The following is a 72,089-nucleotide window of genomic DNA, read 5'->3' as shown; positions in this document are numbered from 1 at the left end:
AGTAAAACACCATTTCTAACTTTTTGACTGAGAAACTATTATAGTTAATTTGAGCTAGTGACATTGAATAACAACCACAGCCGTCAATGTAGCTGTGTTGATAACACCGGTATCAGGGTTAGCGTTTGGTCCTAAGTGGAATAAAAATTGGTGCCCCATATGACGTAAGTGCCACCTCTCCAAAGCGTAACCTTTTCAAATCCCCTGTATGCCGCCCAAAGGTAGCTGAAGATTCAATTGATGGTTAATACAACTGTATGCTTCACATCATGGATTTCCATTGGGTGCTGTTTTCTAGCTTTAAGAAGGGTACTCACTTGATTTGAACAGATATGTAAAGTAAATGCCTTGGGACATATTTGTCAAGGGTTTTGTGCCGCCCTTACGCCACTCAAGGGAGTGAAGGGCAATGCAAAACTTATAATGGGATTTACCAAACCAGGCACACCCACCATGCTTCGCCCTGTGCGGCTTGTTAAATCTGAAGTAATGCAAGATGGCGCAAGTCCCTGCTGTGTGTTGCTCTGCCCCAAGGAGGCATTCCATGGGTGGAACATTGGTGTTCCCACGCATCCACTGATGGATTTAGAAGCATTCCCAGCTTTACCAACACTATGAGACCTGGGAATGTGTCAGAATGCTGCACTTTCCCAAAGCAGGCTTAATAAGGAGAAATATTTTTATTTGTCCTTGTTTTTTCCTCTTTCTTTGTGTGTTGCATCTTATAGTACACATAGAAGGAGGAGAAAGTCTTAGAGAATTGCTATTCTGCATGCAGGTATCCATTCCTGCACAAAAAAAATCCTGCCTGTCATGCAGCACCCTTGCACCATGGTTCAAGGGTGCGTGCGTCGGCGATAGGCAGCAGTTTGTGTGCCAGCGCAGGCAGAATGCAGGAATACGCCATATTTTGATAGATATGGCGTATTCCTGCACTCTCCCTTTCTTGTAGCGCAGTAAATCAGTACAGCATGGTGTCTTAGCTGCATTGAGTTGTGTGAAATATAATTATAAATATGGCACCTAGTGTGCCCAGGACCTTCTGTAAAAGGCATTTGATAAAGAAATGAAATGAAATGAAAATTATATTTATATAGCGCACAGACTACCCTGAGGCCTCGCACCACTGGTGTCTGAATCAGAGAAGAACAGGTTGGCGTGCTAGCTAGATCTGGATTTCTCATGCCCAACCACATAACAAAAAACAAATGCCCACACTCTCTTTATTTGTAATACAGTTATTATATAGACCAAATAGAAAGATTCATTAAATCTGGTCCGGTACTTTTATTTATACCTTTCACTTATGTTTTTTGTAGCAAAACTTTTTTTTGAAGTTTACTTTTTGGCAAAAAAGGGGGAATACATATACATGAACCACATAAATCACTTTGTTACACATATGAAACTATTACATATTGGACAAGGCAAACATTACGAAAATTACAAATAAAGCAAAAGACATCCAAGTAACAATAGACATTGAAATTTCTGTTTTCAATATTTCAAAATCAATTCTTATTCATAAATCATACAAAGCAACGTCAAGTAACAAGAGCAATGAAACATATGTCTATTTTTCTATAACACTTGATGTAATGTTTTAGCTCTTGTAGTTGTGCCGACGCGTTTCAGGCTCTTGTGTGGCCTTATGCCCCAGAAATGGCAGTGCTCTATATGGCACAGTATGAAACAAAATTTGTGGATAGTAATAACCCATATATTGGAAACATCATTCAGTGGTTGCGTTATATAGATGACGTCTGGCTCCTGTGGCAGGGGGGCCAGACCGATCTATTGGCGTTCCACGGTTGGATTAATGCTAGACATATTGACATCAAGTTCTCTATGGAAGCAAGCACGACCAAAATTACATTTCTGGACGTGGAAATGACCTGTGCTCAGGGTGTCTTGAAAGCCTCGTTATACAAAAAAGCAACTGATAAAAACACTATCCTGCACCACAGAAGCCACCATCCTAGAAATCTAAAAGCAAATTTGCCCTATGGGCAGATGCTGCGAATACGCAGAAATTGTACGGAGATAAGTGGATAGGACAATCATGCCCAGACATTTTGTGAGGAGATGAAACACAGGGGCTATCCGAAGAAACTTTTGAAGCATTCTTACAAAAGAGCCCGTTTCACGCCACGCGAGTGTCTTTTACAAACCAGAGAGAAGAAAGAGCTAGACCGCTTGGTATGTGTGACCACGTTCGGACCTGACATGCATAAGATGAGAAAAGCAGTGCTAAAGAATTGGCACCTTTTGGAAGGGTTGGAATGTCCTTTTCCCCGTCCAATTTTTGCATATAAAAAGAATCAAAGAATAGGGCAGCAAATCGTGAGAGCAGATCTTGTAAAATCAAAATCTAAACACGATCTTTTGTCACTTTGGAATATGAAACCGGTGGATGGCCACCATAGATGCGGCAATTGTGTCGCATGTCCAAATACAATTGAAGGGAATGAATTCCAACACCAGGATGTTAAGTGGAAACACTCTGGCATCTCTAATTCCAGGACAAAAAAATGTAATATACGTAATAATCTGTCCGTGTAAAAAGATCTACATTGGAAAAACAAACCAACAGGTTAATTTGCGTACAAGCCATCACAGGTAACGGATCAAAAAGAAAGTATTAACTGCCCCCATGGTTGAGCACTTCGTTGAAAAATCCCACAATGAGAACGATTTTAAATTGTCAGTCCTTTTCACGATGAAGAATGTACAGCGCCCTTCTGATGTCGACAAGGTGTTGTTACAGAAAGAAGCATACCTTATTCTCAAATTTAACAGTACACTAACTGGCCTTAATAGCATGTCAGAGTTGTCTAGAGTATGAGGAATCCCTCCAAAAAATAAGCTGCAAGTAGAGTGACAGCATCACACTTATGCGATTGATGCCAAAAATAGAACAACGGCACTTATTAAGCTGACACACATAAATAAACAGCCTGGCCTAAGATATAAACATACCTCAGTAGTACCTGTCATTGAGAGTAAGAACCAATACAACAATAGCATCCACTAAGCGGACTAACAAATATACACCATTCATGAGAACGCTTTCCATTTATAGTATGGATTGTAATGAATATTCAGGGAGTTGGTTAATAACCATGAAGTATGCCATAGATCATAAAGAGGTGACAGTTTCTTGAGTGTACCCACACGAACTTCATTGGCAAATGAAGAAGTTGGCCTGTAATCACGAATTGTGCTCCAATCCCTTCGCAAAATATTCGAAAATAGAGTGGAGGTGTTACTACGACCCAAACTACGTTTCCCATAATGCTACCACGAGGTATGCCATAGATCATGAAGAAGTTACAACCCCTTGATCAAACCCACACGAACTTTAATGGCAATTGAAGTAGTTGGCCCACAATCACGAATCGTGCTCCAATCCCTTCGCCCAATAATCGAAAATTGAACGTGGGTAGGTTTCATTATGATTCCCACAATGCAACGCAGTGGAACCCGGGCTTCTTATGCAACCAAAGATGGCCACTGTAGTAAAATAAGTGAGTCAGAGGGAGCCTGAGACGGGTTGGTGCCAGTACACACATTAAGGAATGCATTGGGATAATTCACCCTCGATTATATTTTATGTTTATACCTCACGGCCATAAAAAACGTGTCATTGACAGCGCGCACTTATTTTGTAATTATGCAGAGTGCACGATAAAAGTCCTTTGGAGACACGGTCCTGAGAGAAGCTCGAAAGGGGGAGAGGAGCCCCATGTTCATTCGTAGAACAGGTACACCGGTCTTCTTGAATACTAAATGCAGAATACTAAATGTAAAGTATTGCTTTTTGGAGCGTATTTAGTGTGGAAAGGCTCTAATTAGTTTCTTATTTGGATAGGTCCCTGTTCGACCCATTGTTATCTGCCAAGGTGTGGGAACAGTTACTCCCCATCTAAAACAGGCCACACAAGAGGTACGTGACACTTTTTGGTCTATGGTAAAACTTTCAGTGATTTCACATTGTAGCCAGGCAGTAAAATATTGTGTACGCATTTTTGTTTTAAATAGGCTTATTAAAATAGCGGCCACGCCTTCATCCTCTCCCTCCAGCGGCGCCGGTTGGTGCACACGGAGGTATGTACTTTGCAGACATAAGAATTTGAACACCATGAGATATTGTGCTTAACTTGTACTTTGACATAGTTTGCACTTTATTTTTAGAAACAAAGGTGCATTGTCAGAGGCCCACTAAAATAGTGCGCTCCCAGTAAGACACATGAAAATATACCCCGCCTGATCAGAAACATACAGGTACATTTTTGATGAATCCATAAATAATAAATGGTAGACATGAGGCGTACAGGTTGTCAATAAAACGTTATTGTTTTCTTGCATCCTATACAGACAAATAACAAAGCCCTGATGAGGGTTTGGGGACTGGTTACCCGAACCTGAAACGCGTCGGCACAACTACAAGAGCTAAAACATTACATCAAGTGTTATAGAAAAATAGACATATGTTTCATTGCTCTTGTCACTTGACGTTGCTTTGTATGATTTATGAATAAGAATTGATTTTGAAATATTGAAAAACGGAAATTTCAATGTCTATTGTTACTTGGATGTCTTTTGCTTTATTTGTAATTTTCGTAATGCTTGCCTTGTTCAATATGTAATAGTTTCATATGTGTAAATAAATGATTTATGTGGTTCATGTATATGTATTCCCCCTTTTTTTGCCAAAAAGTAAACTTCAAAAAAAAGTTTTAATACAAAAAACATAAGTGAAAGGTATAAATAAATGTACCGGAGCAGATGTAATGAATCTTTCTATTTGGTCTATATAATAACTGTATTACAAATAAAGAGAGTGTGGGCATTTGTTTTTTGTTATGATAATTATAATGGTCCAGCCCGCTCTCAGTCCCGACTAAGGACCTAACTCCTTCGTGCAAACAACCACATAATTCGGCATCTTTTGAGTGTGCTTTCACTGATTGATAGTCTCAACAACAAGGGCATGGGGAAAAAAATCTAGGTAGAGAGCCATTTTATCCTGCTTAGTATGTAGAATATGTGGTGTTAGTTCTTTGACTGGCAACTTCACAAAATGTTTTTGAAAAACTGACACGAATTATAATATGAAAAACCTGCAAACATTTCTGCTTTTTAAAGGGTGGGGGCTGAATCAGCAGCCCATTGGGCTTCTAAATGGCACTGCCAGAGCTTCTCTGCAGAGAATTACATATCCTAAATAGAACAGTACCAGAACTTCACTGCAGGGCCCCTATTTATCTATGGGAACTTCTAGGCACGTTTGCTATAATTTAAAAAAACAATGTTGATAGCTATTTGCAGGGTCATCAATTAAACCAATATTTGAATGAGAAGGTAGTTTGGAATCCTCTGGTGCACTTCTGAGCAGGTGTGATTGATATTATCATTGTGGAATTCACAAGGTAGTGTCAGTGCAAGCTTTCCTAAAACCAAGAAGCTGCAGATCACAAGTAGAAGTGCACATTCATACAGGAACAGAGCAGGCATAGCATTGGCAAACAGAAACAAACTTCTTTCTCAAACCACTAACAAGTACAACACATACATTAGCACAGCAAACTTCTCTCTCTCTCACAGCATTTTGAGCACGGCAATACTTCAAACAAAACAGAAAAAAATGAAGGCAGTAGCAGAGTATGAGTAAGTCCTTGTTGGATATATGTAAGTCAGTTGTAAATCGAAGTGAGAGAACCCCTTTCAGAGGGTCATGTGGAAGACAGGAGCTTCTGGGTCCAAACGTGGGGTTGTGACATTTTACTCCTGATGTCCCAGATCCTGACTAACTGTGCCAAGTACTACCCCTTCAGCACCCCCTTCTCTGTGGTCAAGCAGCCAAAGGCTCTTTTGAGAAATGTAGGAACAAGGTATGCAAGGGCTTATAACTCGAAACACTCAGTGACCCTAATAAGATGATTGTCAATCCCAAAACTGATCTTTAGTGTAAAAATTAATATTTATATACATGCTAAATGCAGCACACTAAATAATACACACTCAGTCTCTAAAGAATAGCGTGCTTAAGCTAATCAGGGAAGTGCTCCTCAAAGAAGGTCCAAATGTTCCTCTCCCTCATTTAGCAAGCTATACACGGCATCTCTGGCAGATTTAAGAGGTGACCTCAGGTGCTGCCCGCACTGACGGTGTGCATCAAAGTCTGGCTTGGACCTTGACAGTTTTGAGCTCTACAAGCGGTAAACTGCAGGGGCCTGCAGCGCTACTTCCACCTTAACCTCACTGTGGCCTAAAAAAGAGTCCAGGAGCCGGGGAACTTTTTGCACCCACACTCCACAATGAGCAGCTTGCACCACTGACTTCCCACAGTTGGTAGGGTTGGCACACTGAGGCTGTCATAGACAGCGACAGCTTCTCGGTGCACGTTTTCTTTTCTTCATGGTTCCTGTTGGTATGTCGGTGATAAAATGTAGATGGCTTTTGGACTTGTTTCCGAGTTCCTCTGCTGGTCACAGGGATTCATACTATATGGTGATGGCCCAGATGGTCCCAGTGGACAATTTCATTAATAAAAACGAATTTTGTAGCGCACACTGCATCGCATTTTGCGATGCTGGGCGCGCTAGGAAATTCATTTTATTTATTAAATTGTTTACTTACCTCAAATTATCCATATTCTGGTTTTTAGCATCTGCCACCTTGCCCCTCCCCCGCCTCACCGTAACTCCCTCCACGGGCTGCGGCCGAGCAAGAAGTCTTTGTACTCTTCCCTCTCCTGATGAGACACTGCTGTTCAATAAAGTATGGGGCTCATGCCCTAAGATTTATAGTCCAAATCCAGACTTATATGTGATTTAGGGACTGTCCTTTGAAATTCGTGTTGGGGGTGATAACTCCTTTGAAGTTTCTCTTTCCTTTACAATGCTGTTTGTCAAAGAGACTGTCTGCCACTTCAATAATGTCTCCAATTCAGAGTGAGCCACAGTACTGGCCAAGAGAGTAATCATGGATCACACCTGGCTGTCAGCCTCCACTTAAATATGACCCATAAAGTTCCAAAGAACAAAGCCTTCCTTTTTATCAAGGTTCTCTCGTAGCACCAACCAGGGCAAGTTCTAAATCAGATATCCTGGAACAATGCCCTGGGCGGAAACAAAATTTGGTGATTGTTGTGGGGATAAGGTTGTCGTTGGGTGTGACAACAGGAGGTGTGAGGAAGATGGGAAGAGTGCAGGGTGTTGATGGGGTGCTAACAATTACACTGAGGTACGTTGAGGGCTGATAACAAATTCTTTACCTGGACCTGATTGAGACCAAGTGGGATAGACAAGCTACTGTTTGCATGCCACTAAGTCAAGCAGCTCCCTGCTGCACCCTCATAATATTTGGTGCCCTGGGACGGGCCCAGCTCACACATTTATTTATTTATTATTATTTAATATGAAGTTTTATATAGCGCTAGCCAGACCCGGAGGTATTGGAGCGCTTCACAACCGTTCAAATGCAAAGGCCAAACAAACATTCACAGTAAGTACAGTGCAGATATCAGCACAAGTGTCAAGAGTCTCAAGACAATATCAGGTATACACTTTGCGTATTGGAGGGAAAGACAACAGTGTCAATACGTACTCGTAGTACCTTATCAGGATGACCGTACTCTGGGTATCCCACCCCCATCGGTGGATATTGTCAATAGCTCTTCTGTGTCTACTGCCCTTTTGCTTTGACTGGTCAAGGAAAAGGTTTTTGAGTTGCTCTTTGAATTTTGCGAAGGAGGAAATAGTTCTTATATGAGGGGGAATAGCGTTCCAGAGTTTGGGCACGTTTCCCGCGAAAGATTGGGCTGCGGGTTTTTGTTTGCGTGCTTTCAATGGGATGAGTAGTAGTGTGTTTGAGCTGCGGAGGGACCTGGTTTGTCCGGCTTTTTTTAGTTTAGAGGCCAAGTATTCGGGTTTGCCTGTGTGAAGGGCTTTGTGGATGAGGCAGGCTGTTCTGAAACTGGCACGCATTTCAACTGGGAGCCATTTTAGTTCTCTGAGTGCGGATGAGATATGGTCAAATTTCTTCACTCCTGTGACCATTCTAGCTGCTGCGTTTAGTGTTGTTTTAAGGGGGGCCAGGTGCACCTTTGCTGAGCCTGACAGTGTTGCGATCCCATGGTCTAATCTGGATAACACCAGTGATTGGGTAACTTGTTTAAGGTCCTTGGCTGGGATGAAAGGTTTTATTTTGTTCAATAGCTTTAAGTTCAGGAAGGGGCTCTTTGCCGAGGGTAGGCAGACAAAATATCGAAATTAAAATATCGACATACAATAATATCGATGTTTTAATTTCGACAGTATAGAATATCGATGTCCAAAATATCGACAGACAGAATATCGTTTTTTTAAGGTATGTATGTTACTAATATCGAATTTTACTAATATCGACATTTTTTTTAGTGTTATGTATTTTATTATGTTGTTTATATGTTTGTTAAACATGTTTTGTAATGTATGTTTGAAAATTTGTGAATTTGTTTACATTTTGCGTTTTAGTATCAGAGCGGGTTGTGGGTTTATAGGGGAATAGGGTGGGAAGTAATTTAATAATAATTAATTAATATATGTTTGTAAATATTTTTAATTAATAATTAATTGGTAATTTATTAATATTAATTAGTTAATTAATTAATATAATTGTGTACATATTTTAATTAATAATTAATTGGTAATTAATTAATATTAATTAGTTAATTACATTAATTAGAGTAATTTTTTTATATATATAATTTTTTGTTATTGTTAATTAATTGATTGGGAAAAAATAATATTAATTATTAAATTTAATTCATTACAGCTAAGGTGCTAATATATTTACTTTATTGTTATTGTTAATTAATAATTAATTGGTAATTAAATAATATTAATTAATTTTGGGTAAAGGAGTATTTTTAGGGTTCAGGGTCAGTTTTCAGTTTTTGGGTAAAGGGGTATTTTTAGGGTTCAGGGTCAGTTTTCAGTTTTTGGGTAAAGGGGTATTTTTTGGGTTCAGGGTCAGTTTTCAGTTTTTGGGTAAAGGGGTATTTTTAAGGTTCAGGGTCAGTTTCCAGTTTTTGGGTAAAGGGGTATTTTTAGGGTTCAGGGTCAGTTTTGGGTTTTTGGGTAAAGGGGTATTTTTAGGGTTCAGGGTCAGTTTTCAGTTTTTGGGTAAAGGGGTATTTTTAGGGTTCAGGGTCAGTTTTCAGTTTTTGGGTAAAGGGGTATTTTTAGGGTTCAGGGTCAGTTTTGGGTTTTTGGGTAAAGGGGTATTTTTAGGGTTCAGGGTCAGTTTTGGGTTTTTGGGGTACAGTCGTACAGGGTAAAAATAAAATAAATTTAAATTAAATCAATTAAATGAAATTAAAAAAAATAAAATTACATTAAATTATTACGTTTTTAATTTATTTTAAATGTATATGTATTAGTTTTAATTTTTTAATTATGTTTTAATATTTTTATTTAATATTTGTAAAATTATATGTATTTTAAAATTATTTTTACATTATTATTAATACATTTAAAAAACAATATTTTTAATTTCGATATTTTTGTACTACGATATTAATTTTTCGATATTTTTGTACTTACCTTTATGAAGATATGACTCCGATATTTTTGATTTCGATATTTTTGTGTCGATATTTTTGTATGTAGATATTCTGTCTGTCAATATTATGTCAGACATTCTTTGCCGAGATCTTAATGTGTTTGGTCATGTTCAGTTTCGGGTCTAAAGTGATGCCTAATGATTTTACAGAATCCGCCAGGGTGATGTTTCCGTCGAGTGTATCGATTGCAGATAACCATTCTGTGATTTGAGGGTTCTCCTCTTTATTTGAGATGAGGAGTATTTCAGTCTTGTCTTGATTGAGTTTTAGGTGGTTCCTTGATACCCAGTGTTGGTTTTCTCTGAGCATGTCATTGAGTCTCTGAATGTCGTCAATGGATGTGGTTTCCAGGTAGATCTGTGTGTCATCGGCATAAAGGTGAAGGCGGATTTTAGCTGTTCTGAGTAAGGTTGTGAGTGGTTCCATGTAAATGTTAAAAAGTTGAGGGGAGAGCACTGATCCTTGGGAGACTTCCTTGCTAACTTGATGTATGTCAGACGAGCAGTTTTGATTTTGATTCTTTGAGTGCGGTTGTGGAGGAAGGAGGAGAACCAAGGTAAGACCCCCTCATCTAGACCTGCCCTTTCTTGAAGAGCCTTAATGAGGAGGATGTGATCAACCATGTCAAAAGCTGCTGATAAATCTAGGAGGATGAGAAGGTAGCATTTGTCCGCATCCAATGATTTGTGCATGTCATCAATAACGTTGAGGATCAAGGCTTCTGTGCTACATCCCTTTCTAAAGCCCGATTGGTTGGTGTTGAGTAGGTTGATGCTATCCAGGTGTTGGGTAAGTTGCAAAATCACGCATCTTTCTATGGTTTTGGCTCGAAGAGTTAGGTTGGAGACTGGTCTGTACGTGTTCAGATTTATTTTATCTAGGTCTGGTTTTTTTTAGCAGTGGCGTGACTTGCCCCTCTTTGAGGCATTCCAGGATGATGCCGGATTGCAGTGAACTGTTAATGATCTTGCTCCACAGCGTGGCAAGGGAGAGTTTAAGCAGAGTTTAAGCTTTTTGGCCAATTGAGGCGGTAGAGGATCTAGAGCATGTGAGGTAGGCTTAGATGTGGAGATCAGGTTGACTATCTCATCTTCATGTATAGGGCTGAAAGATTTTCACGATTTTGAAGGAGGTTTGTATGGGGCGTCCTTGATCTCGGGCTGGGGGATCTTGCTGAGGGTATTGATGTTGATCTCAAGTGAAAGTTCAATCTTGTTGATTTTTTCCTCAAAGAACATTGCAAAGTTATCACATAATTCTTTGGAAGCTTGCATTGCGGAGGTAGAAGGCTTGGAGGTTTGTTGTCTAATGATGCTAAAGAGTTCTCTAGGCCTGTTTTTTTTGCGTTATCCAGTGCAATGCAAAACAATTAGGATTTTTCATTCTCAATGTGTTTTTTGTACTTCCCACAAGCTTCTTTGAGTTGTTCGCGGTGTGTGAGTGAGGGGTTGTGTCTCCATAGTCTCTCTGTAGCTCTTAGTTGTCTCCTTTCTGAGTTAATGTGGAGCTAAACCAAGATCTGGATGGAGTACTCCTGCTTTTTTTGTTATTTTAGAGGAGCTATTTGATCGAGGATGGGTGTCATCTTTGAGGTGTAGTGTGAGGTAAGTTCTGTTGTTGAAAGGCGATCAGAGAAGCTAGGGAGGAGTGCATGTATCTTTGCGTCTAGGTCTGTTAAAGGAATCTGAGTTAGATTTCGGGACCATTTGGGGGGGTCTAGCAAGGGGGGCTGGAGAAGAGTTTTTTGGTTGATGTGAAATAGGATGTTGTGATGGTCGGACCAGTCTACGGGGAGGACGTGGTCAGTCGTCACTGTGTCATTTTGAGCGATAATGGCATCCAAGGTTGCCCCATTCTTCTGCGTTTCTTCGAACAGAATTGAGTCAAATTGTTGTCCAGAAGAAGATTGTTGAGGGTCAGAATTAGTGGGTTGTTTGCCTCATTCCAGTGTACGTTGAGGTCACCGATAATTAGGTTACTTGCATCGCCGAGTGAGCAGTGGGCAATCATATCTGACAGGTGTTCCCCATAAAGTGGACGTGTTGCCTGGGGGATGGTATAGGAGATGGCAGAGAATTGTTCTATTGTCATTAGTCATGATATTGGCGGTGAGACATTTGATGGAGCTGTACTTGAAGGAGTCCTTTTCTGAGATGGCAATGGTATTCTTATGTATGATTGCTATGCCTCCGCCTCTTTGGCCATTCCTGTCCTTGTCATTTCTGTCCTTGTTGATGATAGTGAAGCCTGGGGGCACCAACATGTCTAAGATTGGTGTGGAGAATTTGTTTAGCCAAGTCTAAACGCAATGTCTATGTCATGCGAGAGGATGGTTTCCGCAAGTTCTGTTGCGTGTTTGACTGCTGATCTACAATTTATGAGCATGCATTTGGTAGTGCGTTCCCCTTTGGTGTGCTTCTTTGTGGGGGAGGCTCTGGGAATGGGAGTGAGGAGGGCCAGAGGTCTTGGAGAATTCGAGGAGCGGTGGTCTCTTCCGAAACCGGTGATCACTTGAATCTTGGCTGTAGGGGTATCTGTGAGGGGAGTGTTGTAGGTTAGGGATAGTTCCGTCGCCTCCTTAGAGGACATGACTGCTTTGGTTCTTCTAGGTCTCTGACTTCTATGTTCAAGGTCAGTTTTTCTGGGTCTTTGTGTCAGGATCACATGTGAGTGGGGGTTCCCTATGTCTCTGCGTTTGATATTCAGTATCAGCTTCTCTGGATCTTTGTGACAGTGATGCATGGTTGGTTGGGGGTTCACTGGGTCTCTGGATTTGATACTTAATATTGGTTTCTTTCTGTCTATGTTTCAAGCTCACCAAGGTGGGTGGCAGCTCATTTAGGTGCAGTGATTTTTTCGATCCTGGGTGAGGGAAGCTAGTCGAAGTTTGAGGCGGAGGCAATCTAGTCTTACTTTGGTAAAAATTTTGCTCAGGGCCAGGGTTATCAGTTCTAGTTGGCTTTCCAAGTTAACTGAGAATAGGTTAGAGGCCGCTTGGGCAGTAGTGTCTCGGGAGGGGGAGGTTTGGTCAGGTGTGTCCGGGAGGAGGATGGGCCCATCTGTGTTGAGGGGCCTATTGATGTAGGAGGTGACCCTTATAGGGATCATAAGTACGGGGAGCAGTTGGTCGGGTTAGGCTTTCGTCATCCTGTTGTTCACAGCATGAATGGAGTGGCTAGGGGACTGTGTATGCATTTGGGAGTCGTTCCTGGTTTGTAGGTTGGGTAGATCGGGAGGAGGAGGGTATGACTCAGCGGGAGGTAGTAGCTCTTGGGTCGAGGGAGCACGAGTGAGGGTGATGGCTCGTGAAGGGAGGGAGGTTGTTCTGGTAGATGGTGAGGATAAGGATGATCGTTTCTCCAAATCTGGTTGGTTGGTTAGAGGTATGGAGTAGGGCAAGAGGGGACGTGGCGTGTGATATGGGGCAATCTTCAGTGAGGAGAAGAGAGAGTCAAAGTTTTCTAGATTCTCGTTGCTTGATTGGATCAGGACTGTGCCGTTCGTGTAGATGGTTATAGAGGTGTTGCTGTTTTGCGTTGAAAGGTTGGTAATTGTGGTTGTCAGTTTGCAGCTGTGCAGGGTGGTCATAGTTTTGGTGATAGGTAGCTGTGATTTGAGCATGGTTATCCAGTTGTCTAGTCTTTTTGTATGGAAGATTAGATCCATTTTTATTTGCCCTTTGGAGGAGCAGTGGTAAATGTCCACAAAAAGGGTTTCGGGTTGTTGTCTGATTAGTCTATGTTTAAGGTTTCTTTTCGCTTTGGGTGAGAGGTTGGGGGGGGGAGTTGATCCCGTATGAGTTTGTGCCATGTGATTTCAGGTACGTCGGTGAGGGAGTACTTTGGGCGTAAGAGATGTTGGGGGCCATTTCTCTTTGTTTCTTGTGTGTAGGAGAGGTGTAGGGTGGGGGCTTCCTGAGCTACTGATCCCTCAAGGTCAGCCCTGGTGGCAACCCTATAAGTCCCACCATCTCCCTGACAATGAGCCCAAACCCCACTGACCTGTAACTTTTCCTTGGAATCAAGGAGTCCTGTGATGTCAACGGAGGATGCTCTGCTCCTCTCCCTTCAGTGTGTGTGTCTTACCCCATCCTCAGGAATAACAGCAATGCACATCCTCTGTCTGGGGGATGCAGTCCTCACCTCTCATGCCTTTTCAGGCCATGGGATTCCAAAATGGATTTCACAGGCCTCCATGTTATGTACCATCTATAGGCCTACACATGCAACTCAGCAAATATACACCTGTATCACGCACTATCACATGCTACAGGCCATACATGCAACTCAGTAGATTCACACAAGTATCATGCACTATCTCATGTTTCAGACAATCCATGCAGGCCAAGGGTGAGTTAAGTGAACAGCCACAGAACTTTAGATGAGTGGGCCAGAAGGTCTCACTCTAGTAACACAGGTGAAAAGACCCCTTGACATCACTGATTCTATTAAACACAAAATGAGTATGCTAGTACCACCGTGCTCATGTCACTTAATTCCACTCAAGGGCATAGCCCTCTGCCTTCATGAGGGCACCACTTGATGCACCCCTTCAGATCTTAAAAGATTGCATTACAATAGGACAGGCCTAGGTCATGATGCAAATGCATAATCCATGCTTGCCCATGACCAAACTTGAGCACCAGAGATCCATAAATCGATGCGGCTGGGGTACTTAGGGCAGGGGTGCATGTCTGTCACCATGCAGGGGACTTCTCCATTCCTACAAGGACTATTGTGTATAAAATGTTGTGGGGGTCAAGATATTGTAGGGTAAGTATTAGGAAACAAAATATCATGAAGATTTACTATCTACATCTGCGTACCTTGAAGGTAAATATTTATTGGCAAAGTTACATATATAAGAAGTTAGCCATAGTAAACATATACTTAACTATAGATACTTATTTTTACGATATTCTGGTTCACGATAAAAAGGCCTCAATATTTTGGTACAACAATACTTTGTACTCAATATTCTGGTGGAATACCAAGTCGGTAATTTTTTCCTTTTAAGTTCTTTGCTCTGTCCAAGAACTCCATTTTTAATTAAACCACTATAATCGCAGAGCTGCAGATACCATGATGCACTGGCAAAAGAACGATTGAATAAGCTACAAAGCCTGGCATGAGCATTTGCAAGTCATAGTGCAGATAGCATTTGAGCATAGTAGAGTGCTGCAATATGTACTACCTGAAAGGTTTGCCTCTCCATCTTAGGTACAGCTAGTCAGGGTATTACTTTGTTTCTGGTACTTTCAAACACATGGGTGGCGTCCTACCAGCCCAGTAACCCGCCAATGACCAAGCCACACAAGGAGAGTAGCTTTACATTTCCTTGTTACGCTGCATGTAAGTCAGAATTCAACATTCTAAGTCAGCCTTCCCCACATCCCTCTAACGCTTATGTCACAAGCCTACAGCGTAAAGTGGGAACCAAAAGAGTTCCGGCATTCTTTTATTTGAAAGACACTACAACAGGTACCCAAAAAGTTTTGTCGTATAGAGTATTCCTTCCACATGAGTGTGCCGAAAATGAATTGGTAGATTTGTAAAACTAAGGGCCTGATTTATATCTCAATCCCATCAGCCGTATTACGACGTCCTTAGCATATAATGGGATCGTAATACGGCGGACAGGATATCTGTCACATTTGTGAAGGAGTATTCCCCTCTGCCAAGATCTAAATCAGCCTCTTATTTTCTGGCATAAGCAGAAGCACATTTGTAAGCTCAAAAAATTGAAAGATTATATAATTTAGAGCATTTTGGTTAATTTGTGTATCTCTCTAACCGACAAGCAGACCAGATAACTGACGGATATAGCAGTTTTGGTTTTACAGTGGTAATAACTCTAATCCTAGTGTCAATAAGAGAAACATTATCTGAGGTAACTGTTAACTACCTGCTGTTGCTCTAGCCTTTTTTACTGCACTACTCTAAACAAGTGGAAACAATAACAAATATGAATGCCCCAAAGCTCCCTATTAAAGTCTGCCCCTGTCCTCACATTTAACTGCCCAAATGATTAGGAACAAATGAATGTGAGAGTGTGAGCAGATAAAAGAAATATGAAGAGATTTTGAAAATGTGTGGTGAAACATGGCAACCCAGAAGCTAAAGGATTTCTCTCTGGCACTGGATATACTCTTGTGCCTGCTGCTTTATGTGCCTTTATATCCCTTGACACCCTCAGTCCATGCCCAGTTCACAGTTGTAAGTCAAGCACTGACTTAATGGAAAGGCTGGTTAAAATTTCAGATAGAAGGGGAGGCGTGGCTTGGTGAGGCAACATGGCGGACGTGTGCTAGGCCAGCTCTGTCCAGACCGCCACACATCCGACGAATATCCTGCAATCCTGGAGCCATCTAAGTGATATTTATCACTCCTGCGGCATGTCTCTGCCTACTCCACCGCCTGTGGTAGTTTGGGTGCTGAAAGCGGCTGTGGTGCGGAGATACGGCCGGCATGGGGAATAGGCTTGGCTGGGTGAGGTGGGCCCAGAGCGCTATGCGCACCACTGCTGTCCTGGATGGGGGCCGAGAGTGGAACTCCGCTGCGCCTGAGGCTTGTCCCGGTGTTTGAATTCGGTCGATCGCCTATCAGGGGAGGAGCTGAATTGTGGCTCCGAGACGCAGTCGGCGGGACTGCTGCTGTGCGACGGAGAGGACCGGGCCACAGAGACAGTGTGAGGAGCCCGGGTTGGGAGCTCGTGGGACCGTCCTTTATTTGGGAGTCACCTCGTGGGGCCCCGTTGGCTGTGGTGGTGGTCCCCCTCCCCCTGAGTTGGACATCGCAGCGGGGGGGTTGGTGGTGCAGTCGGACCGCACTGGGGGGTGCAGCGGACATTTTGGCCGGGTCGGGGTGGCATGCCCTGTGGGCTGAAAGCAGCGATCCTGGCCCGTGTGTGGGGCCTGACCTAGGCAGAGGACACGTCTGGAGGTGGAGGCTGGCCTGGAGTAGCAGAGGACAATCCGTGGGCCTTGAGGAGCTTTGTGGAGGCCCGGAGCCTTGGAGAAGGAGCCGGCTGTGGTGAGCCAGGGAGACTCGGCGGCCGGACCTGGCTGCTGCGGTAAGGAAGCGTGCCAGTAGAGACGGAGGCTGGTGATCCGAGGCCTTGCTGGGAGCTGTGGAGCGTGGGAGCGAGGGCGGCTGGTGACAGGGGCGGCAGGCCTGCTCCCCAGGGTGCCCCTCTACGTTGGCACTGTGGGGGGACCAACAGAATTAACCCCTCCCCTGCTGATGACGGAACCGCTCCGTCATCAGCTACGGTTGGGCTGTGCTGATGACGGAGCGGTTCCGTCGTGGCCCGGCCGCCGCGCCTGCGTGGCGCTGATTTCGCGCCTGCGCGGCAGTTTTAATGAGCGGGGCAGGTCATGACGGAACCGCTCCGTCACCAGCACAGCTCAACCGCGGCTGGTGAAGGAGCGGTTCTGTCACCAGCATGCGGCCGCCGAGCAGCCGCCCCGCCCACTTAGCACTGCGGCGAAATAGCCGCCGCAGCAAAAGGGTTAAATCGCCTCCTTGATGCTACCAAGTCATTCTCGCCCTTGGATCCCTGCCCTTTAAAAACCCTGAAGGTCTGTAGAGAGGTGGTTCTCTCTCCTCTTCTAGAGGTCATGAACTTGGCCATCACTGAGGGGATTTTCCCCTTATCCTGGAAAATAGCAGTTGTCAAGCCACTGCTCAAGAAGGCTTCATTAGATCCGGAAGTTTTGAAAAATTTCCGTCCCATTTCACTTCTCCCAGCTCCGGCTAAGATACTTGAGGCCCATCTTAATCGCCATCTGGCCACTTTTCTGGAGAGCTTGAAGTTGCTAGACATCTCTCAACATGGGTTTCGTGCTGCTCACAGTACGGAGTCTGCCCTTACGTTTGTGATCAACAACATCTGCTCTGAGGTCGACAGGGGCCAAACTACTCTACTGGTGCTGCTCGACCTCACAGCAGCCTTTGACACCCTGTCCCCTTTGATCCTGGTGTCCAGGCTTGAGGGGATTGGGGTGGGCAGTACGGCCCTTAGTTTACTTGCTTCCTTTCTTCACCAAAAGAAGCAGAGGGTAAAGTTGGGCAACTTTCTTTCTCCCTCCCAGTCAGTGCAATGTGGGGTACCGCAGGGCTCTTAATTAAGCACGCTTCTATTTAACATCTTTGTAACCCCACTTGCTAAAGTGGTTAGATCTTTTGGATTCGAGATTCTTTCGTATGCCGACGACACCCTGATCATGGTTTCCATCACTCAGTCGGTCAACGACTCAGCCTTCAAATTTAGAGCATGCATGGAGGCAGTATCGCAATGGATGGTACGGAATTTTCTAAGACTGTACGGGGAAAAGACGGAGGTCCTGATTTTTGGAGGAAATCAGGATATTTGGTCTGAGGATTGGTGGCCGCCCTCCTTGGGACACTGCCCTCACCCGACCCACTCCGCCAGGAATCTTGGCATTTTGATAGATTTGTCTCTCTTCTTCGACCCCCAGGTCAATAGAACGGTGTCCACATGTTGTGCCATCATTAGGACTCTGAGAAAGATTGCCCCATATCTGTCCCCTTATGCTCGTAAACAAGCAACAGTTGCCCTTGTTTCCTCCAGGCTTGATTATTGCAATGTGCTCTATAGTGGCATAAATAAGAAGTCTGTCCATCGCCTTCAGATGGTGCAAAATGCCGCAGCCAGGATGGTCCTGAACCTTCCAAGGCTTGCGTCTGTAACTCAGGCCAGGAAGGATCTCCACTGGCTCCCAATCCATTCCAGGATTTCTTTCAAACTCCTTTGCATGGCCCACAGGGCAGTCTTTGGACAGGGTTCCGAAGGTATCAGGTCTCTTGTTAGCTCCTATACTCCCAGGAGAACTCTTCGCTCGGCTTCTAAAAATCTGCTTTCGGTTCCCAGATTTATGAGGGCGAGGTGGGGAGGAAGAGCCTTTTCCACCTTGGCTCCCAAGTTATGGAATTTTCTCCCTCCTGAACTATCTAGTCAACCCTCACTGGTGATTTTCCGCAAACTTCTAAAGACCTGGCTCTTCTCTCAGGCCTATTACTGGCCATGCATTCGGTACTCTGAGACTGCACGTTTGTTTGTTCTCTGTGCCTTGATGCCCATTGGGTTAAGTTTGCGCAATACAAATCTCCATTTCATTCATTCATTCATCAGGCTGCACCGAAAGCCACTGGTGGTTTGGTGGCTGCCTTGCCCCTCCCCCTTCAGTATGCTTGGCAGTTGGCTAGGGGCTCCGGTGTGGCTGCAGTGGGTGGAGGGCCCCCCTCACTTAGTGATGCAGTGAGGATCGGTGGCCTGTCCGGGCCGCAGGGAGGCGGACCTTGTGGTGATTGGCGGCCTTGCCCCACTGGTGGGGGCACATCGGACTCTCGGAGGCCCCGCGTGGGGTCGCAGTGCTCTCCCCCCCATCGGCAGTGTTGGTCATCGTGGGAGAGGGACGGGGCGATGCAACCATGTGGTGGTGGCCTGGAGGCTCTGTCTGGCTGCCCCCATCCTAGAGGCACCATCCTTGGCTTGTTGGGGCCACCCCGTAAAGCATTGAAGACCGGGGTTTCGGTGGCACTATCGGGTCACGGGCCGGGACCAAGGGGACTGGTTGCCCGCCTGAGAATCGGCGCCTGCTTCGGGGACTGCTCCAGCCCACTGCTGGTCTTGGTGGTTTATAGACAGGGCGACAGGACAGAGGACTGGGCCGCCTGGGGATCGCACCTTGGACAGTGAGGGGAGCACAGGTGTGTGAGCCCTGCCAGCTTGCCAGCTGAAATATCCTTGTATGGGCAGCGGGTCCGGTACACACGGGCTTGCGTGTCCCAGGGCTGTGTGGAGTCCGGGAGCCTGGTGCGGACGTGTGAACATACGGCGGTCGGATTGGGCTGCTGGAGCTGCTCCCACCGGTGTAGGTGCTTCACACGATTGGGGTTGGGCCAGTCCAGACCGCTCAAGGCACAACCATGACCAGGGACAAGGGAGGCGGTGGCTCGACAAAGCAGGGGCCGATTGACAAGTTAACAGGCCCGGGGGTGGTAGCTGGGGCCTCTGGGGGTCAGCCAGGAACTGTGCCGGATAATGCGGCCCTTCTGGCTGCCATCACCCAATCCAGAGATATGTTGGATGCAAAAATAGGGGCGGTTGGAGCAGACGTCATGCTGCTGCAGCAGGATCTGCGCAACACAGTGTCCCGTATTTCTGAGGCCGAGAACCGCATCCCTGGTGTGGAGTAAGATGTCACGGAACTCAAACGGAAGGTGGCTGCAATGGAGACAGCCCAAAAGGGCCTCATCCTTAGAGCAGAGGATGTGGAAGGAAGGGCCCAGTGCAATAATCTCCGCTTTGTTGGGTTCCCGGAGGGCTGCGAGGAGGGGAGTATGGAACGATTATTTACGACCTGGCTGAATCTCTGTCCAAGTGTTTTGAAGTAGAGCGGGCTAATTGGGCACTAATGCTGAGTCCTCCGATGGGGGCCCGCCAACAGCCAGTCATCACCAAATTACTGAATTATTTGGACAGGGACACTATATTGAAGCAGGCCTGGGCCAAAGAACCCTTATTCTTCAACAATGTTCGAATCCTTATACTTCCGGACTACACGCGGCAAGTCCAGCAGCAATGCCAGTTGTTCATGGCCGCGAAGGTACAGCTGCGAGAGCTCAAACTTCCATGTGCCCTGCTCTTTCCGGCCCGCCTTCGGGTGGTATTTCGCTCGCGAACTCATTTCTTTGACAGTCCAGAAGAATTCTTCAGGTGGACGGATGAGACAGTGCGGGTGAGGCCTCACACCCCACCAGGAAGGGAGTCGGGCTCTTCCTTGAGCGACGGGGCTCGGGGGGACCCCCGTGGTCGGCGGCAGAGGGGCAACAGATGGTCAAGGTCCATGCGGCACTCGCAATCCCGCAACACTGCCTCTGAAGTGGAGCCGGCCCTGGGGGATCAGACAGCGGTACCTTAGTGGGGAGTGCAGGGGATGTGCTGTGAAACTTTCTTTGTTGACTACCAGGATGCCTTGATTTGGGCTGACACTACCGTCTGGCGTGAGCTGGTGGGATCCCTGCTTGATGGTTATGGGCTGTGAGTGGGGGATCCATTGGTTGGGGCAATGCCCATCCCCCCGTTGGGGATTGGGGATCAGTCCTACCACAACAGGTAATTCAGTGTTTGGTTTGAGGTATGGGGTGGGGAGTTTGTTGGGACTGGGTTATTTTTGTTTACAGGTCGCACATCCATCACAGGTCCGCATCAGGATACATGCATGCCACCATGGCTCCATATTCAGCTAGACCAAAGATGGAGCCCCCAATGGTTAGTATGCCCGTGGGTGGACTGGGGACGCAAGGAGGTGTCCCGATCCTAAGTTGGAATGTGCAAGGGGCTCTTGATAAGGTCAAGCGAGGGGCAATACTCTAATACGCGAAGCGGGCGAAGGTGGATATTCTTATGTTGCAAGAGACGCATCTCATGGGCACAAAGGCCCTTTGCCTGCAGCGATATGGGTTCCTACAGGTTGTCCATGCAGGCTTTGTGAGGGGGTCCCGAGGCGTGGCCATACTGATACACCGCAGGGTCCCGTACACGCATGAGCAGCAATGGGTCAACATGCAGGGGCATTACGTTTTTGTTCAGGGTAGGATCGGGGAGGACCCCCTGATTCTCGGTAGTGTATACGCCCCCCTCCCTTGCAGTTGAATCTAACCGAGGGATTGCAATCCCTGTGGGCCGATATGCCTGATATAATGTCAGTGGTGGGTGGGGACTGGAACGACGTTATGAATGTGGATCAGGACAGGACGGGGTTGGAGATGGTCATAGGAGGGATGCACAGACTAAACTACATGCCCTAGTGGTGAGGATGGATTGGGTTGACACATGGCGGCTGGCGCATGGGGCGGCTCGGGCTACACATACCTTTCAGAAGTACGCAAATCCTTCTCCAGGCTGGATTACATATTTGCTCCCCGGATAATGGCGGGGAAGGTGGTGACGGCAGAAATCCTGACCCGGGGTTTGTCAGACCATTCCTCAGTGTTCATAGAGTTGGATACCGGCAGGGGAAGGCAGCCGTTTCGGTGGCGCCTAGCGATGTGGAATCTTCAAAATGCAGAATATGCCACCCGCGTGGGAGAATCCATAGCTCAGTATTTGACTGTAAATGTGGGCACTGTATCCAGTGCTGCCACATTTTGGGAGGCGATGAAGCCTACGTTGCGAGGGGTGGAAATTTCATGGTGCGCGGCAGCTCGGCAGCAGCATAGGGAGGAACTGATTCGCGCTGAGTCAAACGTTGAGGGGCTGGAGAGACAGAACCGTGAGGCCGGGAGCGCCTTGGGAGTGCCACAATTGCTTTTGGCCCAGCAGGAGTGTGTAGCCCTGTTGATGGATGAGGCACACCAGGTCTGGTTGGCAACACGCAGGAGGGTGGACCAATTGGGGGACAAGTCGAGCAAGATGCTGCATTGCCTCTGTCAGGGCACTTTTCACTCCCAGGCCTTACCGGGAATCCTGGATTCGGCGGGGACCCCAATTACAGATCCTCCTGCTATCGGGGAGAGTTTTGCTGTCTATTTTTCTGACCTCTATGCCCCCCAGGAATGCCTGCCGGCTGCTACAGTTGAGAAATGTATTAATGATCTGCCATCCAAGGCGTTATCGGACGAGCAGTGGGACCAGCTGGAGGCTCCCCTGTTGGACGAGGAGCTGGGAGTGGCCCTGGGAGAATTGAATCCTTGAAAGGCGCCCGGACCCAACGGGTTTCTGAGCGAATTCGTTCGTCGGTACAATGTGCAATTGGCACAACATTACCGGACGGTGGTGGAGGCTCGAGACAAGGGTGTGCTTCCCCTGGATTGGAGACATGTGGAGGGTGATGGTGTTCCATCATCCCGGGCGTACCCCGGACTACCACGCCTCGTATCGCCCCATTTCCCTTTTAAATGTGGAGGCCAAAATTCTGGCAAAAGCGCTCGCTAATCATCTGTTACCTCAAATTGCGTCGCTCGTGCACCCTGACCTGGCGGGGTTTCTGCCCCAGCGGGCTACCCAACACAATATTAGAAGGGCGCAAGTGTCAGTGGCGGAGTTTCTCGGACTGGGGGAACCAGTGGCATTATTACTGACAGACATGGACAGGGCGTTTGATTCCCTGAGATGGGTCTTCCTGTTTGCTCTGCTCCCTAGACTCAACCTGGGCCCGCGATTTCTTTCCTATGTGAAGCTCCTATACACGGGTTTGACAGCGTTAGTGCGAGTAGCAGGCGCTGTTTCCTCCACCTTTGCTATACAGAGGGGCACGTGGCAGGGATGCCCCCTATCGCCGTACCTGTTCGCTTTGGCCATGGAGCCCTTGGCAGCCTGGGTGCGCATTGACGCACAGGTACGGTGTTTTAAGTGGGCCACAGGCATCTCTGATAGAATTGCATTGTATGCAGACGACGTCCTTTTCTTCCTGACAACAATAGACAGAACGGGACCACGGCTTCTGCGCAAATTGCAGATTTTTGGGGAAACTTCTGGTCTCTACATGAATCCCCGCAAATCCACCCTGTGGGAACTGGGTAGGCAGACGAGGGTGGGCTCCTGGGCGAATGGGGTTAAGTCGGTGGCTGGTGGGTTGAAATATCTGGGGTGGCCTTTCGGATGTACTGGACGTTGCTTGGAAGCACAATGTGACACCTGTGTGGGAGCAGTTGTGGGTAGGCATCAAGTCCTGGTCCTGTATGCCCCTGACGCTGTTCGGTAGATCGGCGAATTTTTAAATGGCAGAACTACCCCGCCTTCTCTACCAACTGCGGAATCACCCATACCCGATCTCACCCAGATGGTTTCGGCAGGTGAACTCTGTGCTGGGGCAGTTTCTTTGGGAGGGAGGGAGGGTGCGCGTTGCCATACGCACATGCTTTTTATCCACATACTCCGGGGGCTGGCATCCCCGGACCTCCTCCCGTATTATCAGACATCACATCTGCTGGTCCTCAATGAGTGGTGGTATGGGGATAGGGAGGACCCGGTGTACGCGCTGAAACGTTGACTCATGGGTCACCACAAACTGCATACACTTTTGTACTCGGCGCAGTTGCGGAGCGCGCTACCATTGGCTACATGTGTAGTATTCAGGGTTTGGAGGAAAGCGCTGTGGCGCATGGGGTGGTTGGGCGTCCTGACCCGGGAGACTCCCCTGTGGTACAATGGGTGCCTGCCCCATTTGGAGGCCCTTTCGGGGTTCAAGGGATGGGACGCTATTGGTATCTCCACCCTAGGCGATATGCTGAGGGATACAACACTTAAACCCTTTCAGGATCTCCAAGAGGAGTTTCATATGCCCAGGACACAATTCTATCAAAACTTACAGCTGCTGCATGGGTTATCACCTAGCTTGTAGGGTCTGGAGTCCATTCCTGAATTTAGTCCCATTGAAGCTAAAATCTTTATGGGGGATCTACAAGAAAAAAACATATTGCGTATTTATCAGTTCCCGGTCAGACATTGCTCCCCTACTCTTCAGAAACTCTGAGGGGACTGCGAGGCGGATGTAGGTGGGCTGGAAGAGGAGGACTGGATGGAGTCCCTAGCAGCCCCGCGGGGCGGCTATAGCGATGCGGCTTCACTTAGTACAATTCAAATATCTCCACAGGATCTACTTCACTAGGACACGACTGTGGCAGGCAGGGATGATGGCCTCCCCGGAATGCCTTTGCTGTGGTCGGGAGGAGGGCACATGTATCCACGCGGTTTGGATGTGCACGTCACTAGATTGCTTCTAGAGGGGGGTGTTTGCTTGCCTCTCCGATGTTTTGGGTTGGGAGCTTACCCGTACACCACAGCTGGCACTGCTGCATGTAATGGAGGGGGTGGGGGGCAACATCTATAAATGACACCTTCTGCTGCATGGCCTTACCCTGGCGAAACAAGACATTGCCAAGGCTTGTAAGGAGACGAGGGCCCCCTCGGTGGTGGCTTGGAAAAATGGTCTGGACTTCTGCATGGGTCCAGAGCAACCCATATTTGTAGCCAAGGGGTGTTCGCGTAAACATTATAAAATGTGGAACCGATGGGCGGAGTATCAAGGTCTCAGGCTGGAACCTCCGGCAATAGAGGAGTCTACGCAGCTGGTTTGAACCAAGGATTCTGTACATTTTCTAGACATCAGAGAGACAAAATCTTGGAGATTTCCTATTTGAGAAAAGATTCCTGAAAAAGTCAAAGAAGTAGGAGCAATCAATGGTCTTTACAAAGGACACATGTGAGGTGACCTCTTAAAGGACGCTCTCCATGCTTAAATTGGATAACAAAATAATATGCAAATCCCTGGCCAACAGGCTTTATCACCATTTGCCTGCCTTAATTCATAAAGACAGGAATTGTTTCATACCGGCGCGAAAACAGCATCAGAGATACAGTATAAGGTGATAGTGGTCTCTGTTGATTTAGAAAAAGCTTTTGATATGCTACATTGGGATATCTTACAACAGTGGAGCATAGTACAAGAATGGGATGTGATGGGTTTGGATAGGTGGACCACACTACTGAAGGAGCAAGGATTCAAGAAAACGAAACTTTAACTTTTATTAACCGCTATAACTATAGATGAGACAAAACTAATACACACCAGACACCGACACATAGGCATGCTTACTTAATGTGAAATAAAATGCAACGCGGCTAAAACCTGCTTTAATTTGCAAAAACACGTTGCGCATGTGCAAACCAGAATTATGTAGAGATAACGTGACTAACTCGCTTTGAGAGGGAAAAATTATTAATTTTATAGAGCGCATGTGCAAGAAAGACTAACGTGGTCTCGAGGAACCACATGCCAGGCATATGCTTGCTTGAATTTAAAAGATGCTGTTGTTAATGCTTTTGCCCAGAGAAATAATAATAACATGGGATACAGTAGAAGTGAGTGATGAACAGTGAGAATTACATGATTAAGAATATAGCATCTGTTTATGATTCTTTTATTAATAGTGTGCATTTGGGCCTGTTTGCCTATGACAGAAGGAGGAAAATGGCGGTGGAAGAAAACAAGTTGTGCATGCTCAGTGAATATGTGATATGACCCGATGACCGGAAAGCTGAATAGCTGCCAGACAGCTGAATAGCTGCCAGGTCAGAAGAAGTGGGAAAGAACAGACATGTATCACTCATCTATGTAGCCTGTATTGAATGTATTATCAAAATGGCAACAATATATGTATGAGAAGAGAAAATCATGAATGAGCTAAAGGGGAAGGGTTTGAGGGACAATAGTACCTTAATAAAAATTAATTTGTCAGCATAGTGTGATGAAGACTCCCCTAGCCCTGTCCAATCACATATCGTATTTTACTAATATTTGCAACTATTGGGGGTGGGACATATAGAAATAAAAACTATAACTAGAGTAACTTAGAGGGGAGAGATTATTCAGTTGCATCTTGAGAACATCAAGATCATCATTGAGGGAGTGAGAGAGAGAAAGAGAGAGAGAGAGGCGAGAGCTGCTGCTGCTGGGTCAATAGAGAAAAGAGAGACGAGTCAAGGGCAGATTCAGATCCATATGACAGCCTGATTGATTTGAAGATTGTGGAAGAACTTCGAGGAGGGAGAGAGTGTAAGAAATGGGAAGTCTAGTAAGTATCTGCCCTTTCCTTATCCAGTCCTATAGCCTTTGTCTCCTGATTCTAACTCAGGGGACCCCAACCAGCCCTTTGGCCAGAGGGGTGGTTTTCAATATTCCCATTAGGTAAATAATATTCTATCTAAAATCTTCATATTCTTTTGCAAATTTACTTCTGACTTATATCTTCTGTCTCTTTATCTATCCACACTTAATGCATTGATTTTGTTGAATGAGTTTGTGTCAATGAATGTATTTTCTAAATGAATTTTCCTCTCCCATACAAAGAATGATGGAGTTTGCACTGTGAATTTGTATTAGTGAGAGTTCAATTTATGAATGAAATCTTAGATAAACCTTATGAATCTTACCCAGGGTCTGTGGTTATGTCACTGAGGTCTGTGAATTAGATAACTGTTAATATCACCATCAACTAACTCAACTAATGGTCCATCAACCAGACGAAAGAGTGTTGATCTGTGAAGATTAGTTAGGTATTGAATATGGTTCCAAATTGTTTGAGTTTACATAAGTTAACTAATCAGAACTAAAGTGAATTATAAAACTTGGCCCCCAGCGGATTTACCAGGGAGTGCAGATAAGCACATTGGTTAAATGTGTATGGGCCCCATTGAAATATTTTGTTTTTGTGAAGGGTTCATCCCTGGGCTTCTGCTAGATCTGTTTTTCTGGTAGCAGAGTTATGGTTATCATTGATTAGTTTGGTGATTATTGATTATTAACTGTATGTTTAACACTAAGAGTTAGTGTCGCGTTCTATGTTGTCTAGAAGTACAGGTATAGAGATACCTGAAAATCCCAGAAGAATCTGGTAAGGAAATCACACTGCAAAAGGTTACTTGTCTGTTGTCATAATACCCAAAAGCTATGGAGGGCTGCAGGTGTTATATTAGGGACTATATCGTATAAGGGTAGAGTGTGAGTGATAGCGAAGGGTCCGCCTGTGATATTTCGGGCTTACGCAAAAGAGGAGTATCCCTATGGGAGTAATAGGTCATTCCCGAGCTTAAGTGAAGGGTAAACAGTGGTTTTTACTCTTAGTGAAATGAAGTACTTTCTCTTTGAAGCAAGTGAAGAAACTATCTTTGGTTTAGCGGAGCAGACAGAGTAGCGCTGTTTTTACATTGTTACTACAGAAAAATGACAAAGAAAAGTTAGAAAATGCATTGTCATATTACCTTGTGAAGGGAGGGTCAGTAGCAGGAGTCATACTGATGTCACAAAGAGCTGCGCTGGTATTTGTTGAGACAGCGGTCGTGTAACAAGTGCAGATTGTAAAGGGAGCGTCAGTAGTAGGAGTAACACTGACGTCACAAAGAGCTGCACTGGCATTGGTCAGACAAGTGGGTGTGCTGTGAGCTCTGATTGGCCAGTAGACGAGTATTTATTGTACTAGTATTGGTTGAAGAGAAGAATACGTAGTGAGCCCTGATTGGGCTGTTGGTGTGAGTCGCGCTGGTATAGGACGAGTGTTATCAAATAGGATACGTGACAATATGGAAGAATTTTCTAGATTTTGCCTACTGAATTAGTTAGTTACAAAAGTTGGAAGAATAAAGGTAATTAATAAAATGATACATTTCTTTGAGAAGGAAAAGTGTGTAGTAACTAGGGAAGGAATTCTTATGCTACCTCCCAACACGCCTGCTTCCTTCATGATGATGTAACAAGGGTATCATACTTGTGTTTGGTTGGAAAATTGGGTAGAATATATGAAAAGTGACAGCGTTCTAGCTTTTCCAGAGCATGGCATGTTTAGTGTAAGGATTCTTCAGAATTTGAGAAATCGAATGAATTCATTAGAACCAAATCCTAGGTTAACACGGTATCAAGCTTTGGAGGAATGGGCAGTTGAGGCATTTAAACAAGAGAAATACAGAGGAGGTAGAAGAGTTAATAGAGGATTCTTACCCAGATACCCATTTGACACTAGAGGGATCTGATGAAAGATGGAGGAGAGCTGCAGTAACAGAGGGCTTGTTAGACCTGGCACAATTGGCATGGGTCTCCTTTCCATTTTTTGTTGATGCCTCTTATGTTTTTGCTAGTTTTAGATGCATTGGGCACTGTGCCACTACTATTCAGTGCCACAGTGCATGTGCTCCCTATAGTAAATTGATCTATGGAATAGTGACTCCATGATTGCCTTGTTTGGTTTACTTGTCAGACCCTAGGACAGTGCACTGCATGTGCCCAGGGCTTGTAAATCAAATGCTGTTGGTGGGCTTGCAGCACTGATTGTGCCACCCACCGGAGCCGCTTGTAAAGTGTACCTCAGGTCTGTCATTGCAGAGTCTGTGTGCAGTCTGGTACGGCCATGTTGACTTGGCAAGTGCACCCATTTGCCTGTCCCTAAACCTTCCCTTTTCTACATCTTAGTCATCCCTAAGGTAGGCCAAAGGGTGGGGTGCATTGTATGTAAAAGGTAGGACATGCCCTCATGTGTGTGGAATGTCCTGATAGTGAATTACAGCCAATTTCGTTTTACACTATTGCAAGGCCACCTGTTCCCCATAGGCCAGAATGGGCAGTTTGATTATAACATCTTATAATCCTAACTGACTCAGGGAACTAGGCAGAAATTTGAGTTTAGTATGCCTAAACTCAGAATGATAAAATACATCTTTTAGTGAAGTTGGTTTTAACATTTTGTGTTTGAAAATACCACTTTTAGAAAGTAGGTATTTTTTTACCTAACCATCCAAGCCTGCCTCTGCTAGGTTGTGTATTCCTTGTCTGGTTTGTAAATGACAGGGGCTGGGGAGACTTCAGGAGACAGGGTGAATCTGCACAGGGCTGAATAGACCTATCTGCATGTATAGTGGTGGAAGGAATAGCACCTGGGTCTGAATAGGGCTCTGCCTGCCTTCCACAATGCTGGCTCCTCCTCCTGTGGTGTTTCTGAGGACCCTGGCCCACCCTGACAAAGGAAAGACGGAGTCCTGTAAACAAATTGATCCAGGACTGAACAGAACTGGTTTGGACTAGGTACTCACACTCTCTGCCTTCAGAGACAAAAAAAGATTTTGGCGTATAAAAAGGGGGACCCAGACCCCAGAACTTTAGCTCACTTCAGGAAATTAAAACGGACCTTTGCTAAGGAAAAGAACCTGGCTCAAATAGAGATTCCTTAAATGTAATTCCTCGCAATTTAGCGAAATCGCATTTACCGATTTTTGCATTTGGGATGATGAATCCCAAATGCAAAAATTGCGCTCGCAAAGGGCCAGATTCTCAGAATCTGGCCCTTTGCGAGCACAATTAAGCTTCATGAATCTGGCTGATGATTCCTTGTTTAATGACAAATTAGGAATGGTGCATAACTTTGAACATAAAACCATATTAAAAAAGGACGCTATTCCAGTTATCCACAAAGTTAGAAATGTACCACTTTGTATTAGGGATCAACTTAAACAACATTTGGAGAAACTTTGTTTAGATAAAGTTATAGAACCTATTAACTCGTCTGAATGGGTTTCTCTGATTGTTGTCGCGAAGAAAAAGGACTCTAAAGACATCAGGCTATGTGTTGATCTAAGATCATTAAATAAAAATATTCTTATTGATTGTTTTCCCTTACCCAAAATCCAAGATATGTTAGCCCAGTTAGGAGATGCAAAGATATTTTCTTGTCTTGATTTAAAATCCGCCTATCATCAGGTGGAACTCACTGAAGACTCTTGTTCTCTAACCTCATGTAACACTCCATTTGGTGCTTACAGATTTTTAAGGATGCCTTTCGGCCTAGCATCAGCAGCTTTGGTATTTCAAAAATGAATGTTTAAATTGTTTGGTAATTGCGGCAATGTTCTTGCATATCAAGATGATATCTTGATATATTCTAAAAACTCTGATGAACATATCAAGAAATTATCTGAGGTTCTTGAAATACTTGAGTCAAGGAGTCGCAGGAGAAATGCAAATTTATGGTGAATAGTATTGATTATCTGGGTCATCATATTTCTGTGGCTGGCATTTCTCCTAAACAAGACCTTGTCAAAGCCATTACTGGTAGTCCATGTCCTACAAAGAGGGATCAATTAAGGTCCTTTCTTGGAATTTGTGAGTATTATTCAAGGTTCATTGATAGTTTTGCTCTTCAAACTGAACCTTTAAGAAAATGGCATAATCCCAAAATCAAATACAGAGGCAGACCCCTCGACATAACAACGTGGAAAGAAACAGGGCTCTCGCACCCTGCTCAGATGGAAGAGAAGGAAATGCCGTTCGCGTTCAACAACATAAAAGAAAAACATGCTCTCCCAGACCTAGAGCTATACAACTTCCTGGCGATTAGAGCAGCCATCACCAAAGCAAATTTGGACAGGCGGACCCCATCAATATTCCAATACATGGAAAACATAAACAAGACTGGCCACCAGGTATCACAGCTATACAAACTCCTCCGCCCAACATCCACAAAACTCAATGCAAAAAACACAGAATACTGGGAAACACAGATAGGCTCGAAACTGACAGATCAAGAATAACAGACCATATGGAGGGCCCCTACACGCAACATAGAATCACTAGTACTTGCCCAAACAAAATTTTGGCAGCTTCAATAAACATATTGGACACCAGCCAAATTAGCAAAGCGAGGCCTAAGAGACAACAACCGATGCTGGAACTGCGAAAAAGAAATAGGAGACCTAGCCCACCTCATCTTCCACTGCAGCATGGTCAGCAAATTCTGGAAGAAGATGTGTGACTATATCAATAAGGTCCTAGGCTGTACCCTAAAACAAGAATTCGACACTTTAACCACAGCAAACATCTGCACAGACGTTCACTCACAACATGACAGAGACCTCCTTGACTTCCTTCTTACTAGCACAACAAAACCAGTACTAGCCAAGTGGAAAGACACTTCCAAAGCCACCTTTAAACAATGGCTGAACTGGGTGACGTACCTAAGAGGGGCAGACACAACTGCACTAAGACACACACCCAGGAGGAGAAAAGTAACAGAGAGATGTGGTCATCCTTAGATAGCTTCCTAGACCCACACAAACCTCCGTAGACATTAGCGAGAAAGCAAACACCGACAACTACCCGCAATGCATGACAGTCGACCCACAACCATCAGCCGATCGCCTATATGTTATATGTTTTTGTTATATATGTTACCACCAACCTCACGACTGTAACGTTTTGAACAATTTGAACGAAGACCAAGAACATACCACCAAACGCTTTCTATGTAATACGGGCATGCCCAGTGTATCATCGAAATGCTCTAAATGTTACATGTATATCTGTATTCTGTCAAGAAAATCAATAAAAATATACTTTAAAAAAAAAGAAAATGCGAACAATTCATCTGGGAAGAGTCTGAAAATAAAGCTTTTGACAATTTAAAAAGACTTATTGTGAATGCACCTGCTCTACGTCCCTTCAGAGATGACATTCAATCAATTGTCACAGTTGATGCTAGTGGTGTTGGACTTGGTGCGGTATTTACACAACTGGCAGATGGTATTGAGCACACTGTCGGTTTTGCATCTAGATCATTGTCGCAAACTGAACAAAGAAACAGCATCACTGAAAGGGAGGCGTTAGCTTTTCTGTGGGTCACTAAACATTTTGAAACTTTTCTGTGGGGAAGATTTATTCTAGTAACGGATCATAAACCTTTAGGGCCAGATGTAGGTAATCCCAGTTTACCGACTCTTAAATACCGAATCATACCGATTCAGTATTTAGGAACAGGTAAATGGGATGTAGGTAATTTTTTGTTAAAAATTACCGAATTGTTAAGTTTAGGTAATTACCGAATTGGTATTTACCGATTCGGTAATTGCCATTCATTCCTATGCGCCTGGAGGCCCATAGGAATGAATGTCAATTACCGAATCGGTAAATACCAATGTGGTAAAAGGGGGAAAGGTTGAAGGGTGGCAGGGTGTCACTTTGACACCCTGTTGCACCCCTCAATTTTGTATGGGTGCACATGTTGCAGACATACATGCCCTAAGGGCATGTATGTCTGCAACATGGCACTGTTGGAAAAGCAAAAAAAAAAAATGCTTTTTCAAAGGTTTTCATTATTTACCACCAACTTCTAGTTGGTGGTAAATAACGAATCCTTAACTGAGGAATGCACTAACTTGAGTGCTCCCTACATCCTGGATTCGGTAATTTACCGAATCGGTATGTTAAGAATTCGGTATTTTACCGAATCCTTAAATTACAGATTCAGTAAAATACCGAATCTTGAAAAAAATGCCACCTACATCGGAAAAGCCCGGTAACGGTCGAAATTCGGTAATTTCGGCCGTTACTGACCGGTATTGGGCGACCTACATCTGGCCCTAAGTCTTTTTATTATCAAAGAAAGATCATGATAAAGTAAGTCCGAGGTTAACAAGACTACTTTCAAGAATCTTTGAATTTAATTTCACTATCAAACATATTCCTGGTAGAAAAAACACACTCGCTGATTTCTTGTCTAGGTGTCCATTACACTTAGAAGATAATTCTACTGATGACACTGAATGTATTGCTGGGTTAATCGATGGGCTATTTGTTTCTGAAAGTACCATTAGCAGTGCAGATTGGTTAGATGGTGTTAAACATGACAATGTCCAAAATTTGATTAAATCACATATCATAAATGGTTGGCCTGAGGAAAGAAATGTGGACATTGGTTTATGTCACTATTACAAAGTTAAGGACGAACTTACAGTTGAAAATGATTTTGTGATGAGAGGAACATTATTGATTCCTCCAAGTAAACTAAAATCACAGTTGTTAAATTTTGCACATCGAGGTCATCTTGGTATGACTGGTACTAAGAAAAGGTTAAGATTGTGTTATTGGTTGCCAGGGATGGATGCTGATGTAGAAAATGTTGTTGAGCGTTGCACTAGTTGTTCTGAGTCTGATAAATCTTTGAAACTTCGTATGACTCCTCTTCATCCTGTGGACTTCCCAGAAAAACCCTGGGAAAAATTAGGCATAGATTTTATTGGGCCTATGTACAATTTGAAGCATAACATAAGGTTTGAGTTAGTCATTGTTGACTATTTCTCAAAATGGGTGGAGTGTGAATTTCTTCCTGAACCATCTACTGAGTCTGTGATCAATTTTTTGAATGAAATATTTTATAGAGAAGGTTTTCCCAAATTCATAGGTTCAGACAATGGCGTTCAGTTTAAATCTCATGCCATGCGTGCATTCCTACCCAAGTTAGATATTAAACACCTGACAGTGGCTTTGTACAGCCCTCAAGGAAATGGAATGGCGGAAAGGGTAAATAAAGTGTTAAAAGACACTATACAGTTAGCTTCCATTCAAGGTGATTCTATTCAACAAGCTGTCCAAGAAAGGTTATGGAGTTATCATAATACACCAGATTCCACAACTGGTGTTACACCTTTTGTTCTTCTTAAAAAATACTTTGGATCATCTAAGCTTAGTCAAAATTGTGTCTTAGATCAAACTAAATGTGCTGAAAAGTTACCTGATATAAATTATATAAATGACAATATTGTGAAGAGTCGAAAATAAAATGAAAGCTAATTATGACGATAAAATGAAAACAGTACTATTTAATGTTGGTGATTTTGTGAAAGTAAAAGACCTGTTAGAGATAAGTGTCATAAATCAAAGTTTTATTCAATGAAAAAAATTGTAAAAGTTTCCAAACATGCTGTTTTAGTTCAAGATGGTAAATGGTGGAGTAAAAGAAAAGTTGTTTTGGTAAAAAGACATTTACGTGAGAATTTTCAACATCATATGAGTTATGATGGTTCAGATGTGTTCTTCCCAAATGGTCAGAGTTCGAATTATTTTTCTTCTTCAAGTAATCCTGCTCAACTTTGTGGTGGCGGGGATAATCAACAGAGTTTCACTCATCTAATTTCTATGGAGGACAATAGTAGTTTCAATGAAAGTACTGTTTCCAATAACACTACAAATTCTCTTTGTCATGGTCATGCTCAAGAAAATGTTAGAAGTGATTAAACAAAATCTCCTGATGGTGGTACACAAGAAAGTTCTACATCTTCAATTTCTAAACCTTTAGAGAATAATCTTGCTTTTGAAGAACTGTGTCTAGGAGAAGTAAATGTAAAACTCATGCATCATCCTATCTTAAGGATTGCATACAATGAATGTGTTCTTTTTGTTATTTTGGAAAGGGGGAGATAATTTATAGTCTATGGTTCTTAATATTTAGAATGTTAATTGTTCTGTATTTTCCTGGTACTCTATGGTATTGAAATGTTTGGGGGGAGATGCTTCTTTAGGAATTAGAGACTTTGCAGTTGCGCTGTGCCTCTGACTCAAGCTGGAGCGTAGGACTGTTGCAGTGAAGATTATACAATAAAGAAGACTTCATCTACCTTCCTGTCTACTTTATTCATTTGGAAATAACCCTGCAGCAGGTAGAAAGATTTGTGAAAGTTTCAAAGGGTTTGTTGAAATATTTGGGCGGCCTGTTTGACATAGTGGTACCAACTGATTTATGGACGGAATGTAAAATTAGTGCTGATTGGCTGACTATGGAGTATCCTAGAGACGCAAAGACAGGTGGCCTTCAAAGGATGTGATGAAAAAATATCAACAGGTGATTACTTTCTTGAAATGGAAGATTCCTCCAAAAGAAACATATTGGGTTAAAATAGATAGAACAACTCAAGAACCAAAAGAGTCAGTGCATGCCTATTACGAGAGGTTATTGCAGGTATTGAAACAGTATAGTGGATTTGAAAATATTGGTGATAATGATAGGGGATATTTCGTATATAGATTTGTGTATGGAATGAGATCAGAAATTAGTCAGATGACTCAACAGCATATGCATTGCTGGCAAAGCAAGCCCATAGATGATATCTTAAAGGATACGAAGCATTGTAGTGATGATATTGATGCAAAACACAAGAAGCTGAAAGAGAGAATGATGTGAGTGCAAATGAAGTTGGCAGAACACCAAGAGGCGAATTCTGCTTCTCAAAATGATAACCAGTAGAATGATCAGAATCATAATAGTCAAGTATCAAAAGGAAATAAAAGAAAGGGATGAATGAGTAGAGAAGAAGCGAGAAAGAAATATCCTTGTCACTTGTGCGGAATGCATGGACATCGGAAGAATGAGTGTAGAAATGTTCAGCAGAGTAACGGGGTAAATCAAATTTTAAATCCAGAGATGCAGAATGAGGTGGTTGTGAACCAGCAGCAACAGCAACAGGCAGTTACTCCTCAATTACAGGTGCCACAAGCCCATATGCCAAATCATGTGAACACTCGGGTGCAGAGATACAGTCTGAACACTGGATTTCATAGAGAGTGCTAAGAATACACAAACGGTTCAAAAATATTGAATGCAGAGTAATGAGAGTGATTCGGACACGTCTTAATGATGGTGCCTGATTGGGGAGGAAGAGTGCATGCCTGGCGCATCCTTGGCGGTAGTTCAGTCAGGTCCATTTCTTGATGGGAAAGTGGAAGATAATATTATCACTTTCCAAGTGGATACTGGTGCTACCTGTTCTACTGTGAGAGCAGCAGAAATTCCAAACCTACCCCTATCGGGAGAAACTATCCAAGTTGTAGGAGTCTCATACAAGCAAATAAGACCCCAGTCACAAAAACAATATAAGTGAATATTGGAAATTTCAAAGACATGCATTGGTTTGTTGTATGTGACTCGAATCCAGTTAATCTGTTAGGCAGAGATTTGTTGTGCGAAATTAATTGCACCATCTATTGTACGCCTGATGATATTGCTTTCCAAACACCTGATGAATGTGCTGCATTTAAAAGGATGCTAGCAAAACAAGGGAGAGAAGTGGATGAGATGTTTTCACTTCTTACTGAAAGCAGTTTGCCTGATGAGCTGAGAAACATAGTGAGATCAGATGTGTGGGATTTTTCAGGAAAAGAAATTGTTTTGATGGCAAATGTAGACCCAATTAAATTAATGGTGAAGGAGGGTGCAATTTATACAAACACACCCAAATACAGAATGAGTCCTGAAGTAAAAGCAGGAGTTGCTCCATTAATTGATCAAATGATTGAACAAGGTATTCTAAAAGAAATAATGAGCAGTCCTTGTAATTCGCCAATCATGGGGCTTAAAAAGCCTAGTGGCAAGTATAGAATAGTGCAAGATTTGAGGAAGATTAATAAGATACTAGTACCCTGTTGTCCAGTAGTACCAAATCCAGCAGTGATTTTGGATAAGATACCTTGCGATGCACATTGGTACACATTGATTGAGGCGTGCCAAGCATTCTTTTTGATTCCTTTACAACCGGATAGCCAATATCTTTTTGTATTCCGGTTCCGAGACCATGTTTTGGCATGGTGCCGAGTTCCTCAAGGGTACACAATGAGCCCCTTGATTTTTTATCAGATTTTGAAAAAGTGTTTGGAGACGTTAGTTATGCCAGGAAATTCGGTTTTGGTTCAGGACATTGATGACCTATTGGTGGCATCAAAGAAACGAGAAGCGTGTGTCACTGACACAATTGCCTAATTGAACCATTTGGCAGAAGAAGTACACAAGGTGTCACCAGAATAATTACAGTTTTGTCAACAAGAAGTTCAATATTTGGGACACAAAATAGAAAGAGGAGTCAGGAAAGTGCCGCCAGAAAGAATAGAAGTGATTCGACAAATGAGTCTGTCTAAAACTAAGAAAGAAGTGCAAATGTTTTTGGGAGTGATTGGCTACTGCTTACAAAGCCTTTAGTAAGGTTGATACGAAAGGATGTGACAGATCCGATTGAAAGGGATGATGAAAGTGAAGAATCATTCATAAAGCTGAGAGAGTATTTGTGTCAAGCACCAGCATTAGGAATGCCAGACTATATGAAAGAATTTGCTTTGTTCTGTCTGTTGTAAAAGGGAAGGATGTGCACTTTTAGTGTTAACCCAGAGACATGGATTGTCAAGACATCCAGTGGCATATTTTTGTGCCACTCTGGATTCGGTAGCTGCGACATTGCCAGGTTGCTTAAAAGCAGAAGCTGCTACTTGTGTGAGTTTGGAACATAGTAAATTGATTGTAATGGGACATCCTCTACAAGTATAATTGCCACATTCAGTCGAGATCCTTTTAACAAGGTCTCGTACTCAGCACTTGACCCCTAGTCGACTGACTAAGTATGAAAGAGTGATTCTAGGTGCTGAAAATTTAAGTGTGATAAGGTGTACCACAGTAAACCCTGCAATCTTGTTCAGTCAAAAGAAAAAGAAGGACTGACAGAACAGTTAACAAAAATTCAGTCAACAGAAAGAGAGAGACCAGAAAGTCCAGAACAAGCTCAGTTAAAAGAAAGAGAAAATAAAGGAACACTCGTAATAGGCGAAGAAGGTAAAAAGGCAGTACAAACCAAGAGGGTCAGAAAAGGTGATCCCTTCCCGAGTGGAGTGAACAGACTGAGATACTTTCTAATAAGGAAAACAGGGAAAGAACTAGAACAAGTAAATGAGGTATCAAGTCAAATTAAGCAAGAACAATCAAGAAGAAAAACACTAAGGAAATTGAGAAGAGTGAGAGTTCCGAGCAGAAAATATAAGGCTCCTGAATAGACATATAATATACTTGAGGACTTTGTGAATCTTGATCTGAATGAAGAACCAGAAAATGTCACTAATGAAAGGACAGATGAAAGAAATTTAAGTCTACCTTAAAAGGAAAAGATTTTTATACAAAGGGTGAAAATTGTCAAGCAAATAAAGAAGAGAAGAAAAGAAAATAAAGAAGAAAAGAAATAAAGAAAAATGGGGCGCAGACAAAAAGCTACTGAAGTGTTGGATCACACAAAGATTTTTTTTTTTAGAATAAGAATTTAGATTCTATTTTCCCTGAAGAATTTGTAGTATTAAAAATGGCAGAAACTGAAGTGACTGAAAATCCGAAATCTAGTCTAAAATAAACATGTGTTAAATGTTGTTTGTGTAGTATTTCCATACTAATGTTGATGTGGTTATTGTTAACTGTTATGATACCTGTTCTAATGGTAACTAATAATCAAAATTACACAAATAGAAGTGGACAAATTGATGAAGTTATTAAAATAACTACTACTACTACAAATTTATAACAAATGGATAAGAGCATGTATCATCATGACAAATCAAATAGTGATTCGTTGTTAAATGTATTTACTAAACTCCATTATAAGTATGTTGATACAAAGGATGTGAGTGATTGTTATGTTTGTATGAAATTACCTACGTCTATCTAGGAGGGGGTGACATATCACCATCTTCCTTTAACATATGGTGTGTCATGTAGTGTTGTGTCTTGTCTATTTTATGTAACAGGCAAGTTTGCAGTATTACTATTCGAACATGGATTTGGTTTTTTCAGAAATCCCTATACGAAGAAATATGAACCCAGTGCTTAGTAGTAAAGATCCAGAGTTCATGGGTGAGTTCTTTTTATAAACAAACCCAATAGATATAACATATGCTCTAAAGAACAATTTAACATGGCTACCCTCGGGTAACCATGCGCTTTATAAATGTTTAATAATAACATGCATTTTGCGTGATGAATATAAAGATTTTCTATATTTAGTAGAGGAAAGACGGCAGGATTTCCAAAAGAAGACTGTTGAGAAGAAGTCACATGTACCGCCATAGGCTAATAAGGAAGGGGACTTAAAGAAAGGTGAGACTCATGCTGCAATGTCCCTATCCTTGTCAAAATTGGGGAAATTCTGTCTGCATAGACTAAAACTAGACTATAACAACATTTTCATTGGTTCTAGTGAATGTGATTATACCTTCTTGATACTAGGGGGGGGTGGGACTAAAAGGTGGAACTGAGTCTGTTTTTTCCCATGAATTTATTACGTGTAAGGTAAAAATGCCTATTATAGGTTGCCTACACAATGGTATGGAAGTTGTTACTTTGGGATAGTATTTCTGAAGGTATATCACATAACCAAGAACGATGAAATCGATGTAGTATGTCAAGGACTAAAACGAAGTAAAAGTGCATGTTTTTCAGGAATTCTAGGTGATATATTTGGTGCACTTACACCATTGGTAGGAGTCGTCCTGAATTCACATAAGATACGTAAATTGTTACCAGTAATTGATCATCTATCGACAGATATTGCTGGAGGATTCTTGATGATTAATTCTGAAATGGTTGCAATTAGGTCTATGGCTTTGCAAAATCGACTTGCCCTTGATGTATTATTGGCAAAAGAGGGTGGAGTCTGTATTAAGGGATATATTAAGAATATTTCAAAGATTCATGAAGATTTGACCAAACTGGAGGTTGACAATGTTTGGTAAAGACTAAGTAAAAGTATTTCCGCTATAGGTAGTTGGTTTTCTACCTTTGGGAGTAGTCTGTTAGGGAAAATACTAATCCCTATATTCTCAGCAGCACCAGTAACCCTGATGATAGTTTTGACATTTGGGTGTTTTAAGGGTAAAATCACAAACAGAATGATGACTGAAATAAAGAATAAGAGAATGGAAAGAAAGAAAAAGGGAAGAGATTGAGTTAGAAGAGATAAAAGGAAGTCTAGATGATAAAATGAAAGAATTAGACAAGAAAGAGAAAAATGGAGAATTTGTAAAAAGGGAAGAAGACACTAAAATTAGATAATTAAAAGTTGCCACTTGGTAATGAGGGGTATTTTATGATGGCTAAAAAATGCCATGAGAGGGGGGATTGATGGAGCAAGGATTCAAGAAAACAAAACTTGCTCGGAAAAATCCTCCATTAACTTTTATTAACCATTAAAACTGTAGATGAGACGAAACTAATACACACCAGACACCGACACATAGGGAGAAAGCTTTATGCATGCTTAATTAATGTGGAATAAAATGCAACACAACTAAAATCTGCTTTAATTTGCAAAAACGCTTTGCACATGTGCAAACCAGAATTACATTGAGATAACGTAACTAACTCACGTTGAGAGGAAAAAACCTCACGCATGCACAACAAAGACTAACATGTGGTCTTGAGGTACCACATGCCCGGCATATGCTTGCTTGAAATTGAAAGAAAGCTGCTGTTGTTAATGCTTTTGCTCAGAGAATTAATAATAACATGGGATAGAATAGAAGTGGGTGGTGAACAGTGAAAATTACATGATTAAGAAAATAACATCTGTTTATGATTCTTTTATTAACAGTGTGCAGTTATGCCTAAGACAGAGGGAGGAAAATGGCGCTGGACGAAAATGAGTCATGCATGCTCAGTGAATTTGTGATATGACCCGATGACCGAAAAGCTGAATAGCTGCCATACACGGACAGAAGACTTGGGAAAGAGAAGTTGTGTGTCACTCGTCTATGTAGCCTGTATTGAATGAAATATTAAAATGGCAACAATATATGTATGGGAAGAGAAAATCATGAATGAGCTAAAGGGGAAGGGTTTGTGAGACAATAGTACTTTTAATAAAAATGAATATGTCAGCATTGTGTGAAGAAGACTCCCCTAACCCTGTCCAATCACATTTCATATTTTACTAATATTTGCAACTATTGAGGGTGGGACATGTAGAAATAAAGACTATAACTAGAGTAACTTAGAGGGGAGATATTATTCGGGTGCATCGAGAGAACATCAAGATCATCATTGAGAGAGAGATTAGAGAGAGAGGCGAGAGCTGCTGCTGCTGGATTGAGCGGGAGAAGATAGAGCAATCTGGGAAGATTCAGATCCATATGACAGCCTGATTAGAGTTGAAGATTGTGGAAGAACTTCGAGGAGGGAGAGACTGTAAGAGAGGGATGCACCCTGTTGCTTTGGGTTTGTAGAGAAGTCTATTAAGTATCTGTCCTGTCCTGATCCTGTCCTATAGCCTTTGTCTCCTGATTCTAACTCAGGGGACCCCCACGAGCCCTTTGCCAGAGGGTTGGTGTTCAGTATTCCCATTAGGTAAATATTATTCTATCTAAAATTTGCATATTCTTTGCAAATGTACTTCTGAGCCAATCTTCCCTTTGCGGGGGTAGGGGGTCTTTCCACCTCTTGCACACTTCCCTTCTGGCCAACAATATCAAATACAATAATAAACCCCTATCCTTCTGAGAGAGGGTCTGACTGAGGCAACCATCATCTCCAAAGAACACCAGTGGCATATTGATCTCTATGATGGTATTAAAAATATGCAGTAGATTGTCACCCACCTCAGTCCAAAATCTTGCAAGTGCTGGGCACTCATAGAAGATATGCAAGTCATTGGCAAGAGGTGTCGCACACCTGGGGCATTTGGGGGCAGGATCAGGGGCGAACTTTGTAATTTTTGCGGGGGTGTAGTAGAGTCTATTAATGACAAAGAAATTATTTTTTTAAACAAGCAGGCTTGACAAATATGTACAGGGTCTTTAATGAAGATTCATACAAGGAGTCTGTTAACGGCCCAAATGGGGTTTCCATCCATACTGCAGCAAAGGGGGGTGTATCATGGTCCTCAGCCTCCAGCAAGCTGTTGTACCACATAGAAATGTCCTCATTCAGTGGGCGAATAGATCGCAACAGGTCTTCAATCTCTCTATTCCCACTGGTCTCCCACTTTTCTGCCTCATACCATGATGTTAACTGTATGTATTTAAATCTTGAGAGCCACGGACCGATCTTTGCCCTCAGGTACTCCCAAGGATGTATCTCCCCGGAGTCCAACAATTCGGACCAAATTGTCATGCCTGCCCTTTTTATCGGCAATACCAAACTGTCCTGCAGGCAGTCCGGTGTTCCCGGTGCATCCCATACGGGGGCATTTTCAGAGTGGTATCCAATGCCCCAGCTGCGCCTGAGCCTGTAACATAACTCCAAAGCTGCCCCCAAAACTTTTAGACGCACCCTCTTGAAGAACCTAGATGACCCAAACTTGTACAGAAACGCCTCGCCATCTCCTCCCCCTTCCACCCGCGCCATTTCGCCCAGCAGCCTCCCCCAGGCTGATTCCCCAGGTTTCACCAGCAGCATCCGTATGCTTTTAAACTGGAATGCTGCTGCGTACAACATTACATCTGGGAGGGCTAACCCACCTTTTTTTAATCTGCTTCTGAGTTTTTTCCACGCCAGACGAACCCCTTTATTGCCCCAGATGAAACTGCCGATCTTACTCGGTACATTCATCAAACTTTTACTGGGAAATGTTAATGGAATTGAAGAGAAGAGGCAGGACAGCTTAGGTAGGATAACCATCTTTACTAAGTTGGTTTTCCCATAAATAGTCAGGGGGAGATTTCTCCATCTGCTAAAGAGACTATCAATTTCCCTTGCCACCCTCTTGAGATTCAACTCGGGTATCTTTTCAACTTCCTTTACTACATAGATCCCCAAGTATCTCATCTCTTCACTTACTGTCCCTGACCACTCCAGATTCCAACACATCACCTCTGTCTTAGTTTTATTAACAAGAAACCCGGAGAGCGATCCAAATTCACACATACACTCTTCCACCCTCGGGATAGCTGTCTCTGGGTCACTTGTGTACAGTACTAAATCGTCGGCATATAGGGCCTTTTTTAGAGCTATATTGTTCTGATCTAAATGGATAGATTGAGTCATCCAGTCTAAGCATCTGAGCTAATGGTTCTACGTACAAATTAAACAAAAGAGGTGATATCGGGCACCCCTGCCCAGTTCCTCTCTGGATGTTGAAACTTGCCGTAAGGAAACCATTTAGGATATTCAAGCAGAGGCACCCTGATAGCAGTTCTGCAGGGTTTGTATAAAAATTGGACCAAACCCCGTGGCCCTCAGGACCTCCCATAGATATACCCAGCAAACTCTATCAAAGGACTTGGCTGCGTCAAAATCGACAACGGCCAAGGGTTCTGTCCTCTGGATGGCCAGATCGATATTGCCAATTAGGAGCTGCGTTTGTTCCTGGATGTATCTCCCTGCGACGAACCCTTTCTGATCTGGGTGTATTAACTTTGGTGTCAGTTTGGCCAATCTCCCTGCTAAAATGCCTATTAAGATCTTATAATCGGCATTCAGCAGGGAGATTGGGCGATAAGAGTCTGCCTTTTTTGGATCCTTGCCAGGTTTTAATGTCAAAACCATTATTGCCTCTTTCCAAGTATTGGGAACCTTTCCAGTTAAACTATAAATTGAATTAAAGGTATCCCCCAATGCTTTTAAAAGCTCCACCTTAAGGTGTTTATATATTTCGCTCGGGAGTGCATCTGAACCAGCAGCTTTTTTGTTCTTAGATTTATTTATCTGAGCTGCTATCTCCTCCGACGAAAAGGGGGCATCTAAGTTGTTTTTGCTTTTTTCTGAAAGTACGGGGAGCTGTTTATTGCTAAGAAATTACTTTATTGAACTCGGCAGGGGAGCCAGGTCTTCTCTATACAGCTCTGAGAACATGGAAAAAAGACAGGACTGTATATCCTCGATCCTATTTGAAACGTCCCCGCTGGCATTGATTTTAAGTTCTTTTATATCATTCCTAGCTCGGTCGGTCCTAGCTTTCCATGCCAATAAGGCCCCAGCCTTCTCCCCATATTCGTAATTCTGCATCCTTCTGGTATCCCACTGCGCCCTACACTTAGCTTCTAATTTCCCTCTGTATTCTGATCCTGCCTCTTCCATCTTCCTCAAGGTCTGAGTGAGTTGCTCGCGGTCCCCGTTGCTAACACCATCTCTTTCTCTCTCCAAGCCACTTATCTTCCCTTCGATACCTTTTAATACCTCAGCTTCAATCTTATTCTTATGACAGATAGTTCAGTGGAGTTTCCCCCTAAGCCAGGCCTTATAGGCGTCTCAAACTACATCAGGTGTTGTAGAGCTTGAGTTCAGCAAGAAAAACTCCAAGGATGGGGCCTGCACAGCGGCAATCACCTCAGGGTCCAATAAATTGGCCCTGTTAAGGGTCCACCTTGATGCATGCCGCTGTACCTCCTTAATCTGGTTTTACAAATTGCAGGGCTGCGTGGTCAGACAAGTGACTCGGGAGAACTGAAACCGCCCCTAAATTGGCTGTTGAGCCGCTACCTAAAAATATATAGTCAATCCTAGAGGAATGACAGTGCTTTTTGCTATAAAAGGTAAAACCCTTCTGATCTCCTTTTATTTCCCTCCATAGATCGACTAAATCCATATCGTGAATCATGTTAACTAATGCCCGACGTACCTTCACTGCACCTTTGTAGTGACTTAAATTGGATCTATCCTTAAGGGGATCCATCAAGACATTAAAATCTCCCCCTATCACGTATGGTGGAGGTTCCAGCATCAGCACAGATTGTAATTTGTGAATATAGGTTGGATCGTCCGTGTTTGGACCGTAGAAAGAGGCACAGACCATATCATAGTTTTCAAATGCTAATAGAACAGTCAACCACCTACCAGAGGAGTCTGACTGCGCTTTTTTTATATTGCAGGGCGTCCCTCGTTTAATTAATATGGCGACCCCTCTGTTTTGAGCTGTTGGTTTTGAGACACCAAAGCACTTCATCCACGTAACCTTAGAGAAAATTGAGGTGCTTTCTTCATAACTCAGGTGTGTCTCCTGTAACAAACATATTTGTGCAGTTGATAGTTCTGGCTCAAAGCTGTGTTCTCTATGGCACGATTAGAGTACGAGGGCATGGAGGACAAGATATCGAATATAGGGCACCCCTTCTTGAGCTGGGGTAAGAATCTAAGATTACTGTAAACATCATTGGTCTTACGATTACACCAGGGTCCCTTACAAAAAAAAAGAGATCGGTCGGATGACCCAAGCGAGTGCGGTAAGCCGTAGAGGCGACAGATCATGAAGGCGGCTTCATAAGACCCGCAGAGGCTTGAAAGGTGAGATGAGGACCAAAAAAAGAAAAATCAAAAAAAAAAATTTTTTTAAATGTACTTCTGACTAATATCTTTTGTCTCTTCATCTAGCCACTCTTAATGCATTGATTTTGTTGAATGAGTTTGTGTCAATGAATGTATTTCTCTCCCATATGAAGAATGATGGAGTTTCCACTATGAATTTTTTATTATCGAGCATCCAATTTATGCCTGAAATCTAAGATAAAACTTATGAATCTTACCCAGAGTCTGTGGTTATTTCACTGAGATCTGTGAATTAGTTAGATAACTGTTAGTGTCACCATCAACTAATGGTCCATCGACCAGAGGAAATAGTGTTTATCTTATGAAGCTTAGTTAGGTTTTGAATATGGTTCCAAATTGTTTGAGTTTACAGTGAGTTAACTAATCAGAATTTAAGTGAATTATGAAACTTGACCCCCAGGGGATTTACCAAAGAGTGCGGATGAGCATATTGGGTAAATCAGTGCTTAATTTGTAAAATTTGAAATGCAGGTGCTCAAATCTTTGTCGGAGGCCACACCTACTTTTCATTGGCTCCACCCACATCCTCAACTGGCACTGCAAAAAGTCAGATGAATTTTAGCAAGGACATTTTCATCAGGACAGCAAATACACACAAAGGTTAAATGACGCAAGAGATGAATGTGTTGTTTGTCTTATGAAAGCTGGGTAACTACTAGGGGCCCTAAACCACCAAACACTTAAAACCGTCAGCATTGTACAAAGAAAGTAGAAAACGAAAATTCTGCAGTACAAAGACCAGAAATCTAAAACAGACCTGAATGTATAATGCCACAGCCGGGCCAGCCCAAAACCTTAACCTCATCATCCGGCGAATACGCAATTTGAGAAAAATCAGCGCACAGCTCCAACCCAACCTACCCTCCCCCCACCCCCAACACCGAACTAACGGCTGCCACAGCCACACGAGATTCATTCATCGCTCATGATCATTCATGTTCATGAGGTGCGACCGCAGCACACTTCATGCTGGGAGTAGTAGATAACTGGATTGGGAATTGGGAAGGAGACAGCAGTGACGGGGACAGAGACCCGACACGAGTTTGAGTGGGAGTGGGACCTGGACATGTCACGTGGCCGTGAGACTTTGTGCACTGCCGGCTGCTGCACAGCTTTATTAACTGTGTTATTGCTGTATTATTTATTAGGCCTGCCTGCCTGGAGATTCATCATTCATGAATCTCCGCCTCCTCTTGGCTCAGACAGGGCCCAGGGAAAGCAGTGTCTCTAGCACATTTGATGTGACTAAAGGTTAACCTGCGTTATGTAACTTGTGTAGGGTCTGCGCATTACAGTGCGAGTAAGGGCTGGGCCCCAATGGGAAACAGAGGATGTGCAGCAGTGTTTGTAAGATATGATGCAGCGAGGGTGGGGGGCATGGCAGAGCCGCCTGCCATGGCACGCACAACAGTGGGGTACACCAACCCCGGCGATGAAGAAGCGAAGCAAGGAGGGCACCCACCCAGAGGCCTAAGAGCCAAGCAAATGGACGGTTTTCCGTGTTTAAAAAAAAAATGTTTTCCTGTAACTATGTTGGTATTGTCGTTCCGTAGAGCTGCAACATGCAGGGAAGGGCTGCTCCACAACAGCAAGTTATCCCCCTGGCCGTGGAAGAAGCACTCTCAGCACCATCAGCACCATCAGCAGATCTAGGGAAGGCCAGACCACCCCAGGGCTGAGACAGCCGCCATCAGTTATCGCTCCAGCCAGGCAAGACAAGGGCCACAGTTGCATCAACCAGGGCAGACGCAAGTTTGAACAGGCAGGCTGCCCACCACTGGGCCAATGAGCACCTGTGGGCCTACACCCACAGCCACCTCCGGCAACTCTGCCCCACCCCCAACCAAGGATGGCAGTCTAGGCAAGCCCGTGGGGGGGGGCGGGTGGTCACATGACTAACAGCAGGCCAGGGTGGATCAGTCCACTGACTCCACTCCTCACTTCGGCTAAATTGCTGTAGTGGCGCGCCTCCGAAGTTGTAACGGGCTGTGCGGCTTGAGGGCACATGTCAGGCTGATGCTGAGGCTCAGAGGCGCACCCGCCCAGGCCGCAGTAACACACTTCTCGAACTGGCTGGGAGTGGGATGGCACCATGGCTGGGAGTGGGACGAGAGATGGCCGGGCACTGGGGACAGTGACGGGGACTAGTTGAGTGGGAGTCTGGACGTGGGTGGGTGCCGTGGGGTTCGGACTCTCTCTGCACTGCCGACTGTGCAGCTTTATTTAGTTATTAACTGTCTGGACTGGAGAAATTCAGATTTAGGGCTTACTTCTTGCTTAGGTCTGCCAGGAGGCCCCGTCTCACCTGGTGCAGCTGTTGCCAGACCCTGGCTAACTCACGGTGCTTACAACGTCGTCCGGCCAGCGGTACTGCTAGTGAGTGTCGTGAAGTGAACGGCCGTTGATGACGATGACTGGGTGCGGCCGTGGTGGAACGGGTATGCTGGGGCGTGGCAATCACTAATGCGAATGCGTGTGCAATTAAAACTGCCACAACAATCTAAAGAAATCTGCGCAGTGCGGAGTGCGCTCGCTGTCGCGGCCGCACACAGCCCCAACCCCCGAGAATTAAATCCAGCCCTCCCTGCCCAACAATGTCCCGCCCACTACACTGTGACTGATCAACACACATTCGAGCCGTGAGAAGTTGGCCGCGAGCAGTGCCAGTAAGTGAGATGGAAACAACAGACAATCCGTGATCCATTGAGAACTGTAAGGTGACGGTTTTAAGCGACTGACACAGTGCAAACTGCAGAGTGCTTAGTGCAGACAGACAGTGTCTCAGGAATCAGACTCGAGTAGAAGTGAGTTTAGTCCCGTAGCGATAAGCAACTAAAAAGCTAAGAAGTAATATAAAACAAATCCATTCCTGCACGGTGCACCAGAGTGTGTAGACCCGGCCCTGATAATTAGGTGCCGGTGCTTAGCACCTGCAAGCACCGGCACAAATGTGTGTGGGCCCCATTGAAATATTTTGTTTTGTGAAGTGTTCATCACTGGGCTTCCGCTGGATTTCTACTACACAGCTGATGGCGAGGGTACGAACAGGTAGGCTCATTTCAAACTTAATTCAAATGATATTAGACAGGGGTGTCCACTGTCCCCACTACTTTTTGCAGAAGAATTTGAACCAGTTGCCTTAAATATGGGAACTGAGGGATAAGCTAGAGGTATATGCTTAAAAGATGGCACAAATGATAAGGGAAAGAGGACGCCAGTTTGAAATCCCCACTTCTTAGGACTGCTCTGAGATGTTGAAGATGCTTTGTGAAGATGTGAAGTAAACATGGCACTTTGGATTATATGCACATACAGTACCATTGGCTTGGCTTCTTACAAACAGCGTTCTTTTCACCACCAGGCAAGGTCAGAAAGTCATCAAAGGCCACAGGAGATGCCTGCACCTCCTTGAACTTCTCCTACCCAACTGACATTTCTTCATTTAGGGCAGTCTTTTTAGATAATAACAGGATGTGTCTATACATGTACACATTCTTGCTGTTTACCACATAAACTAGGCCTACAAATTCTTTGAATAGACGCAATGCTATAGGCATACACATACAGCAACTGAAGAAGACTCCTTGACATGTGCCTGCTGCTCATTTAACTCACATTTCTTTACAAAATGTTTATGTGGTGCAACATTGTGCAGTATATTGAGTCACTGGTGGGCCTGTAGGTAATTCATTGCATACAGGGTTGCCATGCCACTTCATTCAGAGTTCTTTGCTAACAAGGTAGCAAATATCTATTCAGCCTTTCCTAGCCAAGTTAGCAAAGGCCCCGAGTTCGAGGAGAAAACTAGGGTGAGGGGGGAACAACGGGTACTGACTACATTTGTCACCCCGCCTACTGAGGCACTTATGCAACTATGCAGTGCAATAAAGTCAGGCTTCCCTAGGGACCCTACTACGCCCAAACGTTTGATGGGCAGTTTGCATGTATTAGAGCCGTACATCCGTCATCTCCTTGATATTTCGTTTGGTACCCATACTGTACCAAATGCCTGGAAACGGGCGGTGGTCCTCCCTCTGCAAAAAAAGCCCAATATCAGCTATGATATGTTAGAAAATCTTCGAACTATTTCTCTCCTGCCATATATGGCGAAGGTTGCGGAGAAAACTGTGAACCTCCAGCTGATGAATTTTGTGGAAGAGGCTTCCCTGCTTCACGATTCTCAGTTTGGCTTCCGCCCACGACATTCGACGGAGTCAGCACTACTTATGGCAGTAGAGGCCATACAACAGGGTGTGGATGAGGGCCAGACTATGGCCCTGATCCTTCTGGACCTAAGCGCAGCATTCAACACTGTAGCTCATTCCATCTTGGGGTATCGGGAGCGGCGCTTAGATGGATCCAGTCCTTCCTGACAAGCAGATGCTTTCAAGTCCGTCTGGGAGATTGGTATTCTAGGGAGATCAGTTTGGGGCAGGGCGTGCCGCAGGGCTCGTCCCTGAGCCCAACTTTGTTCAATCTATTTGTCTCCCCGTTGGCGGCGATTGTTGAAAGTCATGGCCTGCGCTTTGTGTCTAATGCCGATGACACGCAGTTGGTCATCTCCCTCTCACGCATGCCAAGTCTTGCGGCGGACAGTTTCAGAGTTTGCATGCAAGAACTGGCAACCTGGATGTCCACCAACTGTTTGAAACTAAACGGTAGAAATACCGAGGTACTCGTGGTGGGGGGAGGGCCATCTGCCTGGTCGTCGACATGGTGGCCACCCTGTCTGGGAGAAACCCCTGTCCCTTGCCAGGAAGCAAGGAATCTTGGGGTGTGGCTTGATGTCGACCTTGCCTTTGGCCCCCAGATTGGCCGGGTGGTGGGGGTATGCTTTGGAGTTTTAAAAACTCTGAGGAAGGTCTTGGACCTTCTGCCTATCACAGCTTGTCGGATGCTGGTGCATGCCCTCGTCACCTCGCGCCTAGATTACGGCAATTTGCTGTATCTGGGGGCCACGGGAGGGGCCTTCAACCGCCTCCAGGTGCTGCAAAATGCAGCTGCACGTTTAGTTCTGAGGCTCCCCAGGAGATCTCCCTCTAAAGCAGCGCTTCAGGCCTTACACTGGCTTCCTGTCAGGAGCAGGGTGGAGTTCAAGGCTCTTTCCACGTGTCATCGCATCCTGAGCGGTAAAGCCCCTGTCGCGCTACAGAGTCTGTCACTCGTTATGAGCCTATACGGGACCTGCGTTCCTCCTGTACAGGGCTATTGAAAATTCCAAAAATAAAGAAGGCTCGAATGGGGGGCAGGTCTTTTAGATATCTGGCCGCTAAGCAGTGGAATGCTCTGCCTATAGAGCTACGTTTGGAGCCTTCAGAGTCCACTTTTAGAAGAAAACTTAAGACTCACCTATACGGAAGGTAGGAGGCTGTGATGGTTGTTTGGACTCTTTACTCTACTTACCATAGTGCGGGGACACGCCGGTGCGCGTAACCAGGCGCTCTATAAATTTTCCAATAATAATAATAATAATAATAATTCTAGCATGTATCATGCTTAGAGCCCAGAGCTTTCATCTAATTAATCATTAAGTAGTGGGCCTTGTAGTCTGAGCTCACTCAATTGACCATTTACACTCATCAAATTATTAACAGTGACTTGAAAAATGAACGCCAGGACTGCAAGTTTTTTTAAACAAATCCTTAGCTATATAGTATTGTAGATTGGGAGTGTGGCAAAATCCTGCACCCCTCAAGGGCTGGTGTTACAAGGAGAAATGCCATTCAGTTAATCTCTTTTTTTCCTCTTTGCATATGTGCTGCATTCTACAGCACACATACAAGGAGAATAATGCTTACAGCAAAGTTTATATGCAGGAAGGAACACCTTCCTGCACAAAAACTATGCTGAGTACATCGGAGACACCGCTGAACTATGGCGCAAGGTTGCCCGCATTAGCGCATGGCAGCCACAAGCGTGCCAGATCAAAGAGAGAGCAGTGTTGCACCTTTTCTAAATTGATATGGCGCAGTTCCACTCCTTACAATTCACACAACGCAGCACACATTGTGTGAACTCTTTGTTAATATCCTTCTTGATTTCCTGCTGACATGGATCAATCTCATGCCCGTCAGGATACTGTAACCATTAGGAGGGTGTAAATCTTTTTTCTGCCCCCCTCCGCTTAGCTACTGTGCGATGCTTCCACTAGGGAAAAGACTGGTGTTTACTTTTGTATATGTTCTCGCTGCCACGGCGTGCACTCGGTATTCCAGTTTGGGATTATGGAGTTAGCACTGTGACAGTTGCTGAAAGAAGATGCGCCAAAAAGATGTGTTTCACTGTGGTACTTTTTCCAGGAATAAACTTGCATTAAGTACAACTTGTGGTTACCGATTCGGTAATTTCAAAAGAGAAATTACCCACATCCCATTTACCTACTCCTAAATACCGAATCGGTATGAATCGGGATTTAAGAGTAGGTAAATCAAGATTACCTACATCTAGCCCTTAGTGCCTTAAGTGGTCCACTCTGCATAGCAGTTACTCACATGACTGGAACTCATGAGCAAGTGTGGATTTGCATTGCTTCTCGATGGAAAAAGTGGAGTTTCATCGTCCATTATGCTTGGGTCTAGTGATAAATATCAAAAACTAGCAAAAAGTAGACAGCTACTCTTGAATTATTTCAAGGAATAACATGGCCATATGATATAGCACGAGTGAAGCTGATCTAACTTAACCAATCCTTTTGGCTGGTATAAGGGTGCTGGGAAGGGAAGGGGAAACAGCCTATAGACTTGCCAAGCATGATGGTATGTGAAGAAAGATTTTAGTTTTGCATCGACTGTGGCACAATGCTGATGCAAATCACTACCCGTATGTTAGCATGTTGACGATAAGAAAAACTTATGTGGCAGATATATCGAAACTATGGTATTATGATGCCTATGATATCCAAAAATGGACTGTTAGGGCTCAATTACGGGTCTGGCGGTCCGAGGACTGCCAGACTCGTGGATGCACGGCGGTGGCAGTCCAGCCACCTCTGCACCAGCAGTCTGACCGCCCCATTATGACTTGGGCGGTTGGACCGCCATGAGACTACCGCCAGAGAACCGCCACTCCCTGGAGGTGGTGCAGCGGCCCAGAGCCCACTATATGCTTGGCGGGATCGCCCTGGTCCCGCCAAGCACATTACGAGTTTCCTCTCTGCCACGGTTTTCATGACAGTGGAACCGTAGCAGAGAGGAAACAAAGGAAGTGCCTCCTCCGCATGTAGATGCACACAGGAGGGCATAACATGGGCCCCCAGTATGCATTTACACTAGTTCCTGCTCAGCATGGACTTTCAAGTCCATGCCATGCAGGAATCTTGTGTAGCGTTCCCATTGCAGTGCCTTTTTTTCAAAAGCACAGCGGCGTTTGAAATGGGCACTGCAGCGGGAACCTCCATGCCAACCGTCAGACCACTTTTAATTTGTTATCTGGCAGGTGGTCAGCAGAGACTCTTGGCGGTGCGGGGTGTGGCGACGGCATGTCGACTACCCCTGCACCACCTGGTCAAAATTGGGTCCTGAGTGTCCTATAATCAGCATAATTCTTGGAAATCAGACCAAAAAATAGAATAATTAGATATACGGAGTCCCTGAGCAAAGAAGCCCTGCCAAAATTAATAGAAGCTTCCAAGTACACTCACTTATATCTAAATGTCACATGCAGCACTCGATGGAGATCAACATTTCCTACAAATTGCCGTTTTCATCATAACATTATTCAGGACAAGAAATGTAAAAGCCATTTTTTTAAATAAATGCTTAGCTAAACTTTTTCAGGACAGCGTGCGCAAAGCTCTCAGCATCAACAAGGCATGCTGTCCTGCTAATTGTGGTTAGATTAGTTATTATATTATCCTGTATGTACACAATGATATATTAATGTGCATTTAATAACCAAAATAATATATTTATAATGTTGTCTGCCTTCTTATAGTGTCATCCAATACATGGTGGCTGGACTCATCAATTCTTGCAGCATTTCATGCTGTGCTTTTTATTTCTCTATCATTTAAGGAATTATTGAACTCCTTAGGTGGTTGATAGCCACTGGCTAAGCTAGGGGCCTGATATTGCTTTGAAGCAACAATCTACTATATTTTTCAAACAAACCTTTTTTATAAATATTTTTCAAACAAACAAAATTTTTAAAAAAAAACTGGCTTAGCTGGCAAAGCGCGGAGATACCCCTTCGGGATTGATTCCTGCGCTTTATAAGAAATTAAATAAATAAATAAATAAAACCATACAAACGCTGAATAGTAACAGCAATAATACATAATGTGGTGGAAAAAAACAAAAACTCGCTTCACAGCATTCTCTGCATTTGTAAGCGATAAATGTAAAATTAACATTTTATCACTGCCTCCAAAACAATACCCATCAGTATTTATGGAAGCACAGTGTTTCTATGATTTAATTTGTCGGATTTATTTAGGTCTGTTGAGACATTCCTTATGTTTTTTTGGCTAATAACATAAGTCTGTTGGAACTATAATTGTCTGCACAGAGTATATGATTTATCAGCCCTTGCAGGCTGGGAAGGCATCCAAGACAGGCGATTAAGGGTTATAATCGTGTTCTACGAATATTGGTCGTGCGAATGCATTCGCCTTCTAGGTTAGCACTCTGCACGGTGGAAGAACAAGTAACCACATCCATATGCTGAATTTTTGTAACAGCGTAATCCCTTATAACTTTGTAACTCCATAAAAAGTCAATAATGTCTCAGTTTTATAATCCTATTCAAGATAATGGGCGAGTAAAGAGCAGGGTGAAGAATGCGTACATTTGTTGCCTGGCGGTGGCGTTTTAGATATCCAGCTGCTGAAAACGGCAGACTCGCTTGGCTATATAAAATTCAGCAAAGAGCCGACGTTCTTGGAAAAAAATATATGTAACTGTATACATTAGCAACTTGTGCCTACTGCGATTGAAAGGGGCCGATGTTCACTTTGTAAAATACTTTACGCTCAAGTTTCAGTGCGCATGTTTTTATTTTACTAGCGTGTGTACCGCACAATTCTACCATTTCTATTGTCCTGCGCGTTTGTCGCCATTTAGGCAGGGCACAAGTCCTAAAAAAAGAAGTGGGGGGACGCTGACGTCACGTCATCAGTCAGAGTCATAGTCACGTCATCAGTCAGAGTCATAGTGGACTGGTGTCTTTGTGTAAAGTTAATAGAACACGGTCTATGGCCTGTATTGCTCAAAGCGAGAGGCCATTTTGAAACTGTCATTTCCATCATAGTCTGCAGGCTAGGTAGTTCCTTACTGAGCAAGATGATATGTTTTGTCTAATAGTAGTTCATGTAGGCGATTCTCAACATATCTAGAAATATCCATGTGGTATCTCTGTGTAAAATAGTAATTCTATGCACTAGGGACTGAATCACAAAACATTTGTAACTGACTCTTATAAATGTCTGGTGGTAAGGAAGTAAGTGTTGGGGTGAAAAAGTCCTCGGCGTAGTAAGAGACATGTACTCCTGGCCTGTGTACCCAACTGGACTGTGGTCTGGATACCTAATGCTTGTTTGTAGTCATAGTCATAGGTGAACACAGTTCATGCGTGTGTGCCTGACAGAGGCCTGTCTCACGGACTGCAGTCTTGTTGGACCAACCAAGAGGAGAGCCCAAAGCACAACCCTCATAGTGGTGAAAGGCTGCCACCTTCACCAGAAGTTAAGCAGCACAAGCACAGAGGTGGCAGCATACTGTGAAGTAATCAGTAGTATGAACAGGAAATTTTTCCCCTGTGTCATTTGAGTGATGCCTACAGGTCCACTCACCTTTTCAAACGTTCTGCTGCTGTGTACTTACCTCACCCTTGGCTACATCAGGTAGATTGGGAGTGCTGGATAGCAAAGGAGTAGTGACTGCATTAGTTGTATATGTGCCTGGTAAGGGAACCGTACAAGGAATGAGCAGTACTGTACAGTACATGTGTGACTAGTAATGTACCGCTTGTATGAATTCCTGAGAGGAATATATTACATGAGAGATGTAGCGCTGTGCAGTGAGCATGCAGGGACTGCATGTGATCGGTGTATGTATGCTTGCATGAAGTACACTACATGAAGGGTGAAGGGGTATGCTGCACACACATACTGAGTGTCTCTGCTAGCAGTGTGTATGTTTTGCAACAACACACCCTAGTTAAATGTAAATGTATTTGAGCTTATATAGCGCACAGCTACCCGCAGTGGGTTTCCCGGCGCTTGCTTAGGGAACCCGTCCTGGTATTCCCATGTGAGATAACCCCAGCAGGGTATCCACAAGGTGAAAGCCAGGCATCCCGCCGTGAGGGGCCGTTGTGGAGATTAAGCAAGCTATTGCCCAGAGTCGCAGAGTGTGAACCTGTGAGTCGAGAAGGCACCGGAGGGATAATTATCGAGTCCGTGGAATTTTTAGCCCAAGACCCACCGAGGCGGGGAATTGAACCCTGGTCCAAAGCCGATCTCAGCTTCCGGGTCTGCCGCCTCTAACCCCTGAGCCACACTTCTCCACACTTCTATGTAGTTAAAGATAAAAAAGCATCAGTGCTGAACAGTGGGTGCAGACTGAGTGTGTGTGCTGAATTCATGTGTACATGTGACAGTACAATAGGTATTAGTGGTGAACAGAATTTGTGCTGTGAAATTACACTGAAGGAGTATGCCTGCAAAGGTACAATGTATGGAGAACCCTGGGTTCCATTTTGGTAAGCCTAGGCCTTCCATGGTAAGCAAATAAAAATGAGTTTGAGGACACTAGAGAGAAAAGGCAGAGACTACCTTTACATTTCAAAGGACTATTCTTTGATTCAGTGACAAATCGTAAGGAAGGGGCCTGGATACATCTCAGGAAGGGAGATGGGGCTGATAAGGGAAACATAGAGTAGGGCTGACGTTCTGGGATTAATGTTTTGGCATACACATCATTGTGACTGATATCCAGGTATGAATACTGGTCACTCCAATAAGTTATGCTGTGGACAAACAGCTTTGGGGTCGTACCTTATGTGGCAATCATCTTCTCATGAAGGAAGATGAAAAGGAGAAGTACCCATTTCAAAAGAAGCAGAACACTACATACAACTTCAAACACCTAGACCCTAAATCACATTTGACAGCCTGTGTGGGAAGGGGAAGCTCTGCAAGATTTCTGCCCTTGACCAAGACTTGGTGCCAAGGACTGCTAGTTTCCATGCTGGGTGCGGGGACATCATCCAGGGGAACTAAGACCACCTTCCTTGGAACACTAGCTCCTTGCTAAGACCATTGTGCCCTGTGGGGAGAGGAGAACATTGGAGGGAGTGAGGTCTAGTGGTGAGACCTAGTGTGATGACTCCCTGTGTGATAACGTGTGCAAGACTATTTTTGGAGACCACTGTATGCCAGGAGGGGGCTGCCGTAGACTGTGCCAAGTACTGAGCGCTGTATAAAGGACACTGAGCCCACATGGCCCAGTTGCAGTGATCCCATATGCAAGAGGGGGCCATTGGTGAAGAAGTTGTGTGACCAGCATGCCAGGAATCATGAACACCTGAGAGGCAACCCCATTTGACATGAGGGGCTGCTGTGGTGTGGGCGATTTCACCTGAAGAGTCTACATTGCATCTAGAAGGTACAGCTGCAACTCCGTGTGCCAGGGGGGCTGATTGGACCAAATCATTAAAGATATCGGGCTGTCGCCAAGGACTGAAGTGAGGCTGTCACCGATGGGTCTAGTCACACTGAATGATCTGTCATGACTGACCCTCATTGACCAAAAGGATACTAAGGAGGATGAGTCAGGAGCTTAGTCACTGAATTCCATCGCCAGGGAAAACTTGACTTTACAGCATAACTGCTGGCTGGATGTTGCTCTGATTACTGGGGAGAGTGGTTGCATCACTATGTAAATTGAACATTGTGCCTGCCTGATGCTGCAATGTGTGTACCTTGATCAGCCTGATGTGTCCAAGCAGAATAGGACTTCTCAAGTGCCCGGGCTGACTGGACACTCAGTAATGAAGAATGCTTTTGTGCTGAAGGAGTGGGTAAGACTTGAACTATGGCCTTTGGGACCCCAGGGATTCACAGCAAAAAGAGCTTCTCCCAGGCCCAGCTTGTAGTGGATACTGTCTGTACATTCCTAGGGTCTCTGGGAACGCCTTTGGGTAATACTGTGGATAATCGCTCAGGAAGAACTAAGTCCACCTCGGGGCAGAGAACCGGGATCCTGGCGTCAGGGTGAAACCAAGCAAAGGCGTAGCTGCATTGGGCCACTAGATAGTATAATTGTAGGTCCGGAACACCATACCCTCCCCTTTCATATGGTAGCATAAACACCTACCAACGTATGCGCGCCTGTTTGACCCCCCAGATCAATCTGATAAGTTGTGAGCGTAATGTCAAGAAGAAACTCTTTGGAAGGGGTATAGGAATATTATCAAAAAGATATAAAAATTTGGGGAGAACGACCTTCTTGATAATCGCAACCCTTCTGGCGATGGACGGTGGCGATGGACAGTGGCAATTGCAACCATCTCTCCACTTGAGTCTCAAGGGTGCTGATTGCTAGCCCATAATTGAGGCCAAGAATCTGGGCGGTGTCCAGATGTATATGAATGCCCAGGTACTTAATGGATCCCACGCACCATTCAAGAGGGAATTCGCATTCCCATGGAATCGTGCTGGAGGTTAAGGGGAAAAAAAGCAACTTACGCCAATTAATGCCGAGGCCAGAATGCTGACCAAATCTGAGTATCTCTCTGATGAGGGCTCCAAGTTGACCTGAGGCTCCCTGACATAGATGATGATGTTGTCCGCGTAGAGCAAGACCAAAAGGGGGCCAGTGTTAAATTGTAGGCCTCTCTGTAGACGTTTTTCTTGGGAATGGCATATTAAGGGGTCTATAGCAAGTATAAACAATAAGGGCGACAGGGGGCAGCCCTGATGCATGCCGCGGGATAGAGAAAAGGGTCGGGAAAGTGTGCCGTTCAGTCGAAGCCTCTCCGTGGGGCGGTTAAAGAGCAATGTAGTGGTTGCTATAAATCCCATAGGCATACCCATGCGGCGCATGATAGACACGAAAAAAGGCCACTCTAAGGAGTCAAAAGCCTTTCCCGTGTCCAAGAGGATTGCAGGAACCTCTGGGTTAATTCTGTGGATGTGAAGAAGAGTGTCCTGAGATTCAAAGAAGTGGAACGGTGGGGGACAAAGCCGGATTGGACAGGAAAACAAATAAATTCCATCATTTGTGACAAGCGCATGGCTAGGATCTTGGCCAGAATTTTATAATCTAAATTGAATTGAGACAGAGGTCTGTATGATCCACATAGTAGCGGGTCTTTGCTGGGTTGCTGCCTCACGAAGCGTGGGGGGCAGTATTTGTCTCTCGAGGGCCTATGCCAACACCTCGATCAGTTGCGGTGCCAACAGATCCTTGCATGCCTTTTAAAACTCGCCCGTAAAGCCATCCAACCTAGGGCTGAGGAGCATCGGAGGGTGTTGATGGCACTAAGGACATCGTCCTTGGAGACAGGCTCTGCCAAGAAATCCTTCATGTGCTTCTCAAGATAGAGCAACTCGATCTTGGATAAATAGGATTCCTGCGTGTATAAAGCTGTGCAATAATCCAGGAATTCATTACGGATCTTGGAGGTGTTGTGAGAACTTGATTTGCGGATGAACACAGTTTTGTGATGTAGGATTTGCTGTATGGGGGTTGAAGCATCTGTGCCAGCACCTGGCCAGGACACTCGCCCTCGCCATTTCAACGAGCAATTTGATATTTGCCTAAAAAGAGGATCTCATGATCTGCGGAGTCCCTGTATTCAGTGAGGAGGGCCAAGCGTCGCCCTTCCGTCTCTGGATCAAAAGTGTGCAGTGAATCGCTATCAGTTCTGTGAGGTCTCGTTCCAGTTGAGAGAGTGTAGTTTAGAGTGCTTTTAGCACCCCAGCATGCTTGGCAATACAGACACCCCTAATGTATGCTTCAAAACACTCCCAAAGGACTGCCCAAGTATCTACTGAACCAGTATTAATGGAAAAATAGTCTTCAATGGCATCGCGTACTTCAGAGTGGGAAAGATCGTTGTTTAGGGCACGGCTCGGGAAACGCCTTTGCCGCTCGTAACCATCTGGTCTGGGAACTCTAAGGAGCAGGTTGACAGAAGAATGATCGGAATATGTTCTCGGGAGTGTCGTGAATGAGTGGTACCAGTTGGAGATGCCAGGGAGACAAGCCAATAATCGATCCTGGCCCAGGTGTTGTGTTGGTCGGCATAATGCGTGTAGTCAGTGTGGAAGGGATTAAGCATGCGCCAAATATCCAGGAAAGATAGTTGCTCGCAGAGGTCAAGAAGGGCCCGGCACGCGCGTGGCTTAGTGCCAGGGGATTTGGTGGCACTGTCTAAGTCAGGGATCAGGAGCAAGTTGAAATCCCCACCAACCAGCAGTAGAAAGGGATTGAGCCGTGTGAGCTCGGTATCAGGGAGTGAAAGAATTCTGGGGAATCAGTGTTAGGGGCGTATACGCATACCAGGGCCACACTGTGCCCATTAGTGAACCAGTAACAATGGTGTATCTACCCTCGCTGTCCCCCTTGACTGAGGGAAGACTGAAGGGGACCCTTTTGAAGATAAGAACGGCAGTACCTCTAGCATAATTGCTTTAGTTGGCAAAATATATGTGTGCGCCCTAGCTGGAGGCAAAATATGCGGAGTCAGATTTGGGCAGATGCATTTCCTGTAACAATGCAGAGTCGACCTTGTGCCGAAGTAAATACCGGACAACCTGTCTTCTCTTGCGGTTATCATTTAGACCAGAGGTCTTCAAAATTTTTTAGGTTGAGCCCCCACAGCTGTATTTTTTTAGATGTTGGGCCCTCCCACCACCTGACAGAAATTTCTAGAATCTGGTACACTACCTGATTGGCTGCCACACACATATTACGGGCCATATCCGGCAAATATTGTTCAACACAATAAGAGTGTTTAGTAAACTGCAGGTTTGTGAGTGGGTGTGGTGAAATGACAGAGGTGTATTACACAGCTCAAAACATAATTTTCCAAGATAAAATGTGCACAAATTCTTTTTACTAGGATGCTTTGTTTTACACAGGACATAGATTAATAATAACATCACCAACATGAATGTGTTTAGCCACATTTAGACAATCAATCTGTGGGTAGATTTTTTACTACTGCCATCCTCAGGTTGTGCTCCACATCCAGTCTTGAACGGTACTTAGTCTTCAATACCACATGTGCTGAGAACCCAATCTCACAAACTCCTTAATGAATAAATACATACATTGTAAGATGTAAAGCACCATGCATAAGTGGACTAAAGGGAGGATTGCTGTGCTGAACCCACTATAGGGAACACATTATGGATGTTTCATTAAGTGGAACTTAAAATATGGAACCTGACTTTGCTTATGGGGGCTTTGCATTCAAGTAGCAGTTGGTTGTCACGCAAAATGTCATCTGCATGATGTATAGATCCACACATAAGCACACATAGAATACAGAATAGTAACACATAGGCAAGGGAGTAGCCAGACAATTTAAATACCTCCCACTCTGAACTACAGCTCTTATGGCACCAAGAAAGCAAAGTAAGTCATCACAACCCTCCCCATTTATCATGTACATTCTGTCATCTATTAATTGTTTCACCCTTCATTCTGTCCTTCCATCTGTGTCCCATCCATATCCAAACCGTTTCAAACCTATCCATCATCTATCCTTCCATCCATCATTTCACTCATCCATCCCTCCATCCACCCTTTCACTCATCCATCCATCATCCATCCATCCTTTCACCCAATCCATCCTTTCACTAATCCATCCACTCTACCACCCATACATCCATTCATTCATCCATCCAACCATTTACCCTTTCACCCAAGCTATCCTTTCACTCATCCTCCACTCTTCCACCCATCCATCCATTCACTCATCCATTAAACCTTTTACCATTTCACCCACCCAGCCATCCTTTCACTTACTCATCCATCCACCCAGTCACTTATCCGTCCACCCATTCAACCTTTCACTCATTCATCCATCCATCCATCCTTTCTTCTTGCTCTCCACCCTCCTGTTCACTCATGTATGCATTCTTTGTCTCATCCATCTTTATGTTCTTCTTTTCACTCATCCATGCACACATTTCCCCACCCATTCTGCCAATCATTCATCCATGTTTTCACTCATCCATCTATCCATCCTCCCTTTCTCTCGCCATTCCCCATTCACTTAGCCACCCATCCTTCTATCCACCCTTCACCCATCCACCCACTCATCCATTTACTCATTCACTCATGAATCCATCCATTGACCACTCATCCACCGTTTCACTCTTCTATACATCCTTTTGTCCATCTACCCTCCTCACTCACTCATCCATCCTTACATCCACCCTTTCACTCATCCATCCATCTATCTATTCATTCATTCACCCTTTCACTTATCAATACATCAATCCAGCCATCATTTCTCTCATCCATCCACCCATTGACTCGTCCATCATCCACCCTTTCATTGATCCATCCACCATTTTACTGATCCATCCACCCTTTTACCCATCCATCCACCCTTCCATCCATACATACAGCTATTTACCCTCATCCATCCTTCCACTCATGCATCCATCCATCCTTTCTCTCATTATCCATCCACCCTTTCACTCATCTATCCATCCTTTCACTCATCCATCCACCCTTTTACCCATACATCCACCATTTCATCCATACAGCCACCATTGCACCCACATTACACCCATACATCCACCATTCCACCCAAACATCTATTTATTTACCCTTTCTCTCATCCATCCTTCCACTCAATCACTCATCTATCCATCCTTTCCCTCATCCTTCCATTCACCCCTTCACTCATCCATTCATACTTTCACTAATCCATCCAGCTATTCACCCATTCCTTCATTTATTCACGCACCCCCTTTTCACATTAATTATGAGCTAAGCCTTTGTCTGTAGAGTTGCAGACAGAAGAGGCCCATCAAGAACTTAGCCCCTGCTGTATTTCCTAAAGCAAGGGGTGAGGTGGGGGGAGGGTTCACTATGCTACCGCACATAGGCAATCTGAAAACTTGGAAGTCATGAGTCATGCATGATGCACAGTGTCAGGACCTCAGGTGACTGTGACATGGTGTTCTTTCCAAGGCTTTAAGTGGGATGAAAAAGCTGGGGGTCTCTCCAAGGGGCCTGTCTGATGTAATTAAGGGTGTGTCTTAAAACATGGAAGCTTAAAATATGTACTTAGCATAATGTGCAGCGACTGGTATTTTGCTGTTTCTATTATTGCATCCAGTAACATTAGACCTACAACAATCCATGAAAAAAGGCTTTGTCAATGGATGTTAGTTGCATAAAATGAAAAAGCAGCAACTATGGCTTCCTTGTATAACACAATTTGTCTGTAAAATGTCTGTAATAGACTCTGAATAAAGAACAGTTCAGGGGTTGTGTGAGGAGCACTCCTATTTAAACTAATATTTTCACTGTAATCTAATGGTGCTACAACTATTCAGGTTTGTCACGCCTGTGGTTTATTCACTAGTTATGATGGGATCAACTCTCATCTAGTTGCGCACTGTGCACATGGTGTTATCCTACACCTTAATTAATTATACACTTTCAACTTTGTATACGATTGTCAATCAGGTATTTAATCTCATAATCTGATTCGCATCAATCAATCAACTTATGTTTACATTCCATAATCTTTGTACAATTGTGATAAATACATTTCCACAATATTTTTCAAGTACATTATACAATATTCACTATAATAACATTTTATAACCAATCATGACTTTTAACATTTCACATTTTATCACTTCCTGCCCAATGCATTTCGGCACCGAATAGTGCCTTCATCAGGGGTTGATCTGAAAAAATAAATAAACAACATAATGTGTAAATGTATTGTGTTTAACGTATGCCATGGGAGTCACTATTTGTAAATAATTCTATTTCATGCCTCTGTGTGGTATTTTGCGTGATCAGTCAGCTGAAAATAAAAACCACAACACCTGATGTTATATTTAGAAAAATGCAATATAAGGTCTCAGACGTAATAGCCATAGCTGCATGCTTGACAAGGTTACAAGCACCCTTACCTGTAGGTTGCTTGATGTGGGTTTTCGCAGAGACGTTATGGACCAACTTCCCCAAATTCTAGGCAACACCTAGTGATTGTTAAATTACACTGAGGTAATTAAATAGAAATCAGGGAGGTAGGCCGGATCGTGGACGCTACCTGGTTCCTTGATTGTCGACCTGCGAAGCAATAAGAAAACCTCTGTAAAAACTATCTCCTGTATTTCTAATGAATTCCCCCCCTAGTGTGCTTCTAAAGATTTGTCACTGTTCTTGAAAGAAAGCCTACCTGCGACTGATAAGTAAGTAGCGTCGCGTCCGTGTTGTCGTCGTGAAGGGTGAAGTCTTGGCGAGGTATCTTGATGGTGCAATAGGTAACTTTAACCAGTGAAAGTTCTCTAAAAGGGAAATGTGTGAAAAGGGAGTATGAGTTTCTTTTCTAAAATATTTGCATTACACTGAGCCTTCTAAACTTCTCCTCTCACTTACTCTGAATGATCACCAAGTTGTTCTTCTCCTTCACTTCCTATTATGAACAATACGACATAAAAACAAGTTTTGCAAACAATCATGACATTAGTTTAACTCTGATACTTCTCAAAGTCTTTAAAAGTCTTTTCCAACAGTTCTTGTAAATACGCTCTTTCTGCGAGGTTTCCTACAGTCTTTAAATTCTTAACAATGTTCAGGTAAGTCTTGATTCTATGGTAGACCGATGTCTTGCTTGCGTTGGGCGCCAGAATAAAACAAATAAAAAAGAAAAGCCAGTAACTTAGCTTATCATTGTCTTTCCTTCTTTTTCAGATGACTGCAGAAGAAAGATGACCTTCAGCGTTGCTGTGTTGATCGTCGTCTTTGAAACGTCTGCAGCCGCGTGGATCCTTGATGGGCGATGATAGAAGGCAAAGCGCCGATCTACATTGGGTGTGGCTATTTATAGGAAGGCCACACCCAGCCACACCCAGAGAACGTTGACGCATCATGCGCCAAAGTACTGCGTGCCGTTTTTCTTCAGCGCGCACCTTTTTTCAGCGTGCGCGATGAAGATGAAAACCCGACTTTGCCCCGAGCTGTCCTCTCTCTCCGCTCTCGCTCCCAGGCAAGCCAGATCATGCGAAGCATTCCTAAATCTCAAAATCATTATTTTAGAATCGGCAACAGAATTATAAATACTCCAACAAGCTCTTGGCAAATGTAAATATTCATGACATAATGAAAAGGTCGAAAACACAGTTCCTTCAGGCACTCCAATAATCACATACCCCTGAACACTCCACAAGTATACATTAACATTCACATTGGCGTGCTGGTTGCACGGGACAGGGGTGGGTTTTTTGAGTGGGAATACTACGCTTGCATGTACATGCAAGCGTAGATGAATGCATTTCATGACAGTACTCCCCTCTCAAGAGTCCTCCCAAAATCTGTGGAACTGGTTTTGGCTTATTTGGATAACGAAGATGAAAATTTCTGAGTAGTCTAGCTGAATGTTGGACATTAGAAAGAGGTTCCCATGTTCGTTCCTCAGGTCCATATCCTTTCCAATGTATTAGATAGAATAATTTCCCTCGAACCCTCTTTGCATCCACAATCTTTTGAACTTCGAATTCTGGGACACCATCAACCAATATTGGTGGTGGATTCTTTTTAAACCTAGTCATGGGATTACAAGGTTTGATCAATGACACGTGAAACACCGAATGAAATTTATATCTCTTAGGTAAAGTGAGTTTGATACTGACAGGGTTTATAATCTTTTCTACCAAAAATGGGCCAATGAATTTGGGACGTAATTTTTTACAAATTGTCATCCGCAAGTTCTTTGTGGATAACCAAACCTTGTCTCCGATAGAATACTTAGGTGACGGTCTTCTATGTAAATCTGCTGTTTCTTTTTGGCCTTCTTTTGCTTGAGCTAAATGATATTGGGCCAGATCTTGTACTTGAACTAATTTAGCAATATGTTCTTCCAAAGACGGCATTTCAGAAGGGACATGTACTTTTTCTGGGATGTTTTTAGGATGAAAACCATAAGTACAAAAGAAAGGTGAGAGACCGGTGGAAGCATTGTCTAAGTTATTGAAAGCAAATTCTAATACCCACAGTAAATCTGACCAATCTCTTTCATCTTCCGCTAAAGCACATCTTAGAAATTGCTCTATGGTCTGATTTGTTCTTTCAGTTAAACCATCTGTTTGAGGATGGTAACCAGAGGACATGCGAATGTCCATGTTCAAAGCTTCTCCTAGATTTTGCCAAAAATGAGAGACAAACTGTGGGCCCCTGTCAGAAATGATTACAGAGGGAATTCCATGCAATCTAATTATTTCTTTTGAGAAGATTTGAGTCAATTCTCTTGCGGACGGGATACCTTTTAACGGGATAAAATGAGCCATTCGAGAAAAATGGTCAACCACTGTCAAAATAGTGTTATACCCTTCTTTGGTCTCAGGAAGTTCCACAACAAAGTCTAGCGATATCGTGTGCCATGGTTGTGGCGAAATTGGTAGGGGAAGCAGAAGACCACTGGGAGTCTGATTTTGCGTTTTCTGTTGAGTACAAATTACACAAGTCTCTACATAAGCTTTTACATCTTTTAACAAAGTGGGCCACCAAAACTTTCTCTTGATTAACTGACTAGTTTTAGCAACTCCAGGATGTGCACACATTAAAGCATCATGATGAAACTGTATAACTTTATTTTGTAGTTCCTGTGTAGGTACAAAAATTTGTTCACTCATATACAATAACCCTTCTTTGACTTGCATTAAAGGATACATAACTTTCCATTCTTGAAAGGTTTTTTCTTGAAGACCTTGTTTTATGTTTTCCACTACATCAGTAATCACTACTCCCACCTTGAAGCATCCATCAGGTAGAACAGCTTGAGCTTCTTCAAGAGAACTCTCTTTTTCATCAACTATTCCTAAGCGTGAAAGCGCATCTGCCTTTAGATTTTCTTTCCCAGGACGATAGGTTATTACAAAATTGTAATCATTAAAAAATAACGTCCATCTCAACTGTCTAGCAGTAAGAGCCTTCACAGAACGCAGGAATTGCAGATTTCTGTGATCCGTGTAGATTGTTATGGGATGTCTTGCTCCTAACAAGTAATGACGCCATTCTTCGAAGACTGCTTTTATGGCTAACAACTCCTTGTCAGCTATGGCATAATTTTGCTCGGTGGGAGTTAATTTCCTTGAATAGTATGCGATTGGATGCATCTGACCAGTTTCCTTGTGCCTTTGAGACAAAATACCTCCAATAGCAAACTGGGAAGCATCCGCTTCTACAATAAATGGATTGGAAGGGTCAGGGTGCATTAACACCGGAGCTGAGGTGAAATGTTTCTTCAGATTTTGAAAGGCTTCTTCAGCTTCTTTATTCCAGTCAAACTTTGCATTTTTCTTTAGCAATTTAGTAATTGGGGTTATCATATGCGAAAAATTACATATGAAGCGTCTATAGAAATTAGCAAACCCCAAGAAACTTTATATCTGTTTGACTGAAGAGGGGCTGGTCCAATCTAAAATTGCCTGGATTTTCTTAGGATCCATCTCAATGCCATCTGGACTTAGGACGTATCCCAAAAAGTCTACTTTAGTGGTATGGAAAACACTTTTTTCCAGCTTAATGTACAAGGAATTGTCAAGTAGTTTTCGAAGAATAGCTCTCACTTGCTGTACATGCTCTGTGGAATTCTTAGAATAGATGAGAATGTCATCTATGTACACAATGCAACAGATATCCAAAAAATCTCTCAAAACCTCATTTATGAAAAATTGAAAGGCTGCTGGAGCGTTACAGAGTCCGAATGGCATGACCTGATACTCGTACAAACCAAATTTAGTACGGAACGCTGTTTTCCATTCGTCCCCGCTGCGGACTCTCACCAAATGATAAGCTCCTCGCAAATCTAATTTAGTGTATATGGTGGCATCTTTCAATTGATCTAAAAGTGTCGGGATCAGAGGAAGCGGATACCTATTCTTGATGGTAACATTGTTTAAGGCCCTATAATCGATGCATGTTCTCAACTCACCTCCCTTTTTTGGAATAAAAAAGAGGGGGGAGGATACAGGGGATTTGGAGTGTCGAATAAACCCATTGGCCAGGTATTCATCTAGATACTCTCTTAAATGTTCGTTTTCTTTTTCAGTAAGAGCATATATTCTACTACATGGCAAGGTAGCCCCTGGCACTAAATCTATACGACAGTCGAAATCCCGGTGGGGTGGAAGGGTGTTGGCCCTCTTTTTGTCAAACACATCATGGAGGTCTGAATATTCCTTAGGGATTCCTTCTAGTAATAGTATGCTCTTTGATGTCAAGGGGAAATTATTTCCTGGAATTAATACTTTGGAATCTGATGTTGTCAAACAAGAAGATAAACAATGCTCAGAGTCAAATTGCAGAGTTCTTTCCACCCAATCAATCTTAGGGTTATGCTTAACTAACCAAGGTATGCCTAAAATTAAGCGAAATTGGGGGGCGTCTATGATGTCAAAAGTGATATTCTCTTTGTGTTTATGCAAACAGGTCATCACAAGAGTTTCGGTGTGAAATTGGATTAAACCGGATGACAACTCTTTACCATCTACAGCCTTGACCACCTCCGGATGCTGTTTGGCCTTGGTTTTAAAATCCAATTCCTTCAAAAACATGGTATCTACGAAATTGCCTGTAGCCCCTGAGTCGATCAACGCGTCTACTGTCCATTCTTTCCCCTTTTCTGTCTCAGATTGTAAGGTAACTTTTATGCTAAGATGATGAGAAACTATCTCTGGGGTAATTGAGGCCAAACTAGATAACTCACTCGACAATCCGACCTCTTGATTAGTCGAGCCCGCTAGTTTTCCGACTGTTGTACTACAGCTACATCAGAATTCCTGCCTTTAGGTTTATTTGGGCGAACTGGACATTCCTTGACGAAATGTCCTGATTTGCCGCAATATAGGCATTGATTCAACTTTCTCCTTTTGTCCTTCTCTTCCTTACTCAAAGGGCCTTTGATAGTTCCTATCTGCATAGGTTCTACCCCTGAGTCCAACTTAGATATGTTTTCTGATTTAACACTATTGAATCTTTCTTTAAAAGAAAACACTTTTGTTTCAGCTTTACCACGCTCCCCTCTACGTTCCAATAATCGATGGTTCAGTCTTACTACTAGATCTATGAAGTCTTCGATGGTATCAGGTGGGTCTAGGATTTGCGTTACCATATCTTTTAACTCATCTCTAAGTCCTTTGTAAAATATGGAAACTCTCTTTTCTTCAGGCCAACGGGCCTCAATAACGAGTCTATTGAATTGGGAGATGTAATGCAATAAGTCCGAAGACCCTTGCTTGAGGTGTAATAGCTCATGGTCTGCGGACTGGACAAAGACATGTTTGGCAAATAACTTTTTCATAGTGTTCTTAAAAAGTCTAAGGTTATAAAGAATCGGGTCATCTCGCTCTACAATTGGCACTGACCAAAGGGCTGCGTCCCCCCCTAAGTAGGAGAGGATGAAGGCCACTTTAGAAGAGTCATCTGGGAAAGCTGTTGGTTTCGCTATAAAATGCAAATGGCATTGATTTAAAAAGATTGAGAACTTATTGTTATCTCCCAAAAATCGCTCGGGTGGTGCTAGAGGAATTGCCACTGGCGTCACTACCTAAATTTGAGTAGGGGTGGTGGAAGAACTGGAATCTGAATGCAAGGTTTGGAACCCTGGTTGAAACGTGGCTGGTTTCAACACTGACTTCTGCGTTGGAGTAAACCCCCACGCTCCTGAACTGGATTGCATATTGCTTTGAATATCAGTGATATCCCTACGAAGGGCTACGTTTTCGGCTTGAATAGCTGCTAATATGGTTGTGATGTCTTGCAAAGAACTTGTAATGGAAGGATCCATAACGTCTGGGCGAAAATATCGTCGTGGGCTTTGCCTTCTGACAAGGTTACAAGCACCCTTACCTGTAGGTTGCTTGATGTGGGTTTTCGCAGAGACGTTATGGACCAACTTCCCCAAATTCTAGGCAACACCTAGTGATTGTTAAATTACACTGAGGTAATTAAATAGAAATCAGGGAGGTAGGCCGGATCGTGGACGCTACCTGGTTCCTTGATTGTCGACCTGCGAAGCAATAAGAAAACCTCTGTAAAAACTATCTCCTGTATTTCTAATGAATTCCCCCCCTAGTGTGCTTCTAAAGATTTGTCACTGTTCTTGAAAGAAAGCCTACCTGCGACTGATAAGTAAGTAGCGTCGCGTCCGTGTTGTCGTCGTGAAGGGTGAAGTCTTGGCGAGGTATCTTGATGGTGCAATAGGTAACTTTAACCAGTGAAAGTTCTCTAAAAGGGAAATGTGTGAAAAGGGAGTATGAGTTTCTTTTCTAAAATATTTGCATTACACTGAGCCTTCTAAACTTCTCCTCTCACTTACTCTGAATGATCACCAAGTTGTTCTTCTCCTTCACTTCCTATTATGAACAATACGACATAAAAACAAGTTTTGCAAACAATCATGACATTAGTTTAACTCTGATACTTCTCAAAGTCTTTAAAAGTCTTTTCCAACAGTTCTTGTAAATACGCTCTTTCTGCGAGGTTTCCTACAGTCTTTAAATTCTTAACAATGTTCAGGTAAGTCTTGATTCTATGGTAGACCGATGTCTTGCTTGCGTTGGGCGCCAGAATAAAACAAATAAAAAAGAAAAGCCAGTAACTTAGCTTGTCATTGTCTTTCCTTCTTTTTCAGATGACTGCAGAAGAAAGATGACCTTCAGCGTTGCTGTGTTGATCGTCGTCTTTGAAACGTCTGCAGCCGCGTGGATCCTTGATGGGCGATGATAGAAGGCAAAGCGCCGATCTACATTGGGTGTGGCTATTTATAGGAAGGCCACACCCAGCCACACCCAGAGAACGTTGACGCATCATGCGCCAAAGTACTGCGTGCCGTTTTTCTTCAGCGCGCACCTTTTTTCAGCGTGCGCGATGAAGATGAAAACCCGACTTTGCCCCGAGCTGTCCTCTCTCTCCGCTCTCGCTCCCAGGCAAGCCAGATCATGCGAAGCATTCCTAAATCTCAAAATCATTATTTTAGAATCGGCAACAGAATTATAAATACTCCAACAAGCTCTTGGCAAATGTAAATATTCATGACATAATGAAAAGGTCGAAAACACAGTTCCTTCAGGCACTCCAATAATCACATACCCCTGAACACTCCACAAGTATACATTAACATTCACATTGGCGTGCTGGTTGCACGGGACAGGGGTGGGTTTTTTGAGTGGGAATACTACGCTTGCATGTACATGCAAGCGTAGATGAATGCATTTCATGACAATGCTTACCCATTGCTTTCTGGGACTTGAAGTTCTATAGGAAGAATTTAAAGCCCGGGAATTAATTATGACCATTCCTTATTGTCAATGGATGAATAATTGTAAACAATAAATAGCTGGTCCTACCTTATCTTGACTGGTTATATCGACCTGTAAGCGCATAATAGGACGTTTAGATCTTTGTGTGCATTCAAGATGGGATATATATCATGACCGTCGAGTTAGAAAAACATACCTGTTGAATCAATGTTCTCTTCCTAAAAAAAGTAAACGAATAGCTTTCAGTATCGGGCTGCTGATATTACCGATTCTATCTACAGACAAGAGAAGTCAAATGAAAAGAAGATACCTGAAAGTACTGCCGTCGGTGTTCTAAAACGAATACTCGCGTCAAGTTCTACCGGTGTGGTTAGCGATCTCACGGCGTCTCGCTCGTATTTACCTTTTTATGCTTGCGCCGCATGCTAGACACAAACGACGTGCTCATGCCTCAAAATGTAACTGAAAACGGGTGGATTTACACAACGCCATTTTGAAGTGTGCAATGTTCATATAGAACTGTCTCTACGAAGAAATCACATTATCTTTAGGGTGATGAATAAGAATAGTCCTAGAAAGATGTGTATATTATACGGGAAAATGCATCTAATCCGGAAGAGATTGCAAGACACCGTTGTCCTCTGCTCATATTCCTAAAGTGATCTATACATTATACGGCTCCGCCTGCTCCGTGCTCGAGCTTCAAAATATAACTGAAACGGGTGGTGTTGCACAACGCCATCTTATAGTGTGCAATGTTCATATGGAATTGTACTTCTCTCAACAAAAAAATCACAATATCTTTAGAGTGATAAATAAACATAGTCCTAAATTGATGTGTATGTTATACGGAAAATGCATCTAATCCGGAAGAAATAGCAAGACACCATTTTCTTATAGTGTTATTTAGATTCCTAGGTAATATAACGTTGTGTTCTGATCATACTCCTGAAGTGATCTATACATTATACAGCTCAGCTTGCTCCGTCTTACTTTTATATGTAGAACGAAATGGTGTTGAAAAACATATGAAGTGTTCATGCTTCCTATTGATCAAATAGTCATGAAGCTCCGGGTTCTGTGTGATTAATTGGATAGGTGTAGGCTTGCAATGTTACTAAGGTTCTATATCAAGAATTAACATTTGTCATGTGCTCCCCGTTATTAACATTTGTACTGATGTGTGTTGATATACTAAAGAGATTGAAGCAGAACATTTGATTGAAACTACAGTGTGGACACAAGTTAAAATGTACTGTCGTTTCATAGACGACATCTTTTTAATTTGGCAAGGTACCGAGGAAACCTTATTGGATACCATACAACATCTCAATCAGGTGAACCCAAGGATTCAATTTACACACAAAATAGATCGCCACACGATGGATTTCTTAGATGTGAGGATACACAAACACTCTAAGGGTTTCAACACAGAACTTTACACCAAATCTACGGATCGTAACAGTGCATTGCACTATACCAGTTTCCACCCAAGACCATTAGTGAAGAATCTACCAGTTTCCCAATTCATTCGCATTAAGAGGATTTGTTCACAAACCACAACATGTGATTCTAACATTGAAAGGTTCCTTCAAAGATACCAAGAACGTGGATATCC

Source organism: Lissotriton vulgaris, chromosome 10, assembly GCF_964263255.1.
Source record: "Lissotriton vulgaris chromosome 10, aLisVul1.2, whole genome shotgun sequence".
Taxonomy (NCBI): Eukaryota; Metazoa; Chordata; class Amphibia; order Caudata; family Salamandridae; genus Lissotriton; species Lissotriton vulgaris.
This window is presented reverse-complemented; position numbering follows the sequence as displayed.